This window comes from Cyprinodon tularosa, unplaced genomic scaffold (genome assembly GCF_016077235.1).
Source record: "Cyprinodon tularosa strain WSP-4 unplaced genomic scaffold, ASM1607723v1 ctg79, whole genome shotgun sequence".
Taxonomy (NCBI): Eukaryota; Metazoa; Chordata; class Actinopteri; order Cyprinodontiformes; family Cyprinodontidae; genus Cyprinodon; species Cyprinodon tularosa.
In genome coordinates, this window is record NW_024039551.1 from 1,244,316 (window position 1) to 1,316,404 (window position 72,089).

The 72,089-nt window shown below is 40.8% G+C and overlaps 2 protein-coding genes across 3 annotated transcripts; both read right to left on the reverse strand.

Annotated features, from left to right (window-relative positions):
* Positions 1-2,357: 2,357 nt before the first annotated feature.
* mmaa (metabolism of cobalamin associated A) lies at positions 2,358-13,581 on the reverse strand. Of its 2 annotated transcripts, XM_038271129.1 has the most exons (8): positions 13,518-13,574; positions 13,368-13,437; positions 12,962-13,289; positions 11,341-11,463; positions 11,096-11,266; positions 7,185-7,270; positions 4,439-4,588; positions 2,358-3,065 (listed from the first exon to the last, which is right to left on the reverse strand). In XM_038271129.1, exons 3-8 carry the CDS (start codon positions 13,266-13,268, stop codon positions 2,775-2,777), a joined length of 1,128 nt encoding a protein of 375 aa, XP_038127057.1. In that variant the 5' UTR covers positions 13,269-13,289; positions 13,368-13,437; positions 13,518-13,574; the 3' UTR covers positions 2,358-2,774. The 2 variants fall into 2 exon arrangements, with proteins under 2 accessions (XP_038127057.1, XP_038127058.1); XM_038271130.1 differs by lacking the exon at positions 13,368-13,437 and having other exon boundaries at positions 13,518-13,581.
* Positions 13,582-18,233: 4,652 nt separating this feature from the next.
* Positions 18,234-30,188, reverse strand: smad1 (SMAD family member 1). The gene is made up of 6 exons (XM_038271110.1): positions 29,669-30,188; positions 24,231-24,494; positions 24,027-24,143; positions 20,203-20,424; positions 19,873-20,129; positions 18,234-18,529 (listed from the first exon to the last, which is right to left on the reverse strand). The coding sequence occupies exons 1-6, from the start codon at positions 30,066-30,068 to the stop codon at positions 18,386-18,388; spliced, it is 1,404 nt and encodes a 467-aa protein (XP_038127038.1). The 5' UTR covers positions 30,069-30,188; the 3' UTR covers positions 18,234-18,385.
* Between the last annotated feature and the right edge of the window lie 41,901 nt (positions 30,189-72,089).

The window sequence follows — 72,089 nt, forward strand, 5'->3', positions numbered from 1 at the left end:
TACGCCATTGGATATGAACATACAAAGGTTTAAAAAAGTAGATTTCAGGTTTAAGAGATCCCGAAACCAAACATGTATCATGTAAATTTAACTTTTTAGCTCATGGTTATTAGTTATAAGGTTTGATAGAACCTCCCTGTTATGTAACTTTGTTAAATGTGTGTTTCTTTGTATTTGTTTCCATTTTTATTTAGTTTTTTTTTTGCGTTATTGCATTGTCTTTTTTTCCCCAATGTTTCTTTGGGAAATAGAATTTACCTGATGTTTTAATAATGAAACCTTAACTTTTAAATATTAAAATTGGTCGTAGAATATTCTGATTTGTAAAATATGCTTCCTTGGGAATCAATAATGATAGAAAAACTTTTAAAAATAAAATCAGATATTAAAAATAAGCTAAAGTCTTTTTCATTTGCTAATTTTGTTCTTAATGCTTTTTGATTTCATTCCAACTTGAAACCTCCAGCTTGAGCAGCTTATTGATTATCAATCATTTTTCTTCTCTGATCCTGTTAGGAAGCATTTTAAGAAGCTGCTGTTTACTGAACTGTAGAGGAACATGAAGTGGATCTGATGACAGAGATCAGTCCAACTGTCCAATCCTCATTCAGCTTAGGTCCAACATGCCCAGCAGTGATTTCTGGGTTCCATTCAATGATCTCTATTTATTCCCTGGACAGCTGATAGGCCGTTGGTATCACACGTCGCTGTGAAGCCACCAGCCGCCATATTGGTACTCCCTAGTTATACTGGTCGTAACGTAAACAATAGGTGTGCTACAGCATAGAAAAATGATGCTGTTCTCCTTTTCAGGGCGGCTTTAGACTTGTCCATGAACTGGATAAATCATGCAATATAACATGTTATACAAATCCATCACTTAGTAATTCTGTAGTCAGATGTTTACAATATTACTCATGCACACACACACTATCTGATGATGTGCAAAAAATGCTAAATTGATGATGTACATGTAATATACATGTATTGATAGCATTGTTATGGTAATTCCTTTACAGGCATTTTCATGGCACGACTCTGTGAAAGTGGGGAGTACCAAGATGGCAGCAGGTGACTTCAGGTTTTTGTGTCTATCAGCAATCCAGTGAATAAATAGAGATCAGTAACGTCCTGCTGCTTAATGCCACAAATCCAGAAAGGTTCAACCAATCCGTGTTCCTGCTCACATCAGCAGTCGATCAGAGATTTCACTGAGTAACCATGGCGATACGTGAACGTGAAGCACTATTAGCAGGATGGAAGGCCCCTGATGGGAGGTTAAATTATTTTCATCAAACATTTCGAGAAATGTTTCCTTAGATGTGATATTCAACCAGTCAGTTTTGACACATTTTTAATAAGTGTTATTGTCACTAACGATTTTAATGAAAGTGTAGTGAAATATTTCTGTCTAGGGTTAGTTTCAGTCTGGATATATCCTTAAGTCCTGAAGTTTTTATTTCTGATTTGAATAATCAACTTCATTTCTCTCACAGTGGAGAAATTTACTCGTTTATTAAATTACTTATCATTTTGCAGACTAAACTTTAAAGTTAAATGATAACCCCTTTTCCCTCACATTTAACCATTTATTAAAACAATTTAACCCTTTCTGTCCCATCAGTGTAGAGGACCTGTGATGCTGTGGGCCTTTTTCTCTCCCAGATGCAGCTGGACCCTTATTCAAAAACTATATTGGTCCGATCATACGTGCTCGTATTCATGTGCTTCATCGGTTTAAAAAGGCGTATCGGTTTATTTAAAGTAAAACAGCAACAATTCACTTAATACACAATAGTGTGATCACACATCTGGAGGTGCTGGTGCGCAGCGTAGGGAAGTCTTTCCAGTACCAGAGCTTCTACTGCAGGTCTGGTTGGTCCAGTGAACTGAGCAGGAGTCACAGCTGGGTCCTTCAATAGGAGGAGGATCCACAGTGTATGCAGCGATCGACAGGAAGAGAGAAAAATTAAGCCCCTTCCAGGATCAGCAGACGGAGGAAAAGACCCAAGATGCTAAAAGACCCCCGACCCTAAAGGACCCCTGACCACGACGCTCCTGTGGCGAGCAAAAGTCATCGTCTCTTCTCTCTGACCTCAGACGTTGTGAGCAGCACACAGACTGAACCAAACTTGCATTTGACACGGACTTTCCTGCCAATTAACCAAATTAAAACAACGCATCACTTTAAAAGTTTCCTTTAAAATACGGCAAACAGTCAAACAAAACCGAACGGCTGAATGATTGATAATCTGCGGGCTAATAATCCTCCAGGTACATGAATGAATCCCTTCAGCTCATAAACCAGAGCAGATCGCAGCCAGTTCCTGCTGCAGACTCAGTTTAAGACTCACGTCTGGTTTTTATGTGACGTTTTTAATCAGGATGAAACATCTCTAAAAGACTTTCACAATAAAAGTCATCTGCAGCAGAGGACATCCATGATTAATTCAACCTGAAGCCTCCTTTAGCTTTTAAATGTTTAAAAACCAATAAGCTCCACTGCTAAAAGGTTTAACTTCTGAATTATATCGGAACAGAAAAGGTTCCAACATCTGCTGCTAACAGAGAACTTCTTACAGAGAATCTGGAAGAATGCCCATGGAGGGGGCGTGGCCAAGGACCATCTCCCGCTGTAATGGTCATAGTTTGAAATAAAACGATTCTTTTAACATAAATGTTTCTTTCTGTTCAGATCATAAAGTCACAGAAGTTCTCTTGGTTCCTCTGTGACTCTATGAAGAACCAAAGCAGCTCAGACGTTCTGTCCACAGCTACGGCGACGATTCTGAGAAGGCTTTGAGAAGCAGGTCAGCAGCCAGTCCTGGAGAGACCACTCCTCTGGTGACCTTCTGCTCCAGGAGGGGGAGAGCCTCTCTGACAGCTGGGTGGTTCTGGAAATGCAAGAGGACGTTCTCCTGGATGAGACTCCACATCCAGACCTTCTGCTGGGCCCTCCTCCGGCCCTGCAGCTCGCCGCTGCTCAGCATGGCGTCTCTGTACGCCTCCATCTTGGCCCAGACCTCTGTGATGCCGTCCAAGGTGTGGGCGGAGGCGCGTACCACCTGGGGGAGTTTAAAAGAAAAGCGTCGGGTGTCAATCAATCCTTCGGATTTTGCCACATCACGTGAAAATAACGGAATAAAACCATCTACCCAGCAGGAAGGGGAATATGCTTTGAAACTGAACATTCTTGATCTACAATAGAGTTTCTATATAGAGTAGAAAGTCTAACATCAGCATCAGTGTTATTATAGGCTGTTAAACAACAGGAGTGGGCAGTAATATGACCAGATTAGAAGAAGAGCAGGAGGATGAGCGGTCAGAGTCGCTGTACGCTGTGCTGAACCAGTAATGATCCATTGCACCAGTATCACTAGCTGCCCTAATGAGTGTCCCGAGATCTTAGTTTTCAGTCTCACAACAAATCCAACTTTAACGACTCCCGCTAATCCGTCCCCTCCGTCCCCAAACAAAAAGCGAGTCGGACCAATGAAATGCCAGCAGTGCTTTTTGGGGCGGGACATGTAGGAATGACAGCGGTCCTTGCCGGGACATAAACATGGCTACGCTGGAGGACTTGCCCATCGATACTACAATTGACTGGGTTTTAGCTAGAATAGTAACAATTTCTCGTTAAAAAAGGAGCAAAAAGAAGCACTACTGCATTTTTAGATGGGAAAGATGTCTGTGCTTTTCTTCTGACATGATTTGGAAAAAGTTTGATTTATCCTCTTACTTCTAGTTGTCAAAACACTCAAGAAGCTGCAGATGATTTGCTGCTATGATTGGATGAAAGCGTATTATGGAAGGCGGGTACTAGCTGTCACGTCTCCCAATCAGCTCAAAGTATTTTACTAAACGTCCCTCCTTTTCACAGACAGACTGAGCAGCAGCTATCCCAGATTGATAACGAGGAACTCAACTCAGTTCTACACATATCGATCTGGCTACTGCCAGGTTAATCATTAGCAGGACTGGAGATAGTTGCTGAACGCTGAGGAGGTGATTCAGGTGTGATCTACAGACACATCTAATAGGAGCTCCAGGAACCCTGGTCTAGATCTAAGGCAAATGGCCTAGTCAAAACACCGACCTGAGAACCTGATATGACAAAAAGTGTGGACTCAGGATTGGATACGTTTCAGATTTCTCTGCGTTAAACCCTTCAGAGGTCTTATTCGGATGCAGTCATCCTTCCACTAAATTATCCACAATTTTCTGCAGGTTTGACATGTAGTAAAAAACTCTATAGATTTAGTTATAGGTTTTCTGTCCTTCTTGTAATTTCATCCAGAGTCAGACGGCAGAGAAACCGACCCGCAGCATCTGCTTCAAAATGACAGACGGAAGTGAGCTGAGAGAGGAATAAGGCTAAGCATGCTGGGATCCTCATAATCATCATCTGTGTCTGTTAACGTGCCGCAGACAGACACACCTTGGGGTTCCAGGATCTGGACTGTCTCCTGAGCAGCTTCAGGGCGCTGGTGTATTCGGCCTGGATGCGCCTGGCTGGAACCAGCAGGTCTCCGTCAGACTTGGTCACCACCACCAGGTCGGCTCGCTCTATGATGCCCCGCTTGATGCCCTGCAGAACAGGAAGGGAACCAGAAGGTCAGACTGATGCAGCAGGGTTTCCATAGCGATGCACCGATACCAAAACGGTCCAACACCCACTGGATCAGGACCAAACGCTGATCAAGTCTGTGTCCCTCGTTTTCAGGCTCCATGTTTGTAAAAACATCCAACACTAAAGAACGTTAAGTCCGGTTTAATGGGATGAACGGCAGTGAAATGGTTCATCATTCTGACCAATCAGCAGGTTAGTAGAACAGATGTGCAGAAGATCTGTTCTTCCAAGTCTTTCTGTAACTGACCAATTTGGCTTTTTATTAGCAAAAATCAACCATTTCTTTCATAAATGCTATTATTTCAAATTCTAAAAAACAAATAAAAAAACAAATATAAAAACAGTCCCATAGTTTAGAACGAGATTTTATAAATAGATAGGGTCGCATCTTTGATTACGGTAGCTGAAAGAGGACAAAGTTGTTAGCCTAACAGGTTTGACCTGTAAATGAAGACGTGTTGTAAAATAAAGATGACTTAAATGATTCTATGATGGACGCCCATCCAGAGCAAAGAAGTAGGAGAAAAACAGGACCGAGTGGAGACCAGAGTGACGTCATACAGCAGAAGGAAGGCAGAATATCAGTAGCTACAGATCTGCTATGTGATGAAAAGCTGTTGTCGTTTCGTCTGTTCGCCGCGCTCTATGAAAGGCTGCAGGTCATTACAGTTAAATTCTGACGTCTGCAGCAGGAGGACCATCTGCATCTGCTGGTTCTGGTCACCGTTATGTTGTTAAGTTAACTTCATCAGGAGTTTCTAGGCAGGCTGAGCCCCCTGGGCGGAGCTAAAACGTTCACTCTTAGGGCTGTACGATGTAGATTTTTCATACCCAAGCTTTCAGTTTTAGAATGCTTGCGTCGCCAGAGAACATTGTTACAGAACTTTACTGTAACCATTGTTTGAAAAACTGTTGACTTTTCTTCCTTTCTGTGTGGCAACAAACCCACTTCAAGCCTTTTACCAACACCTAAAGGGCTGCAGAGAGAAATTTAGAGCTTTTCTTATGTTAACTATAGTGTGAATGAACATCAATGCCTCTGCAATTGAAAATTACATTTTGTTAAATTGCGATTATATTGCAAATGTGATTAATTATTCAGCCCTGCTCACTGCAGGGCTCGATGTTAACCATTGCCCGATCTCCCAGGGCAAGTAGTTTTTATTGTCGGGAGAGTACAAATTTCACTGCATTTGCCCACCGGGCAATTACTTTAAAATCAGCAACATTCAATGAAAATGACCCAGAAGCATTGCCGGCGCCATTTTTGTTGTTTTGTACACATTCTCGCTACACATTTTATATTGGATCATCTAAAGATGATCCAATATAAAACCACAGGAGGATGAATAAAATGTAAAGGATGTTTGATGAACTGATGTTCAGCTTTAAACTGAACATCAGTTGTACTAAAACTTTTGTTTTCATGATGTAAACGTCTGTGTATTTCCTTCTCTGCTCTCCTGCTGATGCGGCGGCTGTCCTTTTAACGCCATCCTCCACACGCCAAACTGAATCAAAATGAGAATAAAAAAAAAAAAAGATTTTCTTCCATAAACTCCCTGATCTAAAGTGAAGTCTGTTTCCAAAGACGTCCTCCGATAATCAAAACAAATGTCATCTCACCTCCGTGTCTCACCCCACTATGAATCATAATGAGACGGGCTAACGAAGCTGCTAATTAAGCTAATTAATAAACTGATTAGCATATAGTTTTGTCAACAGGATCATCTTCACTAAACAACCAGACCCATTAACTCCTCTGGGTCTAAAGGTCTGAGCGCCTCCAGCTGAGCTGCTGCAGATCTTTGCTCCTCCTGTGATGAAGGACGCAGGAATCGCCTCCATGCTGACAAACTAAACCTGTCTTCATCATCATCATCATCATCATCAGAGATGGGAATCAAAAACCGGTTCCTGTTCAGAACTAGATCCGTGTGTTCCAGTTCCATGGCACCAGCTTGCTTAAAGGGGAACGCCGTTTTTTTTCACATTTGGCCCTTGATTTTACGTTATTACATCATGTTCTACTCACCCATATTAGTTTTTTGTCATTTTGTTCTGAAGATATTCAGTCTTCCTATGGGCAACGACTTGAAGGCACAAACTGAACTGTTCATAATTTATCATTTATACTACGCCAGCATTCATAACATGTAGGCCAATCACTGTCCTCCAGACATTCGCGGTTATAATTTTTATATTTATATGTTTTAAAAACGAAGCAGCGCGTGGATGACGTCATCCGCACGCGCCGGCTACCTTTCATTCATCCTGTCCGCTGAACTGCTGCTAGTTTTCCTCACATGTCTGGAAGATGTCTAGTGCTGCTACCACAGATGATCTCGCTCTCCAAATGGAATTGAACGATTTAAATTAGCTAGCCGAATGAATATAAGGGGTAGAGCGTAGCCGCCTGTGGCCCGGGCTGCCTGTTATGACTCCATTGGACCTGAACAAGCGGTGAGGTTTACGATCAGACCTGTCGGAGCCCCTTCTGAACCCAGAGTGACAGTTAAAGGTTGAAGATGAAGACCTGTTCTGGTTCACTGACCTGCAGTTCGTCGCCACCTGCTGGTGGAATCAGAAGCACGAACATGTCGACCATGTCTGCCACCGCAAACTCAGACTGGCCGACACCTGAAACAGCAGAAGAGTCCAGTTATCATGACTGAGCATCAGAACAGACCAGAACCTCGTTAAAAGGGCCGGATCAGGATGAATCCAGACAGACTTCCTATGGTGGATTTAAAAAGCTGAAGCTCGACTTGGTCACAGCAACAAATGAAGAAGAAAACAAGGAGAAAGTTTTTCTTTGGCAGCTCAGAGATGAATATTCATTAACTCCAACAAACTTGAGATTTATTCCTCACAGTGAATTCATTGTTTCCTCGCCGTTTAAAGCAGGGCGCCAAAACGTGAGCGTCACTGAGCTTCCAAGAGTGTTTCAACACTTCCTGTTCCTGTGACTTCATCTGCTCAGAGTAAGAAACTATTCCCAGTTGTCTGGATGCTTTTTTTTTTTTTTTTCTGAGGCAGATTGTTTTGTTATCGTTCTGATGGTGCGTTTATACCAAACACGATTCCAGATAAAAAGTCTCCGCGTTCAGCTGCTGTCGCTCCCCGACACGCTGAGGTTCCACTCCTCACGCTTCACCACGACATCCAATAGGAGGAGCTTCTGCCTGCTGCTCCACAGCTTCATCACAGCCAGAGGGACATGGATGTTCACACTACTTTATTTGCATATCTGATGAAGTTCGCTTCCTGCGGTGCAGGGTCTGAGACCGTTATCCAGCTTCAGGGGAGGATCGTCCAGACAGGCGGGCAGAGGCGGTGCATCTGGAGCTACAAGAGGACAACCGATAAACGATCTAAACAGTCCTTCTAGGGCTAAATTAACCTCGCAAAACAAGATGAACTCCCTAAAATACATCTTGCCAACAGATGCGTCAGCCTTGAATACAGAAATGTTTCAGACCAATGAAATGCAGTGACGTGAATGATGTCATCCAGAAGTGGCCGGAGTGAAACCAACATGGCTGCACCTGTTTTAGCTGGAATACCCTCCATTTGTTTTAACAAACAAGCAAAAGGACGAGATTCTTGCCTTTGTGGATGGAAAGATGTTCAGGCATTCCTCCAGAACAGTTTGGTTTGATCCTTAGTTAAATCTATGAAACAAATCAAGGATGTGAAACGCATCAGCTGCTACTGCTGCTGTGATTGGCTAAATGCTCGACATGGAGGCAGGTGTCGCTTAGTGATTTACCCAATCAGCTTGAAGAATTGCCCTGAACTTCCCTCCCCTTAGTAAACACTTTCTAATGGAGGCTTTCCAGGTGGATGCTGAGTAGAATGAATGAATGAATCCATCCACCCAGACGTCCCTCTCCCCAGGCACCTGGGCCAGCTCCTCCGGGGGAATCTCAAGGCGCTCCCAGGCCAGCAGAGAAACATAGTCCCTCCAACCTGTCCTGAGTCTCCTCCTGGTGGGACGTGCCTGGAACACCTCACCATGGAGACGTCCAGGAGGCATCCTAACCAGATGCCCGAGCCACCTCAACTGGCTCCCCTTGATGTGGAGGAGCAGCGGCTCTACTCTGAGTCCTCTAAGGGAGAGCCCAGACACACTACGGAGAAAACTCATTTCAACCGCTTGTATTCTGGGTCTCATTCTTTGGTCATGATCCAAAGATGATCATAGATGAGGGTAGGAACGTAGATCGACCGGTACATCCATAGCTTTGCTTTTTGGCTCAGCTCTCTCTTCACCACAACAGACCGGTACAGCGCACGCTTCACAGCAGACACCGCACCAATCCGCCCATCGATCTCCTGCTCCATCTTCCTCCCATTCGTGACCCCAAGATACTTAAACTCCTCCACTAGGGGCAGTACATCCTCCCCAACCCGGAGAGGGCACTCTACCCTTTTCCGGCTCAAGACCATGGTCCGGATTTGAAGGCATTGATCCTCATCCCGGCCGCTTCACACTCGGCTGCGAACTGCTCCAGTGAGAGCTGTAGATCACGCCCTGATGAAGCCAACAGAACTACATCATCTGCGAAAAACAGAGACTCAATCCTAAGGCCACCAAAACACCTTGGCTGCGCCTAGAAATTCTCTCCATAAAAGTAGAATTCAAACTGAGCTAAAGGAGCCATCTGGCTAAAGACAAGCTAACCATGCCCCCCCCTCCCCCTTTAATTACAACAATAAGCTAAATTAAAGCGCCTGCTTTAAAAGCACAAACCTATAAATACGTTCTGAGTTCATCATTTGTCAGTAGGGATGCACGATATTGGGATTTTGGCCGATATCCGATATGCCGATAATTTAAAACTCATGTAGCCGATAACCGATATCAATACCGATGTTAAAGCTGGACAAAAATAAGTATTCATTGAAAATAGCAGTTTAAAAAATAATATACTCAAATATATTTTCATATGCTGATATCAAATTGATTTTTAAAAACGCGGTATCGATCTATTTTACTTTCAAAATCTGGTGAAATTTCATCGTTCCGTTACAAACTCTCGTGATATTTTGCAAATTCTTGTGAGATTTTGTTAGTAAAATAGATCGATACCGCGTCAATATATCAACATATAAAAATATGGCAAAATTTCGTGGATTTTCGGGGGATTTCGTAGCATAACGATGACATATAGCAATATTTCATTAGTAAAAGACATTGATATGGTGTTTTTAAATGGCAATATATCAGCATACGAAGGTGATATTTTAATGTATCAATATTTTTTCCCTCGTCTTTAGAAGTTTTTAAGTCTGTAAAAAATAAGTTTTTAGAGGAGGAAGAAGAAGAAGTAGTATTTTTTATTTTTTTTTTAGACTTTAGAAACTCAGAAGCTGATTAAATATCGGTGGGGTGGCCGATGTCCGATATTCAGTTTTAAGGCCGATACAGGCCGATACCAATAGGGGGCTGATTATATCGTGCATCCCTATTTGTCAGCATACATTTTACTGCGCTCCTTCATCCTCACAGCATCGTCCGTGAATCTGACTGGTTGTCATGGCAAAAAGGGCGGGAAGTTTCAGATTTTAAAGACTGTACGAAAGTCGCTGCGCATCCATTGCGGTTGCTACGTAGCTGCCATCACCATTACCTGACCTGTTCCATCGCTTTAGACCTCCACTTAAGGATAAGATGGAAATCGATTGCTGAAAATACGTTTGGTTTGAATGCACCACAACCGATCTCTATGTGCTGTCAGTTTTAGCTGATTCGGTGTCTCTTCCTCTGTTTACGTGCTAGAATCAAACAATGATATCAAACTTTACCCAACTATCAATTTAAACTGTGGGTTGAAACAATAAATTACTGAAAGAATCGTCAACTAATTTAGTGATGGATTAATGATTAAACTGAGTATAGAGACTCTAAAACATACCTGTAGCTGACAGTGACCCACTTAGAGCAGGAATTATATCAAAATTGTAAAAAAGAATATGAATAAAACTTTTAAATTTAAGATGTAAAAAAATGTTGTCTGTCAATATGCTCTATCCAGAACTCCTCAAGAATAAAAGTTTTATTTTCACCTGGTTTAATTTAAACCGCTTTAAAGAACCTTTGGCTATCCAATTAAAAAATAATAATAATAAAATTGACAGATTAATCCATTTGCTAAATAATCATTAGTTTCAGCCCTATTATAAACCAAAATAAACCTTTATTAAGTAATCAAAGAAAAACAATAACAATGGATGGAAGATGGAGGAGCAGCACCGCCTCAGCCAGCTGATGGATCGATCTAAATTCTACCGAGTTTAACCTGCTAACAATAAATTAAACTCGGCTATGATGAGATGAAAACATGAAAATGCATTAAGGATCAGCGATGATGTCTAATATATATATGCTGATTAATATGTTCCATAATTTTTTGCTCAAAAGGGAAACTTTTTTTAAAGTATTGGATTAAAGAGCCTCACCAACAGTCTCCACAAGGACGACGTCATAGCCCGCCCCCTCACAGAGGACGATAGCCTCGTTGGTGGTGCGTGTGACTCCGCCGAGCGTTCCTGAGGCCGGCGACGGCCTGATGAAGGCGTTCATGTCTCTGGACAGCTCCGTCATACGGGTTTTGTCACCAAGCAGAGACCCTGCAACCAGAACTCCCAGTTAGTCCCGCCTGAACGCTGCAGTACATCAGATGAGCCGCTTTATCGACCGTCACCTCCTGTGGTGCAGGAGGAGGGGTCCACGGCCAGCACCGCTACTTTATGGCCACGCCCAGTCAACATCTTCCCCACCACCTCAATGAACGAGGACTTCCCAGCGCCTGGAGGACCGGATAATCCTGAGGAAAAAAAAAGAAACGTTGAGAGGAAATCACAAGCATAACGCTTTACAGTGAAGCTGTGGGATGAATGATTAAACATGTTAACGGTGAGAAAAACAGCAGGTTTCCAGCAGGTCAAGCTTCGTGCTATCAGAAACATCAGCTGCCCGTTTATAAAACACAGTGGGCGGTTGGAAACCCAACCTTTGATTTTTTTAAATTAGCGGAACGAGTTTTAAAAGGGAAAACATTGCAGCCCCTTTTGATCCAAGATGAACTGAGTTTAAATTGGACTTTGGTTTGATGTGAATTTGTAAATTTTCTTAAGTTGTGTTTGTTTTTTTGAAGACTCTTCTAAGGACGGACATTAGCCTCAATAGTGAGAGGCGTACATTAAACATGGAAACTGTTCTCCTTATTAAAAAGATCAACTTTAACAACATGTTTTTGATGCATCAATGCTGGATAAAGATATTTTCTTTGTGTTTGTTTAAACCGAGAACCTGGACCTCGATGCTCCTCCTTCACGTGATGACGATCCTATTCCTCCTCGTGCACGCTCTGTTTAAAACTTACTCTTTGCATAGATCATACAAGCTTACTTTCCAAAAGAAGATTTGCAATTTTTCCACTATGTCAGACTGTAAAGGTGAAAATGGGGACAAGCACGTAGGAGGGCCTTACATAAACATATCACTAGAATGATTGACAATTAGGGGGACCACAAAAGAACATCCTCCTCTATACCTTCAGAGCAGAGGTCTTCAACGTTTAAGGCCAAGGACCCCCAAACTAATGGCGAGATGGAGCGGAGACCCGATAATTATATATATTGTATGAAATTGTGTTATATCAAACTGGTCCTATAGTCACTCTAATGTAGCAAAAGTAATCCCTCCCTGGGATTATTAAAGTATTTCTGATTCCTGGTTGGTGGGACAGGTGTTGTGAATGAAACGGTGCCCAGCTTGAAAGAGCTCCTGTGTGTCGCTGAATGTGTGCATTAATGACTGAAAGACATCTTCTGCCTTCATTTATCTGTTTACTGCAGTGGGTTGAATTCGTGTTAATGTGGATTTAAAGACATTTCAATTAATGGAAAAAAATGCAGAAAAGAAAAAGTCTAATCAACCAAAACTTTCATGCAGTACCTCTATAGACCCCTTAGGGGTCACTGACCCCCTATTGAAGACCTCTGCTTTAAAGTTTAACATGTTAACTTAAGATCACAATGATGGTTAAAACCATCTGGTGACAATGGTGGGTCCTTCATTTAATTCAGTTCAGTTTATTTCTATAGCACATGTTCACATGTCATATCAAGTCACTATAGATCTAATTCAATCAGATTGAGTTTCTGAGGAAATCACTGATTTTACAGGATCCTCTCCTGGATGAGCAGTAGATATGGACTTTACAGCAATCACTCACACCGAGCATGCATGCAACGACAGTGGAGAGGAAAAGCTACCTTAGAGTAAACCTATAAATGGTAGCGGTCAGCTCTAGCACTCACCTACTCTGAAGGCCACTGGCTTCCCTCCATTGCTGCTCTCCTGCTTCCTCCTGAAGCCCAGCACCTTCTGCAGCAGAACCTGGGCCAGCTCCTTCTTCCTGGGATGCTGAGTCTCCACCAGCGTAATGGACTCAGCCAGGGAGGCTCTCTGTCCGCAGATCAGTCCTTTATACAGTCTGTCCAGCAGACTGTGCTCAGGCCCACTCAGGTCCTGGATGTGCTGGCTAACAGGGGCGCTGCTGTGGAGCAGGCAGCTGGATGGAGGCCGGCAGAAGAGGCGGAGGAGACTGACACCAAGCCGCCTCATTTTCAGGCGATTATAGGATGTCTGGGAGAGAAGAAGGAAGAATCAGAACCAGAAGTCTGGGAAAAAAACGACTGTGGACCATGTTACCCAACAACTAACCAAGTTCTTTGACTTCTAATGTGCGGTTCTTCATCCACCAATTGAACCAGCGATTCACATCGACGTCATCCTATGACGTATTTACGCCACATAACTGTTGTAGTGACATTTAATATCAAAATATCAACAAAGACCAGAAACTCCACTTACTCTGTGACCTCCCAGCAGCCGCTCAGAAGCATGTCAGCCATCTTTAGATCGCTCTCTTCCGGTTTCCGCTGACGTCACGGGCGTTTATAAATTCAAACAAATTAATAAAAATAAATTAGTCTCTTTAAAACATTCCACTTTCCGTTACAGATCATTAATAAACAAATGATCTTGTTTTAATAAAACAATAAGAAGTTTTTTATGTAACTATCAATCTTAACCACTAGATGGCAGCATAGGAAAATATATTCTGTTCCCAAATTCCGGTAAATATCCATTGGTTGTAGAAATATCTTTATTAAGGTAACTTAAGAAAAAAAAAAGCTTTTATAATATACACAAGAGCTGCAAAACGGAAGTATGGTTTATGATGAGGTTCATTTTTCATGTTCATTGCAGAGGCGTAGCCAGAACGTTTTAATAGGGGTGGCCAGGCAGTAACCAATCTACACTGTAGAATGAAAACAACATCCATATTATCTAAATAAAGACAAACTATACTTTCCTACAGCCTTTGCTAACAAATAGACGCATATATTCAAACATCCCTGCTGTCTAAATTAAAGGTTGACAAACTTTATGGGGCAAAAATCTTTTCCATAGTCATACCCACTTTTATCAAAAATTACTCTGCATAAAATTAATATTTACATGTACTAATATCTACCATTTTGTTTTTTTCCACTGAAGACTCCTAGATGATTTACAGAGACATAATCTTCTATTAACCCCTTTAACACAAAATCTAGTTCTGAAATGAGCATGAATTCTGTATATATCAACTTTAATGTTAATATTTTGATGTGTATAATTGACCAATTAATTGTTAATATATGAAAAATTGAGAGTAGCCTACTACTCCTGTGGAAAAAATGGTAGGGATGCCCCCCCCTCCTGAGTTCATGTTTTCATCACACAACCACTGCAGTTACATTTCTATGTTTCCTCCTCCAAGGATGTAATGTTTTCATCAGTGCTGGTTTGTCTGTTTTCAAAATAACTGGATGAGCTTTGGATGGATTTTAGTTAAATTTTGAGAGAAGCTGTTTGTCACTGGTAAAAATATATAACATTTTGGTGACGATCCAGATCAGTGAATACAGGTAATAACTAAAGGTGGAAGTCAACTATATGTGGGGGAAATGAGCTACTGGGCAGAGAGCTGTGCTCTTAAGAGTGCTTTTCTGGTTATTTATCCATTTTTGTAATTTGTTTCTGGTTAAATCTATTCAAAATTAAGACTCATTGAGCTTTAATATACTGTAAATCCGATGGTTTGGTTAGTAGGCACACAAATTTCACCAGCAGCTCTTGAGACAGTAACCAAAGACCAAAAAGTTTGTGTTTAATCAAACAATTTTATTAAATCTTCCAGGAGAGACTTTATATTCATGGAATAAAACTGCTTTCTGGGAGTTTTACAGAGCAAAACAGGAAAAAAAAAAAAAAAAAACAAGACAGCAAAGAGGCAAAAATGTGAAAGTGCTGACAAAAATAGAAAAAGAAGAATGGTGTGAGTAAAACAATTCAGCTGCAAAGAGGACGGCTAAAAGCAAAACAAACACAGCAAACTTAACATTTAATAAAAAAAAAAAAATCATAGGACATTAGAAAATGACACCTTTTTCTTAGTTATGGATTAAAATCTGGACACTCAACATTTTCCCTAAAACAGTTTTAATTCGCTCTGTTCACTTTAATAAGAGACACTAAATTTTTACACTACCTTTAAAAACTTCTGGAGAACAAACATTTTGTCCAGGTTTTATGGAAACTCCAAGTCAAATGATGATGGAAGATTATCTGTAAACTCTCCAAACCTCCCTGTTGGTTCCTACAGCCCAATAAACCAGCTTTGAGGACAAATCCAGTTAAAAGGCAACTGGGGAAATGGAGACAGAGAGACTGGACATGGATATAAACCTTTAAGAAACAAACCAGGGGACCCAGCTGATCCAGGAGAGCTGTTTAGATTAACAGCTTTTAAACACCAGGGATTATTTGGTCGAATCCAGCACACTGCAAAAACAATCTTAAAATGTGTAAAAATGTTTTAATACGTGGATTTACCCTTAATTTGAGTAGGTAAATAAGATGATCTTCCAAAGGAATGAGCATTTCTAGCCTTAAAAATACATAATTTGATATTACTCACTTGAATATTTTTTTTTTTTCTTATTTTAAAGAGGGTCACAGAATGATTCTGTAGGGTATTTGGTGCTGGGCATTAAGGTCTCTGAACAGGGTGTGTGACATTGATTGGGCTGAAAATATAATATATAAACATATTTGCTGCTCATGAATATTTAGATGAGCTGTGCTCTGATTAGTTGGTTTACAACGAGCGAAGCTGCTGAGCAAAGACCAATCATAGCAACAAGCACTCACTCACTGAAACATCAAATGGCTGATATGGTAGGGTGACCAGACGTCCTCTTTTTCCCGGACATGTCCTACTTTTCATACCTAAAAAAATGTCCGGGAGAATTTCAAAATCGTCCGGGATTTTGGTCGACTATAGTGCATCATCAATTTCGGGGCGTGACAAAAGTACAGGCCAGAACCAATAAGGCAGGATCCCTGAATTGACATGAACTCGGTGCTTCATTTGGATTGGCCCGTTTTATGGTGGAAGTTTAGAATTGTGAGATTTGCAGAGAAAGGAGGCGTTGATGGGGTTTGACCTTCTCACCCCAGGCTCACACCGACTCCGGTCTTACCGTTGCGGTGCGGTGGGTGCGGCGCCGCAGTGATTCCAAGTCATTAAAAAGACGTAAACCTCTCTCACCGGCTGCTGAGCTGTCCAGCTGCGGTTACCGAGACACTCCGGCGCTGCAGAAAATTCCGCAAGAAAGCTATCCTTGCGGCGTGCCGGAGCCCTCCGCAACAAGCTCTCGCAAATATCCTTATTTGGGCCGTGTTATCGCGTGAAGTTACGTGAACTCAAGTGAACTTCTGTTAAATCTCCGGACCTGTTGCCGGAGCCGCAGAGCCGCACCGCACCGTAGTCAAAAGGGCGGTGTGAGAGGGGGTGTGCAGGAGTTAAGGTCTCCGTCGGCTCGGTAACCGCACCGGAGCCAGTGTGAGCAAGGGGTCAGTATGTCCATTTCACTGACTGAACTATTGTTATTCATCTATGACAATGGAAACTCGGTTTTTCCTTCTATGACCCCTTTAAAAGTAAATTGTCTTATTCCATTTGCAAAGTGTCTACCTTACCTGCTCGATTCAAGAAGAATTTACTTATATTAGTAAAAAATGACTTAGTTTTCAATTTATTGCAGTGTACAGGTTTAGGTGGATCCAATGTTGACCTACTAGAAGATCAGGTAAAAACTGAGGCTACAGTGACCAAAAGATAAACCTGTGAAGCCTTCAAAGTAAAACATTTCTGACTCTCAGTAAAAAAAAAAAAACAACATACAGCAACATGTAACACTAACTTGTCCTTCCCTAAAATTGGTTACTTTCCTGTGTGTTTACAAAGTATCGTCTAAAACTTCCAGGTGCTTCATGGCACCTAAAAGCCCCTGTCTTTAAAAAAAACAACTATTAGGTATTTCTGTTACTTACAGGTTATTTCAAATAAATTTCTGGATCTAACTGGTTAATTTGATGTAAATAATGATTAAGTTGTATAAAAAAATGTGTAAAATCAAGGAGAATACTCTGGATATGCCAGAAATACCAGCTGGGCTCTGGGAAAATGAACACAAATGACCATTAAGCTCCAGAAAATGACTTGAAAGGCTCTGAAAAGGTCAAGAAACGTGACCTCTAATTTCTAAAAATACTTTCAGACTTCTGGGAAAGTAGTTACCATGTTGTTGGAAGCAATCTGTAAGTCTTAGAAAAGTAAGTAACCCCTCAGCTTTGATAAAAACTTAACACTTCACTATTTTAAAGAAAAAATATTTTGAGTCTTTACTCTGAAAACTGTTACAATGACCCACTGCTGGAAAGGAAAGGACAGGCTGGATGATGTTTGGTTCTGGAGTTAAAAAGACCAGACATGGGCTAAAATGGAGGGAAATTGATGCTAAAAGAAACTCATCAGCTCCCATCAACAGTGTTTCTGTAACTACGCTCAGTACAGTTCCAGATCCTGTCCATCAGGGCCGGTTCTGCTGCAGAGGAACAGCCACTGTGTCACACCATCCCAACCAGAATATGCTCTGATCTCCAGCATCTTCTCTTATGGTAAACATTTCTGCTATTTTCGCTTTAACCTAAGATCAGGGGATGGACACCGACAGTTTCAGTCTTTCAACGTGTAAAATGCTTTTTTAGCTTCCATCCAGACCCAGTTGTCGCTCCTGATGAATCAGGTACCTTACCTTAAATAACAGCCTCTAAGCACTTGATGACAGCTAGATTACTCTGACATGTGGGTCTTTCCCCAAACCTGTAACTTTGCACATTTGATGCTAATCGTATTTATTCAGACAGAAAACATCAGCTAACTGATGACCTGGAATGTCCCATAACTGGTAACAACACAAATATAGCTGAATTTTGGCAGGAATATTGAAATGCAATCTGAGTCAGAATAACAGGAGGATGAAGAAGTCCTTGTAGCAGAGGATGCCATTCACCTCATGAGAGCGACAGTCGAATAAAACCGTTGGTCACAAAGATCAAGTGTCTTCCAGTTGCATCCTTCTGCTCTCTCCTCTCCCAGTCTGGTAATGTGACCCACTCAGATGTCCTTCAAGTAGAACCCGCTCAGCCTCACAGGTCGCAGATCCGTTGGTCCTTCGGTCAGAACCAGGCTGACTGAACTACAAACTGATCTGGGAGCAGTTGGCTGCTGTTCTCCCTACCTGGACAGAAATGCTGGGGTGTGGAAAGGCCTGGGTTAGTGAGGCCTATGAAACAGAAGATATTGGGTTGTGGGGGGAACCCATCTGGGTCAGAACTTTATCCAGCCACTGCAGCGGGCCATGCAGGTGGATCTCAATCCAGCAGGGGGTGCTGGTGACATCCTGGCGATGGTACTCTGCTCCCCAGCCCTGAAAAGCAGAACGAAGAAAAAAAATATAAGTTTCTATTTTCATGTTCCTTTTGACACTATAGAACATCTTCGGGAAAGCTAAAGAACATCTTTGCGACCGCTTGAGAACATCTTTGCGACCGCTTGAGAACATCTTTGTTACCGCTTGAGAACATCTTTGCGACCGCTAGAGAACATCTTTGTGACCTCAAAGAACATCTTTGTGACCTCAAAGAACATCTTTGTGACCTCAAAGAACATCTATGTGACCTCAAAGAAACTCTTTGTGACCGCTAAAGAACATCTTTGTGACCGCTAAAGAACATCTTTGTGACCGCTAAAGAACATCTTTGTGACCGCTAAAGAACATCTTTGTGACCGCTAAAGAACATCTTTGTGACCGCTAAAGAACATCTTTGCGACCGCTAAAGAACATCTTTGTGACCTCAAAGAACATCTTTGTGACCGCTAAAGAACATCTTTGTGACCGCTAAAGAACATCTTTGCGACCGCTAAAGAACATCTTTGTGACCTCAAAGAACATCTTTGTGACCGCTAAAGAACATCTTTGTGACCGCTAAAGAACATCTTTGCGACCGCTAAAGAACATCTTTGCGACCGCTAAAGAACATCTTTGTGACCTCAAAGAACATCTTTGCGACCGCTAAAGAACATCTTTGTGACCTCAAAGAACATCTTTGTGACCGCTAAAGAACATCTTTGTGACCGCTAAAGAACATCTTTGTGACCGCTAAAGAACATCTTTGCGACCGCTAAAGAACATCTTTGTGACCTCAAAGAACATCTTTGTGACCTCAAAGAACATCTTTGTGACCTCAAAGAACATCTTTGCGACCGCTAAAGAACATCTTTGTGACCTCAAAGAACATCTTTGCAACTGCTAAAGAACAACCCAGCGACAGCTAGAGAACATCTTCGAGACCTCTAAAGAACATATTTGCGACCACTTAAAAACATCTTTGCGACAGCTAAAGTACATCTTTGTGACAGCTAAAGCACATCTTTTGGATCTCCACAGAACATTTTTGGGACCGCTAAAGAACATTTTTGGGACAGCTAAGAAAAATCTTAGAGACCGCTAAAGAACATCTTTTGGATACATCTTTTGGCAAGCAGAGCTTTAATTCTTGATGTTTTGTTTGCGATTAGTAAAGATAGCAACACATGGTTTGTGTTTAAAACTGTTGTCATGATGGTTGGTTTAGCTGCTTGACAATGATTAAAGCACATCTGGAAAAGTCTCAAGCCATCCCGTCTTTTTCTTTTTTTTGTTTTACAACACTTTAAATTTCCCAAAGAGTTTTTCAACAACAGCTTTTTACTGTCTGTTTTTCTAACCACCTTAACAAAGCTCATCCGGATGGTGCACATTTTGGTGAGCTCGTAAACGGCCTCAAAGCCATGGTTGACGGACTGGGCCAGCAGCTCAGCAAACTCCTGGTTGTTGAAGATCTTCAGGCTACACCTGCTGGGAATCTTGCACACCGTGGTGGGATGGAAGCCATGGTGGTAGTTGCAGTTACGGCTCTGGACGAAGATACTGCTGTCACTCAGGCACTCGGCATACACCTCCCCTCCAACGTAGTACAGATGGACTCCTGGGAGGCACCAGAGGAGTTTATTATGGTGGTAGGACTAAGAAACATCTAGATTACTTTCATCTAGCATTACCTTTTCCGATGTGCCGCCGCGTGTTCTCTATGGTAGAGTTACGGTTGACGTTGGAGAGTAAGCCGAGGCAGAAGCGGTTGCGGTTGTTGGAGGGATCCGTGAAGCCGTCGACGAGCACGCTGGTGGAGGAAGCCTGGAAAGCCTCGCCAACACGATTGTTCAGCTCGTAGTAAACAATGGAGCACCAGTGCTTCGGTTCCTCATAGGCCACAGGCTGCACATCTGCACAGAAAACATGGGGTTCAGAGAACATCCATGCATTTATCCAGACCTGTAACAGTTAGCAGATAATGTTTCAGACATATTAATGTCAGTCTATCTGATCTTCTGAGTCATTCCAAACTTTCGTTCCCAGTTGGAAAAAAGAATCCATCTTTTTCTTCCTTTCACACACGGCTCTTAACTTGCTATTTTAACAGCTGGCAGGTGTGTTTGGTTTTTCTCCTTCTCAAAGCTGATCCACAATAGGAACCTGCTCTCTGCACAAGATGCAGTGCATGTCCCGACCTGCTGCTACCAGCTAACAAACCTCTCAGCACTTCTTTCTGCTGCTGCCGTGAGTAGAGGATCCGTGGACAACTACTGCATTTATGGGCCACAAAAGTTCAGGATTAGACTTAAAATGTACATTTTTTTTCTAAAGATAAGGCATCTTTAAAGGCTTGTAAAAAAACAAGAGGAACAAATGTGCAGACACGAACAATGCCAACTCCAAAGAACACAGAAACATTTTATACAGAAAAGGCTGCAACTAGGAGCAAAAAAAAAAAAAAGAAAAACTGCAAGTTGTGAAAAAACCCAGAGAATTTCTAAAATGCTGTAAACTCCTTCATAAACAAAGAGAGTCAGCCAGACCACTAGGGGGCATCAACCACCAGACCCTCAGTAAAGAAGAGCCTGACATTTTCCCATCAATAGTAAAATTTCAGGCTGTTTCCTTAAATTTTACCAGTTACAATTTATGTAACTGGGCATTCTCGTGACACGTCATCAGCCTCAGCACTGCTCCAATTGCCAAGATCCGAAGAATGAGAATAAACAGTCCCTGGATGTTGTTCTCACCCCGCCTCCTCACACTGCATGCATAACAGCAGATTTGTCCGTTCTCCAGATTGACAGCTGTCCCAGGTAAGCGCTCACAGAACTCTGAGTTCAGTTAAAACTTCCCTTTTCTGTTGCCGTTCTACAAAAGTACGTTTTCAGATCATTGGAGGTGAGAACATTATACTTTTAAGTTTCACTATATGGCCCGTTTATTGATTTAGTGTGTACTTTAAAGTCGTAGGGAAACAGCTATTCCAACGGTTGCACACGAGTGAATAAAGTGAATGTGATTGGTCATTTGTCAAGAGGGCGAGATTGTTGTGGTGGAAGTTTCGAAAGCAAGTTTGGTTTTGGCCAGTGTCTCGGAAGTATCTTGCTAACCAGTTAGCAACTTGGTGCTAGTAGGTTCCAAATGGGAAGTTACTAGGGGTGTAAATCACACCCATCATGGCGATTCGATTCAGTATCGATTTCCTGACCCAACGATTCAATTATTTTCGATACTCAAGAATACACCACGATACGATTCGATTAATTGGTTAATTTTTTTATTTGTATTTTTTTACACCTTACAGGCTAGACAATGTTTCAAATTTGACATAAATCAATGAAAGCTGTAATATCTTTGTTTTGTTTTTTTTGAGAAACTACAGAAAATAACAGAACTAGAAAAGTTGTACTCCACCTATTCCTATTAAAACCTCATTCACTGAAAAATAATAATGCCCCTGTGTTATAGATTCTGCAAGGCTTTGCATCACGAAATACTGCACAGAATCAGTGCAATGAGTGCAATGCAATACCTCGACTCCAGACGTCTCCGCCCTCTCCACAGACGCTCCGCTGCTCCTCTCCCAGATTGTAGCTGACCGCAAACAGTGCCGCAGACAGGAGGCCGGCTTGTTTTATGACCGAAATTGTGGAAAACAACTCGTGAAGTTTGACCCGCTAGAAGAGCGAGGTGCGCGAGAACGCTGGGACCCTTTTTCCACCTGGATCTCCGCTCTTTTTGGCCCTCATGTCCCTCCGTCGTCAGACTTAACTCGCCTCCACTTTCTCCCCGCCTCGGCCGTATCTAGACCCACAGCGTGTAGCTCAGACCACGCTTCTATATTGAGCATAAATCAAAAATGTCTGTTTCAAGCTCACTGCGACACACTACTGTAAGAGTATAACCAGGAAGCGAGGTAGGAGGGCAAAATAGGTTTAGCGCCACCGCAGCACAGGAGGGAGAATTACGTCCAGGAGCAAATGGATAGAAATAGACCGGAGGAAAAAAAAAAAACATGAATCGATACTCTTGCGACCGTAGCACTTAGCATCGACACTGTCAAGGAACATTATGGACAGGGGAAACATGCAGGGAGTTTTTCATCGGAGGTAGTGGACTAGCCTCCTCCGTCATATTTTTTTTACTTAGAGGAGGAAAGTGGGGATGAAGTTATTGGTGTAGAAGGCTTACAGCCGTACATGTTTGAGCCCTTGCCTTGCAACGCTGCCAGTTCTGTTAGCTCTACGCCTGCTGAAGACACAGACGTCCATCCCCGTGAACACTGGGACGGAGCTCAATGGGAAAGTAAATGATTTTTATTTCTTATTTCAACCATTGAGTATATTAGCTGCGACATAAGAATCAAGATGCTATGACTGAAAAAATTTGACAGATGACCGTTGCTATATGATTGGCCGAATTTAGGTGTTCAGGCTGATGTATAACTAAATGGCCTGCATAAGATAACAAAAACACCCAGGGGTTTTAAGACATCATCATCATCATCAACAGAAATTTTCTAAACTTTGGGACAATAATACATTTATATACATGTTCAAGGCAGAATGATTTGACATTTAAATGATTTCCCTACAAAAAAAAAAAATCTGACCTTGAGGACCGTGGCAACCAGCGGCGCTCTGAGGCTAACCGCACCCTGGGCTAACGTTAGTTCATCTGCAGCAGCCCTCTCACGGTTCAGTCTTGTGTGAAGTACAGCTGGCTCTGATGGCATTTTTTATTTTATTTGGCAAATCATTTATTTGATTTGTGTTTATCTGACTTGGGTTGTTTTATTTACTAAACATTTGCTGGAATAACATCAAAACATTATAAAAATCTAACATTAAAAACATTTTATCCAGCCTATTCAGTACACTATTAGTTGTACATTATAATCATGATTATCCTAATAAATAGAAAATAAGTACTATTTTTATCATCATCTAGAGACTTTTAATAAGAGGTGGTGAAATACAGGTCAAGATGAGGCATGTGTGAGCCCATACTTCCTGTGTTGTTTTCAGGAACAGATTTGGTGAGAACATGAGTCCAAACTCACGTTTTTGTGAATAATCTGCATGTTTAACATTAGACTTATAGTATAAATCTTTTCACGGCCTTGCCTCGTCCTCTCTATCTCAGCTATACTCTAGCATGGTGACTGACTCCGTCTAATGGACTGCGGAACTAAAGTTAGGTTATTGTATTATGTTTTTAAAAGTTGCACCTTTTTTTTAACTTTGGTTTTTGTATTTGTGTGTTTTTAACTGGACCTTCATGCGTCTGCACATGATTGGCCGTTTTTCTATCCTTTTTTTTTTATTGACAGAAAAATGTAAGAATTGAGGCAAACTGAAGCCGTTTCCTTTCAATAAAGTCCTTTTCAGTTCTTCTATGTGTAGAACAACATTCAGACCAAACCTCACAGGAAATTTTCAGGCCCAAGTTTTATCTGCCAGACATCCTGTGATTTCTCTGGGGGGGGGTTAACAACCTCCATGGTTACCTGCCCGGTTGTTTGTCTCTGTAGGCAGAGGCGGAGCCATGAGGTTGATGTCCATTGGCTGAGGACAGTCCTGCGTCATCTGCTCCTCTGGGGGGATGTAAGCAGGTGGGGGGGTCTCTGCATCAGGGGAGATCCAGAATTAAATAGAAAGTTAACAGCGGTTCAGTGTGGTGGGAATGGAGAAGCAGAACTCATTGGGCCTACCGGGCATCTGGAACGGGCTGCCTGGGTCCGAGCTGGAGGGCGAGTGAGGAAAGGTGGCGCTGCTGCCGCCGCCGGGGGAGCTTGGGAAGCCGTTTCCTGGAGAATGAGGGAAGGGGACGGTGTTTGCCTGAGTGAAGGACTCTGGGAAGGTGGCATTTTGGGGCATGTGTGGCTCGTTCTGCTGAAGGGGGTTCCGAAAGCGAGGCAGCATTGTGTGCTTGGCGTTGAACTCGCTGTTCCTTGGTACCAAAACAGGAGGCAGCACTGAAAGCAGAGGACGTCCAGAAAGGTTAGAGAGGGGAAAAAAAATTGGAAGCCAAAATTCTCAGGGCTCCGATCCAATCAGAACCGATTGACTTCTATCAGTTTTGTATTTTCATGCAGATATATTTAGTGAAAACTTCAGGGCTTTGAGACTTTAATGTTTCTGTGTTTTGTCACATTATACTAAAGATACAGAAACCTCCAGTAACATGATAAAAATGACACATTTATAACAAATGTTACGCAAAGTCTCAGTTAAAACAAAGAAGAAAACTTTATTAATAAATCAAACAGAAACATTAACAATGGATAACAGATGGAAGGAGCAGGGATCCATTTCCTTCATTTGTTCTAAAGTCACGGCTGCTAAATGCATTAATATATCATCCAAAGTGTGAAGATACTGAAACCAGAGAAAAAGGTTAACATCAGCCAAAAATAACTGCTGGTCTTATAAGTTGCTTGATTACCACGGCCTATTATTATGGAAAAAACCTGAGAACTAAGAGATTTCAAAGGTAAATTATATACAAGCAAAACGTAGCTCCAGATTTCCAAGTTGAAAAAAATGTTTTATATTTTATAAGAAAGTGAGAAAAATAAGGCAGAAATCTAATATATGTATTCAGGTTTCCTTGCAATTACAGCTGCATCTCTAATCCAGCACTCACAGTCCTTCCTGCACAGCGTGATGCAGCCACCACCATGCCAAAGAGTCAGATTTTCTATTATCATAAAAAAACGACTCCTCTTCTTCAAAGTCCTCCACAAAAATCACATAAACTTCCAGACCTAGGAGACTATTTTATTATTTTCCTTCAAACTAATCCTTTCTGCTTAAAACCTTTGTTGCTGTATCCAGTCTGAGCTCATGTGGCACAGAGGAAGGTTCATTCCTTCACAGTAAATGGTGCACAAAAGTAAACCCATCGTGGTGACCTCTCTAACATTATGCCAAAACCTTTGAAGCCAAAAGCTTCTTTAGAACCTCAGAGGAATATAAAAATATTGGCACAGGGTAAAAAAAAAAAAAAAAAAAGCCAGTAATGATAGAAAGAACTCTCAGGACCGACTTATTCTGGATGATGGAAGCGGACCTCAGAGCTCCTCGCTAGTCGCTCTGGCTAGCTACTAACAGAATAAATCAGTCTTTGTTTTTTTTCTAATCTAAGAATTTCAATCTGATTGTAAAATGTTGAGCATGTAAACCTAGTTACTGTTAGCAGGCAGCTGTGTCTTCAAAGGCAAGCTGTTTGAGAGGAGACTGAATTTAAAGGCCCCGCACGTTTACCTATTAAGAGAAAAAGTTCCTTAGGACGGTTTATCTTTGCACTTTAACCTCAGAGGTACGAGCTGCTGCAGATGGCGGTTATGTGACAGCATGTAGAAAAGGTTGCAGCCGTCCCCTTTGTTCTGCCTCAGAGGCAGGTCGACGTTTTTTTTTTTTTCTCTCCACAAACACACATCAGCTGCGATCGCTTGCATGCAACATGGGATTAATCCCGGATGTCTTTCTGTTGCTCTCCCTGATTCAACATTCTGAGCGCAGATGTCGGCGCATTTTTCAAACGTCGGCCTCGGCCAGAAGGTTCTGGCTCCAACCCCGGCTCTCGGGTTTCTGCTCTGAAAGATGTTATGAGGTGAAGCCTTCCTGAGGAATTCATCACTTGGACTAAATATCCCAGCTGATGGCTTTTCAGGTGCAGCAGAAAGCGCAGCAATACGCTCCGCTTGTGTCTATAAATACCTGAGCGGCCTTTGAGCGCAGCTCGGTGAATTTTCCAGAGGGTTCGCTCAGCAACAGGCCGACGCATCAGGGCAGAAGTCACCTCAGAGATTAAATGTGCTGCAGGCCGACTGTCTGATGAAGGGAGATTGACAGGAAGTGTATTTGGACGTGGGTGGTGTTGGGGTGGTGGTGAACAGACAGGTGGCGTGGAGCTGAATCCCCAGACAGCTGCTGCTAAAGCTTTACGTGTGCAAGGCAGGCCGCCACTTTTTCCTCCCATTGTGTGAGAGACGGTCTTCCTGTTCCAGCTAAACTCAATAGAACCCCCCCGACACAATCCTGGGTGTGTGGCCATGTTTTTGTTACCTTGTGGGGACACTTTGCTAGAAATATGCAACATTTTGGGGACTTATATGTTCTCGTTGGGACCAGAGACAGATTCCCGTGAGGAAAAGTTCCCCTCTTTTGGTGGAGGATAGTTTAAGGACTAAGGTGTGAAGTGAGTTTAAGTTCGGTTTAAATCAGGGAAATCAATGGAAGGTCCCCACAAGGATAGTGTGACACAACATGTGTGTTAGATTGTGTTAGTGAGCTGAGAGGGGTCTGCAACACGGAGCATGCCCCAAACAAAGCCTCTGTTCTCCTGCAGATGGAATTTCCTGCTCCCAAAACGCACCAATGGACACACCCACCCACAGCTTCACTGCTTTCACACATGCCTGTTTGTATCTGATCAGATCAGCCTCACTTCATGGGCTTACTTTAAACATTTCTGAGCTCATTTCAAAGTATCGCAACAGCTGATGGACACAGCAACATTTAAATCGACTAAATTTAGCAAAAGAAAAATAAGTAGTTTTCGGGGTGATTGAAGTGTTTACTCAAGTTTTTTTAATAAGACTGACGCCTGGTTTGTTTCTGACATATCGGTGCAGATCGCCACAGTAAATGACCTCATGGTAGCTTCAATGGCCCTCCTTCCAGCGTCCATGCTGCCTGATTTTTCCACACCGGGCATGAAAGAAAATGTGCAACTACACAGATATAAAAGGAAAAACATGGTGGAAGAACAACGGTTCAGGTGAGGGTTTACAGGCATCCTGTAGTGGTGATATTTAGGGACTAAAATCCCCACCATCAACAGGCTGAGAAAAACTATGACAAAGAAATGATGGCTAGGATTAGGAAATGTTGGGAAGAGCAGTTTTTTTACGCTCTCATGTTGTATTGGTTTTAAGCATGCAGTCTGCGATGAACACATTCCCTAAGAGTTGACCCCAATATTAGGTGCAAGAGAGAAGATGCAGAGTATAAAAGCTTCAGACGATGCTGAATGAAGCATAACTGAGCCTTTAATGAGCTATAGAGGTTCTATAATACACAGTTTAGCTACATGACTGATAGGCTGTTTCTTCTGCCGGCGCCCTGAATGAAGCACTAGGACTGAACCTCTGGATGGCAGAAACCAACAATAATACCAGCTGATGTGAGAAAGGAAGAACAACTGGCCTGGTTCTACCACATTCAGAAGCCCATCACTGATCTAAGGTCCAGCTAGCTAGCTAGCTTTACTTCCTGTTTACTATAGCCAGACGTAACCTAAACGTGTGACGACTCAATGCTTTGCATCACCTGGTTAATGTCCTCTAATAGAGGGAAGCGCCTCTAATTAGCATTTCTTTCTTGCCTCCTTAATGTTATCTTCATGTGTCTCGCATCATTCCTCCTTCCTACATACTGCTAATGCATGATGCTCATTTTCACCAACTTTTACTCAGGTGCTTGTTAATTTTAGTGCATTAGCACTAAAATTAACATAACTTGGACTGCAACTGATAAACATAGATTAAACTGTTTTAGAATCTCTACACTGGAAAAAATTTAATTCTAGATAAGTCATTTTTTCTTAAAATAAGTGCATTTGTTCCTGGATTGTGGAGGTAAAAGAGACAATTTGCCAATGGAACAAGACAATTTACATTTAAAATAAGAAAACACAATTGCATTGTCATTTTTCAAGTGCATATTATCTAATTATCTCATTCTAAGAGTAAAAACACTCATTCCATTAGCAAACTCTATCATTTACCTACTCAAAATAAGGGTAAATACGCTTAATTTAAGACATTTTTACTTATTTCTAGATCATTTTTCCAGTGATTAATCGATTACTGAATAGGTTGATGATTATTTCTATGATTCAATGCAAGGACACATGACCCATTCAGGGGCAGATCTGATTGGCTAAATTTAGAGGAGAGCAGGTCACACAGAGGGGGATTGATACGCAGCAGGATCTGAATTCCTGAAAAACCCTTAACCCCCAGATTCGCTTTGCTCCGTTCACGTACATCGTGCGAAGCACTTGCGCATTCATGTAAATCAATAAGAACTGTTCCACATCCATTGCTACTCCTCCGCACGTCACCGTCCACGTACATCTTCTTTGTCTTTAACCGTGAAAAATACGGAGCCAAGCTATTTTTTGCTCTGATCCGGTCCGGCCAGGTCAAGATCCGCAAACGCAATCGCACCAAACAAGAAAAAGAACGTCGAGAAGATCGGGTTTGTCAAATTAAAATATAGTAATAACAGATCAGCAACACAAAATTACACAAATTAAGAGTGTAATTATTATATATTCCCAAAAACTAAGACCGTTTGTTTAGATTATTGGATGCAAACTTTTGGTGCCTCAACATACCAGGAAGCAGATTTCTCATCTCTATCAAAATAATTATTTCATATCAAGAGGCTTAAAAGTTTCATCAAATCCAGTCATAAATTCCAAGAGTGAATCTGAGAACTTCTTATGGCAATCATGGATGAAGAGATGCTGAGTTTGGAAGTAGAAAACAAACAGTTCATACAAACTAATTGTGTATGATCCAAGTTATCCCTGTTACAAAGATCCACAACAAAACGAAAGTATTGGGGCAGAAATTGCACATATGCTGGATGGTGATGGGGATTATTTTTTTTATTATATCATATTAGATTATTCATTTCTGCACGTTTTTCTCCTATGAATGAAATAATAATATCGCGCTTGCTCTCCTCAAGCTTCAAGCAAGACGAGAGGAAGAGTGGAAGCTGTAGGCTGCAGACGGTCTGGAATGGAGCGAGGCAGAGGAAAAAGTCACTTTAAGTTAAATTCATTTCATCATAGATTTTTTTCTTTTACATTTCCCAACATAAAAGGAACAGATAAAACAATTACCTTATCAAAGTAGAATGAAAGAATTATTACAATATTTTTCAGTCCAGAAAGTCACATCCAGCTATAAACTCCAGCAGAAGAATCAATTCCAACTGATGCTGCATCATTAATAAAACAGTCATAAAAAATAAGGTATTTTGTTTTCTATTCATATTGTATGTGTTTTCCTCAGTGGTGAAACTTCTAGAAGAGAAAACACTGAAGCTGAACACTGAACTTTCTCACCTGGGCTGTCCACTCTCTTGTAGTGGTAGGGATTGATGCATACGTCCTTCTGCTTGGAGCCGAAGGGATACTCGCAGCATTCCAGCGCCTTCAGCTCGTGGTGGGACTGCAGGTCGGGCCAGCGCCACACCCGGCAGTAGATGACGTGAGGCAGACCTTTTCTGTGGGACACCTGCAGCCGTCCGTCCAGCGAGCGAGGGATGGTCACACAGTTACTGGGCTGACCCGGGCAGCTGAGGGCCCTCTCCAGCTCCTCCATGGCTCCCTTCTTCTTCTTCAACTTCTTCACCAGAGCATCCACGGCTTTTTCCGCCCATTTCTCCTCCTCATCGCCCTGCTTCCAGCCCAGCAGCCGTTTGACGGCCGGGCTGGTGAAGGAGAAGAGCGAAGTGACGTTCATGCTGCCTTCCTGCACTCGCCTGAAGAAGCGTGAGCAGCAGTAGGAGGTCGTCCAAAATTAGTTCAAAGAAATCTGACGGATTATTGGAGCTTTTTTTAAATCCAGATGCTTTCAAGGCTTCCAAGCTCCTCTGTACTCCTCAGAGTCCCTGCAAGAAAAACAAAGTAAAGTTAGCAAAAGATAAAGTAATAGGCTACCTGCCTATCTGACTAGTCATAGCACCACTATGGACAGGAAGGCCTGCCTCTGCCACCCCCAGATTGAAGCAGCACAAGTATTTCATGATCTATCATGACTTGGATAATTAGATTCCAGGGATCTCACACTTTAACATGAAATCCAACATGGCTTTTCAGGACCAGTTCCTTCATAATCATATCCACTAGCATAAACCACAACTTAGCTTTAGCATTACCTGACCTGGCAACAGTTTGTCAGGAGAGCTGAGGAGCACTAGTGCACCACTGGCTGGCGCTAAACTAGTTAAACTAGTAGCCCTAAGCTTTAAATGTAGCCCTGAGATGGAAACTATCAGCAGCGACTAGAAGAACCTCTACGCCTTTTCATTCTCAGCCAAACACTGCAGTGTGACATCATCTATTTTTATGACACATGAACCTGCAGCCAGGTTTAGTGTACTTAGTGTAAAAAAATCGAACAATTAAATTTTTTTGACACAACAAAGACATTAAAATACAATTTCCTTTGTAAAATAATAAAATGTTTATTTTAATCACTAAATAATTAACAGGATAAATGGGTTTAATTAGAAGACGTCTTTTTCTATACTTCATTTTAAGACTGTAGATACTGTAGAGGAAGTCCTCCCTCTGCATTTTAGTATGCAGCTGGTCTGTGGCCTCTGATTTAAACAAACCCCTGGTGCTTTTGGTAATGTGGTTCAGATAGGTGCAGTTCATTGAAAAGATGCACTTTGAGCCCATATACAGACAGGAACAGGGAAACCGGCCGCTGGTGGTGGGGGGTGGGAGGTTGCCATGGGTGTGTCTACTTACTGAATGTAACCGCTGTCAAACAATCAGGAAATAACATTTGATTTATCTGATTAATAACAGTGTTATCAGGCTGGCTCTATATCACTCTATGTCTCAATACCAAAGTTCTCCCTCTCTTGTCATTGGACACAAATCAAGTTTCTATTTTGCATAGATTGTGAGTCAGATTTAGATTGGAAGCAGGTACATGAAATGACAAAGTGAGAACACACACAGGTAGATGATCAAAGTTTAGTCTGTGAATCCACGTTTAGAGACTTGTCAGGTTTTCTGTAGAGGTTTGACTGAACTCAGTGCCTCTTTCTTTCTCTTGCTGCACCTGAAAATCCTCAGGATCCTGTGGCAGATATTCAATTTCAGTTCTTATTTAATTTCCATTATGTGTTATGATGACAGGATTGTGTTATTTTAACTGGTGTTGCACCGATACCATTTTTTTGGCCCCGAAACCTGGCTGTGCAGTATCAGCCGATATCGATACCATCTGTTTGAAATTGATGTGTGTATATCTGAAGAACTACATACTACGTGGATGTAAAATAATTGCCATCATGGCTTTGTCAAGCTGCTGCCTTCCTTTGTGAAGCAGGAAAAAGACTAATACAAAATTAATCCAATCGAACTACCTGGAATAGGTGACAACAGTTGAATAAACATCGCTATCAAAATGGTATCGTGCCCTATTTGTTGGCTGGATCGGGGCCCTGCCCGATACTGGTATCAGTGCAACACTAATCTTAATTGCAATGTTTTTGTTCCTATTATGTGTTCTGGGTATTTGAGCATGATTAAACAAGCCACCTTTAATATGACTATGAATTTTGAAAATATCAGGGATTGTGGTTGCGTCAACCCGGTTGGGATACAGAAGAGGGTACATGGCTGCTGTAGAAAAACAGCAGTTTTGATCCTGTAGTTTTATTTTCAAAAGGATGATCCCTTTAGCTTAAGGTGTTTGCATGAAGTCTGTCAACATGCTGAGGAAGCATTCAATCAGTGATCCGTCACAGCCTGCTAGGCTAAAAATGTCCAGGTTGATAAAGCAGCTAAAGAACCAATAGCTAGACGGTGAGATATGTTCATGTTAGATAGCAACATTAAGAAATTCCAGTTTTTATTTTCAAAGAATCATTTTTGCGATGGTTAATGCAGCTTAATCCTTGCTGTCAATGTTGTTTGATCTGCAGCAGGTAGATGTTTAATTATTGGGTCCTTTAAAACAAAGCTTGCATCCTGAAATCTGCAAATGACTGGAATCCAGCCTGGACAATGTCGCACGCATAGATGCATCTGCTGTTACGTAAACATGAACTATTCTGTCTACAAGGAATGCAGCCAAGAAAGGACCAAAAGTAAAGACACTTTGGCAGCAAACCCAAGAAAAATTCAAAAACTTTCAAGGCAGTTGTCTTTTTTTTTGGTATTCGTTTAAAATGTTGCTTGACCTTGAACTTACAAACTTTCAAGGATTTCAATGAGAACTCTGAGCTCGTAAAGCACAAAACTTTACACAAGTCATTAAAAGTAATTAAAAGCTAATTTCCAAACCAGTTTTTCAGTTAACTTCACAACCTCGGAAAGCAGCTTGCAGATTTATGGAGCGTCATTTTTTTTTTTTTTATCCAACATCAAATTGAGCTTCAGTTCAGGGATAAGGAAGGGACAATAAAAGGGAAGTGACGTGTAGACCCCTGGACAGATGATGATGATGATGGTGAGGAAGGGGAGGCATTAAACATCATTATGACTGGTTATTTTTGGTCTGGCATATCATGGGATGTAGAGTGATTTCTATCTTTCTCATCATTTCAGAGACGTCCGACGGGAACAGAAGCTAGAAAATCTGTGCTGAAATAGAAACCTGGAAAAAGTGCTCATAACCACTGATTCAGCCGATTACCAACAGCTGTGTGGTAATCAGATTTATTTTAGTGTAGCAGTTTTAGAAAAAAAGAGACTAGTGTAAAACCGTTTATATTATATATATTTCCTGCTTTGTAATCCTGGGCAGAATCATAGGAAAACGGAGCAGGTCTTTGCTCTCAGAGAAGCAGGCAGCTCTAGCTGCTGTCGCTAAACACAGCAAAAACAAAGTGAAGATTTAAATTCTGTCTAACTGATCTCCAATATCTGCTGCTGCTATTCTTTTTTTCTCCAGTTACAAAATGGAAATGACACAATCATAGCAAACATTTAATCATAATTTAAACATAAAAGACATCCTTATTAAAAATAGAAAAATAACAATGGGCAGAGGATGGAGGAAGCTTCACATGATCGAGGCATGGCTGCTAAATGCACTGTCTAGTCAGGGGAAAACAAAACACACACAAACCTGAGGCCACCTTTGGTAAATTGTTTTACACCAAATGGAACTTTAGCTCCAAATGCAATATTGATGCATTCAAGCAGCTCTACCCAGTTATAACATGACAGACTGATAAGATTCCCACACCGCCTCCACCGTGCATCCCTTACCCTAACGTTCTCCCTGGATATGATTGCTAAAGCATCTAAGTAATGTTCTCAACCACCTTTCATTGGAGAGATGCAGTGTTTATAGGGTTTATACAGGAATGAGTACCTTTAATTTAATGCTTTTTAATGCTCTTAGAAATAATTTTAAAGCCATCAATAGGTACCCATGAGTCTCATATATATTACACGGGAAAATCCTTGTCCAGCCATGTCCAGAATTCCTCGTTTTCCAGCCACTTTTGTTGAAATTGGCATTTTCCCATTCTCTACCTTTTTCCTCCGCCTTGACCTTCTGTTCCGCACATACGGCTTTACGATCAACCAAAAGCAGTTCCGTGCAAACACGCAGAACATGTTATATCTGACGAAATTGTTTTCATGAACATTTTGTTATTTTTAATAAAGCATTTTGAATGCCACGGTATAGTCAATGAATTTTAATGCCAATTAAGGCCTTAATTTAAAAAACAATAATTTAATGACTTTTAATTAGGGATGCACGATATAATCGGCCCCCTATCGGTATCGGCCTGTATCGGCCTTAAAACTGAATATCGGACATCGGCCACCCCACCGATATTTAACCCGATATTTGATTGAGTTTCTAAAGTCTAAAAAAAAAAAAAATACTACTTCTTCTTCCTCCTCAAAAACTTCTTTTTTACAGACTTAAAAACTTCTAAAGACGAGGGAAAAATATTGATACATTAAAATATCACAATATCTTCATATGCTGATATATTGCCATTTAAAACACCATATCAATCTCTTTTACTAATGAAATATTGCTATATGTCATCGTTATGCTACGAAATCCCCCGAAAATTCACGAAATTTTGCCATATTTTTATATGTTGATATATTGATGCGGTATCGATCTATTTTACTAACAAAATCTCACAAGAATTTGCAAAATATCTAATAAAAAATATCTATTTGATATCAGCATATGAAAATATATTTGAGTATATTATTTTTCAAAGTGTCAGAAATGGATAACAAAACTGCTATTTTCAATGACTACTTATTTTTGTCCAGCTTTAACATCAGTATCGGTATCGGTTATCGGCTACATGAGTTTTAAAATATCGGTATATCGGATATCGGCCAAAATCCCAATATCGTGCATCCCTACTTTTAATGATTTTTAATGACCCTGGTTTAGGTTTGTTTACTGAAGCTTTCCAGCAAAAGTTGAGGCCATCACAGAACAGATCTATTTATACTAAAGCTGCACAACAGGTTGAGCTGCAACCATAACTCTATGAATGTGTGGAAACTGTTTGATTTGCAGTCAAAGAATTTACAAAGGAGCCAATTACAGGTTTGACTTACTCTTTGGTATTTCACAGTAAGCATCCTTAAAGAAACTCAGACTGAAAGACAAACAATACGAACCTTCAAACAGCAGATTTATTGGTTCACTTCTTTTTAATGTGTTTCCAACACTAAGAGATTTGAGAACATCTCTGCTTTGGAGGGTGAAAAAGCAGATTTTTAGATTCTATAGGAGAGAAAAACACTTTGCAACTATTGCACAAAATGACTCAGAAAGATGTCAGGTTTTATGATGAGGCATTACGGCGACATCCTGCTGCTAAACACATACTTCTATGGCTTCTCAAAAACAGCCAACAGTCTGAGAGCCATGCCAGACTAGCTGCATGAAAACAATCCCCCGTCTCATATGGAAGACGCCTCCACAGTTTGGACTGAAACATCTGGAGTAGACCTAACAATCCTTTGCTCTGATTCAGCTGCAACTGGAGGCCATGTTTCCATCACAGTCAATCATATCTGACTTCTCACCACAAGCCCACTCAAGGAGCCCGATACGGAGCCACGCTGCTCGTTAGGACAACGCTCCTCCCCCGCTTCGTCAGGGTCAGTCAAAATAAGAAGGCGCCAGCGTGTGGCCCTCCACCAATATCTCTGTTTGTTTGACAAAAAAGACTTTTCCAAACAACATGAGGACTACCGGCTGATAACAGCCATCAGAATGTGTTTTTTATTTGGAAGAACGGTGTCTGATTTCTGATTTCCGCTCCGCAGACTGTTTGTTTGGATGTGATAACCATTCCTTAATGGTGACTATGTCTGAAAATATCTCCTACTGCAAATAAGCTCAGTGAATCCATCTGTGGGGGTTAATAATGCTGAGTATGCTCAAACTCTTCGAAGGAGAAGTATTTTTGCAAAAGCCTGCCCCCTCTGGAAAAAGGGTGAAAGAACACCTGTAGGAGGAGAGAACAATCCCCAGTCTGCTGCTGAGACCATAGTTTAGAGGCGTAACGTCTTCTAGGCTAAAAAACTTAGAAATATTAAAATTGTTTTGAGCTTTTTAGCAAAAAGAGGACATTTCCCAGGTCTTACTTGCTACCTGTCAGATCCAGTTTGGCCATTTTTCTAATGCTACACAACTGTTTGATGGTTTAACTCGTCTGATTGGGTTTGAATAGAGCATCCCCTAAATAAAGTAGCCAGGTGGCGGCTACTTTATTTAGTCATACAGCATTACTGACAGATGGAGCCTACAGAGGAAACTGTACAACAGGAAACTCATTTCAAATGTCGGGGAAGTGTGAGGGCATGAGCAGGAAGTAAAGGTGTCAAAAGCATCGACACTACAACACTTTTCTAGACGTGATGCTAATTCGCTGTGGCGTTGATACTGAAGACAGGTGTTGTTTGCATATTTTAGATTTCTGAGTTATCGCTTTTGCACATTTATTCAACTAGCATCAGTGATTCTGTTTAAGAAGAATGTTAATTTACTGTCTGAAAAGCTGTACTAAACGAAATGTTATTTTGTAAACACTGTATATGCAAAATGACAATACAAGTTGTCTAAGTCTAAAGGATGATCCAAATGAGACTAAAAAAGGTGAGTTTTGTCACTTTTTACCCTAGCCGTATCGAAATTGGTACCGAGAATCTGATATTTTCCAGGATAGTAACATTAAGTTAAACATTTAATCTCCTGACAAGTCTTACAGGGAAAAAAAACAATATCTACCTGTTAAACTTGTGATCTAGACCCTTAAATTAGGGGAAATTGGGCTGATATCAGCAGATAAAATAAATATCAGAATATATTAGCCTGCCTTTAAAACAGGGATGAACCATTAAAACAAAAAACTACATTGCAGTTTGTTTTTGTTTAGCTTTTTACAACTGATATGCAATTTTCTTTAATTTACCATACATGTTGCTCTGCTCCAACCTCTAGAATCTGGATGTTTATCTCTGGGGTTTCATTGCTTTCATTGCCTTACAGCCGCTACTGTATGTTACGTCTCATGACTCCTCGATGGTCTTATATCATTTTCATAACAACTCTTAACATAACCTATAATGTATCACCAGGAAATGAGTCACGTCAGCATCAGTTTTCAGTCCTAAATCCAGATGAAGTTTCTACTTGTATTCATGGATGTGTTTGTCAGCCTCAACTCTTAGTTTTGCGTGAGGGAAAACCTGACCTCTGAATCCTGACAGGGCCGGTGCAGAGGCCCAGCTGATACCCACGCTGGGTCTATTTATAAATATGGCTGAAATACAGTGACATTGCTTTTTTTGATCCACATGTTTTTCAAGAAGGCTTTAAAATTTCCAAAACAAGTTTCGAAACAATTATTTCACAAATACTTTGTTTTACAGCAGTGTTAAACAATAATATGGATTTAAAATTCCACCTGACACTGTGCCAAAATTATGCAACAGCATGCAGTCGTTTCAAACAGCAAGCTGGTGGTCATTGTCTTACCATTTCATATATATATATATATATATATTATTTTTTTTCTGGCAATTTGGAGGAAATTTGTCAGACTAAACTCTTTTGAAAACTCTGTGTACGAATGAGTTTGGAGTTTAATTTTCAGCGTGTCTGCTATTTCAAAATGACACAAGAGTAGGAAATGATGCCGATCTGTTAATGAAATCTGATCTGGCAGTGATGAGAAAATGATCCGTACAGATCAGCTTTAAGAATATGTTCCACTGTAATCTTAGATTTTCAGCTTTTATTTTTTTTCTGTCTGTTTGCATGTGACTGTCATAAATAGAGCAGAAAATAACACTGATAAGTTAATAAAAACGGATTCCTGTTTCAGACAACCCCTCTCCTCAACGTAACTATTGTATATGGTATTGTTTTTTGCAATTTTACTAATGCACATTAATATTTCAGTAGAACAACCTATACATTTATTCTGGCTGTTTTTTTTTTTTATAGTTGGACATAGGTATCTTTTAATCAGAATATACAATACCTGTCATTTTCTGTTCAGTTTATAGATAATATGTTGTGTACTAAGGTATATTTAAAAATAAACACAGTGAAATCTTATTAAAAAACATGTTTGTATGCAGAAAAACATATCATGGAATGCAGCATACTATTTGATCAAATTCCTTATTAATGAGAAACACATTTATTTGGAATATTTTGGACATTTTTAAGCACATCTGTGTCAAAATCACAGGTCCTGCAGCCACACTGACCACTAAAACCTTTGTGGAACAAGTAGGCTTCCATTGATTTGGTCCAAATTGTGCTGAAGCTTTTTTCTGACGCTTCATCCAGAGTCTCAAAAGGGTTTTTTATGCTGTTTTGCAGTGATTAATTTCCCAACCCAGATATAAACCCTCTGATGCTGTAAACATTGGTTAATAATAAACGGACCAGTTGTGTCTCATTCTTCATATTGTTGTTGATAGTTGTTCTCTGTTAGAGTAATTCACTTCATCAGGCCTTTTCTAACATCCAACATTACAAAGTGAGAAATAAAAGTATGTATATTTGTGCTGACATCATATCAGAAGTTAAAAAGTTGCATCAGGAGCGCTAGCTTACATATAAACTGGATCTTCAGGGTTGGTCCCACTACAGGGTTCCTACAACATAAGGCAAGTTAAATTCAAGACTTAAGACTTTTTAATGCCACTTGAAATAAAAATTTAAGACCAAATAAACAAGAAACACAAGAAAAACCTGCTTGCGCCAACTTAACCCAAAGGTTTATTTTAACATAAACCACTGCACTAATGTTTCAATTTTGAAAAGCTTCCCATACAGGAAGAAAGCTAAAAACACACAAATGACAGATATATTAAAAAATTATTTAACTGAATTCACAAACTTTGTTTTAGCAGGGAACAAAACAAATCAGTTTTAAAGCCACAACATAACCAGTGCTAAGTCTTTTTTGCAGCTATTTTTCTTTGTATCGTTTTCTTAGTATGTTTGATTTGGTGATAAGTGGAGGCGTTGCAGAGACAAGGGTGGAACAAAACTGAGAAATACCGGCTGTTTCTCTGTAACTCCATTTTGACGCTTTGTGTTTTGTGCTTCGCATGTGCGACTCCACTGCCTTAATTCCCATCGTTCCGAGCTTGAATCGCTTCTTGCACAAAATACACTGAGCCTCATGTATGTTCCCTGGTTTTAGCCATGGAGAAAACCCTTGGCTGGATAACCAGTTTTCGTTATATTTACACTTGCTCATGTTTTCCAGACAAAAAGTTAATGGTGCATCTCCCAAATGTCCCGGCCGCAACAACGCTTTTATTGGTTCCGCCAACGGGACGGAACCAATAATGGCGAGCCGTTTTTTTTTATTTTTTATAAATAATAAAAACAATTGTCAATTTTAACGTTTTATTTAGATTACAAAAATAAATCGTAATTAAAATAATCCTATTTATGATGTTTTAAAAATTAAGACCTACGAAAGACTGATTCAAGACATTTTAATACCAATTAAGGCCTTAGTTTTATTTTTAAGAATTCAATGCCTTTCAAGACTTTTTAAGGACCCGCGGGAACCCTGCACTAGCGACCCAGTGTTAGCTTTAAACAGCCGAGCACACCCCCCCCCCCCCCCCCCATAACACAAAAACCAGCAGAGCTGCAGTCATCCATCCATTCATCAGTTCATCTAAAAAGTGAAACTTTTAGAAAATTAACATTTATAAGCAAACATGTATTATTTTGTATTTTAAATAACTGGTAATTGGCACAAACGTGTAATTCTACATTAATCTTTAATGGAAAATGTTGTTTTTTTTGTTGCTGCTGTTAATCAGTTAATCTTTCAGGAAAAAGGGAATTTTTACCAAATCAGTGGCTGCTTATTAAAGATTCAGTTCTTCAGAAATATTTTTACTCATTTCAGTTTAGATATTTTTTTAATCTAGGAACCTTCCGACATGCAGCCCCCCCCCCATATTAGGTTAGGGTCATCATTTAGCCCACTGGACAGAGACTGGTGGTAATGGGAGCACATAGTGGGATCATGCGACACCAGCAGGCGGGGGCTCTGACCCACCTGGTGCGAGATGTTAGCCGCTGTGCTAGCCACATGGATCACTTTGCACCGCTCCAGTGTCGGTTAATCAATTTAAGGCTGCGCTGTGTGGGATGAGCCGGCAGTAATGATGCTCTCTGGACCCTCCCCAGGGAGGGGGCATTATGAAGGAGCTACATTATTTATCAGCAGGGTCCTAGATGGGGCCTCCATTAACCCCCGCTCAATGGAGTCAGCAGCTATAAACAGAGAAGAGCAGGAAGCTGGAGAGGCTGAGGGGTGAAGAGGAGGAACGATGAAGAGACGGGGCGGGGGGGCTCTTTCAGATGATCACGACTCTGCGCTGGAGATGTTTAACAGAACCAAGCAGTCAGTGGGAGGTGCTAGCTTCAGGTTCTGTTCATTCCTTTTGTTTTATTCAGGAAAAGAACAGCATCTCTGAATGTCGTCATTTTAACTAAATCAATTTACTGAGCTTTAAACGGGCAACTGAGAGTCGATAAACCTTCCAGACTTTCCATTTTTTTCTGTCCTAAAAGCCGTAGAGAGAAAGGGCCGTGGGTAGAACGACTCAGCACTGCACAGATCCCACCTGCTGCTCTTCACTGCTGGTCAGCTAGATGAAAGAAAGCCACCTTGCTTTACCTCTGGGTTCTACTGTGAGGGAATATATGCAGCCTGCAAACCTGTTAAGGTGGAGTAGAAACCCTCTGCTTTATCTTATTAACAGTGTTTTACTAGTGTAGGTCGTTAGCCAAAGCTGGACGTCTAACTGCCAGGCTGATCTACCAGCTGAGGGTATTATCTGTATCACACACAGCGGAGATGTAAAAAAAGGTGGAATAATATTTACGATAAGACTTGAACTCTACTGCCAAGTGTTTTATGTTAATTCTAAGTGATAAACAGGTGTGACAGAATACACTGCTGTAAATGTAATAGCATTTATCCTTCAGGAATATTGGCTGCTTTGCCGTTTCAGGTAAAACAAATAAATCAGGTTATATTAGGACTGCACCTGTTGATTATTGTTTCTTTTTTATTAATCTAAAAGGAAATCCATTTTAAAAGTTAAAATTTCTAAATAAGTAATCAGAGTATAGAAAAAAAAACAAATGTTCATCAAATGTCCTGTTTTAGATTCTGTTAGGTTAGCTAACGATTCGATTAACAAATTAGTTGATGATTAATCAGATAATGAATTCATATGATTAATCTTTTCAGCTCTAATGTTTATCATTTATCCTCTAAGTCCAGAAGATGATCGATGCAGGTTTTTTTGAGGCAGACGGTGATTATTTGGACTCCAGTGTAACTGATGATCGACATGTGCTGCTGATTTTTAAGGAGAAGGTTCTTAAAACTGATGTCATATTCCCTTCCTTCACTTGATAAATATGTCACAAAGATAACAGATCTCACAGAGGTTTCAATTTAAACATAAATAAACCTTTATTAACAAATCTAACCAAGCATTGACAATGGATGGAAGCAGGAGGAGCAGCAATGCCAGAGCTTCAGATGATCTTATAGCTGCTGAATGCACTGATGGATCAGAGAGAGCTGCACGCATTAATGGATGACAGGGGGGAAAAAATTACTATCTGGCCAAAAACATGCATCACTCTCTCTATTCATGACTATAACCAGCTGCCTTAGTCTAAAAGAGGAGATGCCAAATTATTAGAAACAAAGCATCCATACGGGAAGGCAGAAAAAATGACTGGATTCTTAAACGCTTCAAAACTCGCAGGCAAAAATGATTTTGGCCGCTGGTGGGTGGGGCTTAGTTTACTAGGCTACGATATTACCTGATGTTTACAGATATTGTATCCTGTATACATCATAAAACCAACCACAGCACTTCTCTACTTCAGTTAAACACCCACAATCCTATCCTTTGCTACGGCACCGTCACATGACCAGACAAACACTTCAGACCAGTCTACCCCTCCCCTTCCTGAAATAAAAACAGAAATGGATAGAAATAAACAGCAGTTAATATCGGCTAGTTTATCATACGGGACAGATATTTTAAAATGGACAACAATGCCCGATATCCATGTTAATGACAATATTTTGAGTCCCGATAGTTGTTTGAATATTTCCCTGCTACTTTTAAATTTAGATTTCTGGGTTAATTTACACATTAAGGGAATAATACGCTATTATTTTCCCTTTTTTTTCTCCATCCCCATGGATTGGAAAATGCCATCAAGTGTGATATTTTCCTGGGTATGAGGAAATATCACACTTGTTTCCTGCGTGGAATCTGAACTGTAAGTTTGGTCACCAGCCTACATCCAGCAGCAGATGCAGATTCCGGCCATAGCTGCTCCAGTCAATACAACAGTCACAGAGCTTGGAAATAACCACAGACAGACGGGAGGTGTCGGCCTCCCCGGCCAGACACGGCGCTGACCCAGGAGGCTTGTTTTAGCCATCGGGGTCATCCTTCCTGACAGACATGAACGCAAACACAGATCCAGGGGCGGCGAAGATGAAATAAACGGAGGGCAACAGCAAACAGAACTTCTGAGTTTCGGAGGTAAATCACAGGAATCAGATTCTTTACATCCCAGACACAGCTGTCCGCAGAACCGCAGCAGACATTACCAGCAAACACACGGGTTCTTCAGGCTGCCATGTCAAACACGCTCGGCACTCAGTGTTATGTTAGAGAGGACACCTCACCCCGTGATATCCAGGCTACTGTATCCTCACCATGCAGACAGACAAGAAGGGCTGCAGCTGGGTGCTGTTTGAATGCTGCAGGTTTTCTATAGGGTGCTACCACGGACAGACGCAGCACAGACAGGATGAGTAAAGGATGTTAAAACACAACAAAGGTGCTAATCTGAGCCACAAAGTGGCCTCAAAAAAGCTCTGAAAATGCTGGAGAAAGCAGAGCAACAATACAGCTGGATCTGTAGCATGAACAAGGACAAATTCCTGTCCTTTGGGTAATCTGATATGTCATCCTCAATAATGCTGAAGGTCTGTCGCTCCCTTGCTTCTCCTTTGTCCTCTTCCAAAGAGATCCAGATACAGCTACGCCACAGAATATATGCAATGATTTACAGTCCCTGAAGAGTCTTAGGGGATCTGGATGTACAAAATATTATTGATAAAGATGACGACAGATATGAATAAGCCGCCCAATCCTCAAACATTGCCGCACCGCCACATCTTTCGGCTTTGAATTTCATTATTTCAGTGATCTACATGAAATAGTTTCCGAAACAAAGTTCATCCTTATTCTGTGTGGATGGTTTCTAAGCTTTTAGAAACATCTGTGGGGAATTGGGCCGATTGATTAGATCACAAACAAAAATAGGAAATATGAAATTTGAAGCATATTACCCCATGTATTTTTATCTACCGACACCAACAGATTGATTTTCTTAAGTGCGGAAAAAACTGCAAAAGTGTTTTCTTTTTATGACCCCTATAGTAACTCCGGTTCTGCCCCTCCCCTACCTGTTGCTGCAACCTGCCAGTGAGCTGGCTGAAAGAAAGCTACTCTGCAGACAGCTTCAGCTGTTACAATAATATTCTCAGTCAAATGGTCAGGGCATAAAAGTCTGAGGATGCATCTATTTGGTTTCATTCTGTTTCAAAGCGAGTCTGACTGACTAATGAACTATTCTCTGGTTTTATCTGAGGAAGGGGCAATAATATTCACAGCAATAAACATTTAACAGCTTATTAGTCTGAAGCTGCTTGTTTTATGTGTTTTTTGAGAACTATAATAATGAAAATGATTGATTAATTTAGCAGAAGGAGGATTAATAATCTCTCTGGTGTTTCGTACACATTTGATCTTATTCTAGGCTTCTGTCTGATTTGTTTGCAGATATTCTGAAATTCAGAGATGTCATTCAGGGTTAGTAGCATCTTCTCCAGCCAGTCACACATTTATGGCTGACATCAGCCACTCATCACTGAAAATATTAGGAGTTTTAGCTCCCCAAACTGATTTATATTGGAATGATCATTAAAGATGATCATTTTCACCTCTCTAACAATCAATGTGGAGACAGGAATTAGATTTTTGGAAGTTATTGAGACAAATTCCCATTTTACAACAGACAAAGGGAAACTTTACGTGCTTTAACAGGGATTTATTCCCTATTATGAGTATTTTTACAAAACCAAAGGGGTCTGATGCATTACTTTTAAAAGCTTTACGCTTCATTTTTAAAAATAATACTTTAAAATAAACAGAGAGTAGGATAAATCTTCAATAAATCCATCCCCTGAAACGTTAAACGCCTCAGATGTTGCTTTTAACAGCCTGGAGTAGAAATAGTTCAGTGTGTCGGAGTGAAAAAGGAAGAAAAGTTTGACACACAGCTGAGAGCTGCTGACCGTTTGGATCTATTTTCTCACAAACCAAGCCGCGCACAGTCAACCTGGGACAGGTGTACAAAAACAAACCATCCGTACATGTTTTGGTGCCAATAAGAAGAAGTTTTCTCCTACCTTTTTTTCTGTCCCTGCCGCCCTGCCGTGGCTCTGTCTGCTGCCCCTCCTGAGCCGACCCACCGCCTCAGCCCGGCTTGGCGTCAGAGTGTCGGCAGGCCGCCTCACCCTCCCCTCAGCGACAGTATCACGCCGCGGGATGCAGCGAGAGGATCTACTTTCTTCCCACTTGGACCATCTTCATTCACAGCAGGGACAACGTGGATTATGTAACTAAGAAACAATATGTTTCTGGTTAATTTAGCGGAGATTGACAGAAAGAAACGCATTTTTCCTCATTAGATGGATGAATAAGCTGTGTGTTCCTTTTAGGTACATGGTAAAAGAATATTCGTTATCAAATTGGCCAAAAACCTGCAAAATGATTGGCTTACATGAGACAAACCCCTTAAATTCACACATCTTCTGTTGTAAATTTGATCTTAACAAAACATAGACATATCTAACCATGATTACATCAGTTCTCTTATTTTTAGATTTCAAATAGGTGCTTCGTTTGCAGCAAACTCTTGCACTTGGCCTTCCTCTCAGTTTATTTGATTGTGATGTGATAAGAAGCCTGAGAAAAACTGCAAAATACAAACATATTACAAACAAGGTTTCATGCATGGTTATTTTCCAACATCCGGTGTGAAACGACTAATGTTAACTTAAAAAGACAGTTAATAAAGAAGATCAGCCATCAGAGAAGCAATGCATTTGCACAGTAATCCCAAAGTTTCAGAACAAACCAAACACTTCATGAGAATACGGGATTTAATTAATCTTTAACCATAAATGACACTTTTTAGTTTGAGCTTTTCAAGTTCACGGCGGCCGTGATAACGGGGACTAGTTTCTCTTGAGGACTCGCGGAGGGTTACGCTTGAAGCGGTGGAGACTGCTGTTGCATGTGACGTCACAGAGCTGGCGGCAGCATGTCTGAGTGAGGCGGGCGCGAGCTGCACGTGAATAAATCTGGGAAAACAGCGCGTGAAGGTAGAGATGGTGGAGGACAGGGAGGGGGCATGATGATGAGGAGGATGATGATCATGATGAGCACAGACAGGAGGAAGATTTCCCAAACTTTTAACTAGGGACCCCCCCCCCCCCCCCCCCCCCCCACACACACACACACACACACACACACACACACACACACACACACACACACACACGGCAGCTGCAGTGATTGGACCACTTAGATTTACAGTCCATTACAGAGAGGAACCCACTGAGTTTATACAGACACTATCAGGCTTTGTGGCATTTTATCTCGCTATAACTGCTTTATAAACCTGTAGCAATCTAATTAGTTTAATTTGAACTTTGCTGTGTGTAAACTGGCTCCTTTACTATAGCGAGTCCAGAGACTGAACAGTGTTGGTTCTAAAGAGGCTCTATGGAAAACAACCTGCCTCGTTCAAAGAAAATAGATAAAGCTAAGCCAATTTTTCTTTATAGTGTATTTTTCCTTACTTTAAAAATGTTAACAAGACAGTATTCACATGGAATAAGATGATTTAATTTAAAAACAAAAAATAAGAATTCCATTACCTTATTTTAAGTACAAACTACTTATTTTAATACATGGTCAGAAATACTGACTCATTTACCTGCTGAAATTATGGGAAAACACATTTAAAGATATATTGCTTTATAGATCAGTGCTTCTATGATCCTCTAGTTTGTCTGCTTCTCTCTCCTTAAACCCCAATCAGCAGAAGGCCTCTCACACTGGGCCTGGTTCTGGTTCTGCTGGAGGTTTCGTTCTGCTAAAAGAGAGTTTTTCTTCTCCACTGTTGCTGCATGCTTGCACAATGTGAGGGATTGCTGAAGAGTTCATATCTACTGTCTCTACCTACTCATCCAGGAGGAGAAAATCCTTTAAAGTCAATAACTGCATGCAATCAGCTGGTTTTCCTTCATTTTGAACCGTTAATCTGACCTGAGGACCTGATTGAACTGATCCCAATGTAAAGCATGCTCTACTTTGGACGCTTAAACACCTTTCTTCGGGTTCATGGTCAGCTAATCTTGTTTCCTATCTGTTCTGTTTAAACTCCTTCCACTTTAAGTTCCAGCATAGAGATATATCAGAACTAGTTATACAAAAGCAAAATAATAGTAAACCTGTATAATAATAATTAAGACCTCCACCCCTCAGCACTAGAGCCTTCCAAGGGTGTATTCTCTATTCAGTCTTCTTCTCCTTGTACACAAAGGACTGCACCTTAGATGACCTGTCTGTGAAACTCTCAGACTTTGCCGATCACTAGTGTGATACAGGACAACATCAAATCTGCCTACAGACAGAAGATGGACCTGCTAATCCACCAGTGAGTTTAAAAGTACCTGAAGCAAAATAAAATAACTTAAGAATCCAGTATTCAAGGCGTATAAACAGTTAGATTTCTCAGAATGTTTATTGAAAACAGAATCATTGTAAGCAGCGTTCATATCTAAGGCAGGACATCTGCGGGTGGAGACAGCAGGTTAGTGACGACGTCTTTCTGGAAGTGAATGATCACGAGCATACGAGTCACTAACCTGATCTTAGAATTTGGTGCAAATCTGTCGGCTGGTTGCCAAAGTGACGCGGCGGTCGCCGCACAGAGAGTCCCAGGTTCGGATGTATGGGTGGAGGACAGGCAGGAGATCAGAACCGAGTAGATGATCCAGAGGGCGAAGCCAAAGTCAATGTCGGTGATGTGGTCTGTTGTCAGAGCCAGGAGGTCAAAGATCTGTTAAGGTCAGGCACGTGCAGAGGGGGGGGGGGCTAAGGGGGCTTGAGCACCTGCCCCTTTTGCTCCATGATCCCAATGTGCCCTTTTTTTTTTCTTTTTTTTTTTTTTTTTTTATTTGACACATGTATGAAATTATTATTATTATCTTTTTTTTGGCAAGAAAAACAATACAATAAGCCCTCCGGTCACATTGTTACCTTTGACCTTTTGCCGTTGACGACGCACTTGCCTCTCGCACAGTCAGATAAGGCGGCTAATTGCGGAGCTAAAGGTAGCGAACATTCCACATTACACTGTGGCCGCTGCTCACTTGGCCCTAAGCAAGATCAACCATGATCGGACGCATGGCTATGTCTTCAGTCTGCACCGCCTCTCCAATGTCAACCTGAATAGACATGTAAGTGAAACCAAATGAGCCCCATGGATTATGCAGTATTGTTTGGTCTAAAACACTGTTTACTCTGTGCTTTTAGTCTTTTACATTGAAAATTATGTTTTTTAATTCACAAAAAACTGTTCTGTAATGATTATAGAACAGTTTTTTTGTGAATTAAAAAACATAATTTTTGGTGAAAATACTGGAGTAGGCTTCCTACTTGTCAGACAACGGAAAACTTTGAACGTTGTATAATTTCTCTACTTTAGCAAAGAGTAGCGGTTTAAACAGAGGAAAGTATAGGACGTGGCGCGCCTTTCTCTGAAGAACTACTGAGCGGCAGGAGACAGCCAGGTGAGGAAAAGCTGTTCTTATCTATCGATTCAGTATTTTTATCATACAGACAATAGGCTGTTGTTCTTGTGCTATGAGCTAGCTGCTAGCTAATGACTTTGCTAGCAAAGCAAGATAACTAAAAAGCTTCCCTGTGTCGTTAATGATAGTAGGACATTCTTCAGTATTACTTATGCAATAGGGGCACATCGCCCGTCAAAAACCTATCATCTCCATAATGGATATATGTCTGATTTTCTAATTTCCTTTGCTGCATGATGTACATTTCATTTATTCTAGCGTTAGGTAAATGTATCTTGAAGGAGAACTCATCCAGAACTACCATGATAGATATATGATAGATATAATGTATGAAGCTGGTGAAAACAAAACTGCGCAGCTTATGCAAGGAGGATCGGTTGTCAGACCTTCTTTTGTTGGCAATCGAGAAGGATGTGCCAATCATTCACAGTGAGGTTATTAACATTTTTAAAGACATGGCTAACAGAAAACTGCTGCTGTGAACAAAAGAGAACAAAAATAGCAAAAATGCTTAAAAGCTGGAAATTTGTTTTTAAACAGTAAAATCACCATGACGGAAAATACGTTTTTGGATCATAATCTTGGATTTAGTTTGGGGGAAAAAGAAAGGCAAGAGACTGAAATAAATAAGACATTGACCTTCACTCAACACAGAAAAGATGAGACAATGAGGAAAAAAAGAAAAGAGAAACTGACAAGAAAAAACGAAGGGGAGAGATTGAAGAAAATGTATATAGGTACTTACAAAATACACTAAGACACAACAGAGTAGGCTTTTCTCATGGTGACATGCATTAATAAAATGTTTGTTTTGTTCTTTTTTTTTCTGCAGTTCTGGTTAAAGTTTGATGCATGTTTGAATGCAGGTCATCCTGCATTCAAACCTTACTGTTTGATGCAGGTTTGAATATTGTAATACTTTCCTATAAGAAAATAAACCTGCAGAAAGAAATTACTAATAAAATATTTTACATATGTATAGTTCTATGTTCTATGTAGAGATTTCCCTTAGCTTTGATTGTATGTCTCACAATTTTGTAATTTATCATTGTTCATTAAACTCTGAAAGCTATGTGACTTTGTTAATATTCTGTCCTAAAATGCGATAAGATGTGCCCTTTTTTTTTTTTTTGAGCACCTGCCCCTTTAGTGGTCTCTGCACGGCCCTGGTTAAGGTGCTGAAGATGAATCCAGGACGGAGTTTCAGTTACAGATCATAGTGCAGAGTGGCTTTCAGGCTGAGCAAGGGCAGGCAAGCTCAGTGGTCAAGAAAAGGTTTCGGTCAGTAGTACTGACTCAGTACACAAGCAGGCAGAGATCAGATAGGAGTCAAAAGACAGGTCAGGCAAACAGATCAGACGGGAACAGGCAGGCTCAGAGGTCAAGAGGCAGATCAGGTAGTCAGAACCCAGGAATGCTAGAATAATTCTCACCAAAAGCTAGAAATATTCTGGCACTGATGACTGGTTTGAAGGCTAGTTAAATAGAGACTGATGTAGGAGGATCAGATAAGCGGGTAATAAGAACTGTGCGGGGGGAATTAGTAAATAAGACCAGGGACCAGTGCTGAGATCATGACACTAGTCTATGTAATGGATTAGTTTCATCTGGATTTATAGACAAATATAGTTGATTATCTTCAGCATAACACTGGAAATAAATCCCATGCTGTCTAGTAATTGGGGGCATATACAGTATATTTGAAAGAGAATTGGCGCTAGCACTGATCCCTGTGGTGCTCCCCAGATTTTCATTCTCCTTAAACATCAAAAACAAAAAATCCAAAACCATTTATTTTATTTTTAGAGCAAATTTAAAAACAATAGATTGTTCACCAACAACACAAATAATAAGATTTAGAATGATACTGATTTTTTATTTTTATTTAGATTTTGACCAATTTAATAAACCCCTCCAGGGGCAATTAGTTTGAGCAGCACAGGAGACTCACACAGAGTGCCGCCCGATTTTCTGATTCTGAACCACAGAGAACAGAACAGTTAGGTGTCATCTGAAAACTTGACTAAATGTGTTCAAGAGTCTGTTTGTATTCATTGGTATACAAGATATAAAGTAGAGGAGATAAAACACAACCCTGATGTGACCCTGTTGATACAGAGAAACAATCTGACAGGCAATTATTAACATAAACTCTCTTTTCCCTCGTAGAAAAAAAAAATCTAAAATCCATAAGACAAGCCAGTGAGGCTAGCCGGTCAGTTTAATTAAATCTGAGAGACAGTGCAGACCAAGGCTATTTAAGCATTTAAAAAGAATAAGTTCTGTAGCTTATACAGTAGGGAGCAGTGTAAAACAGCCAGGACAGGAGTCATGTGTTCACACTTGTGTTAAAATACAGGCTGTTGTATTTTAGATTAGCAGAAGGTGGCTGAGAGTACAGAATATTATAATAGTTAATAATCAAAGGGACGAAAACAAAAACATACATGGTACAAATATATCACGGCACAGGTACAACAGGCAATGGGGGAGCAAGCTTTTGAGGGAGGAGTGGAGAATGACAGAGAATGCCAGCCTGTTCAGAGGAGCTAAGCTAAAACAAAAAGAAGCAATCAATGGAGAGGGACAAATACTAGCCTTAGTAGAATATGTGTAGGTAACAGAACACAGCACTAAAGTAAAAAACTTTAAAAAAGGACTATGTTGGTAATAATAGCATTAACAGCAGCATAAAACTGATGCAAACCCAAAACCTGGGTGGTGTCCAAACATCCGCCCTAATCCCTATATTCCCATTTTAGATGAGTGTCCGAACGTCTAGTGGATGAAAAAGTGGTGGACTCGAGATTTCCCACAATGCATCTTGAATAGTAGTGATCGTCTGTGGTCACTTGATGAACAGATATATCCCAGAATGCTTTGCGATAGCTTTCCTCGCAAAGCATCATGGGATTTGATTTTGGTGGCGAGAAAGAACAAAGATGGCACAGGCTCGTTGGAGGCGGAGTTAGGTGACCAATGGGGAACGAAAAGTAGTGATCATCTGTCCGAATGGTCAGTAACTCAGTTCACTATAAAGTTCACTATTCCCGCTCTGCATAATGATTGAGGGATTAGGGCGGACACAGCCCCAGACACCTGGAGGTTGTGACATATATGTATGTAAACTTTATTTTATCAGGTATGTCTATTGAGATTACAGATCTGTATTTTTCTACAGAGACTTGGGCAAACCTGACATTTTTCTTAGAAAAGTGTAACGACAACCCACTCAGTCATACTGAAGTATTCTAATAAAAGGGAGCTGCTAGAAACGACTGAAGGAGGTTGCTGCAGCTGCTTCAGCGACTTAGCTTAGACCTAAATTAAATTTAGTGGCAAAAGAGTGTCATCCACTCTGTTATTCAGTATATTGCTGGCACAAGGCAAACATTTGCATCTCTAAAGAATCCGACATGAAACAAATTTGATTTAAGGTCACATATGCTGTGCATGGGTTGAGATTATGGGGAAAAAGGAAAAAAATCCTATACATTTCTCATTTACTATGTTGATATAGTAACACAATCTGAAGGAAAATGCCAAGATGCTCACCTCAGTAAATGCTTGGATCGTAAGTAATGTTATGGGTGTACTTCAGGTTTATTATTTACATAAAGTACATGGTGCTCATAAATATTCTGATGGATGCTCGTGTAGTTTCGTCTCTTCAGACGGCAGTGAAACTGTAATCTATTAAAGGTCGATCTTCATTGTTGAGCCATCAAGCTGCAGGACACCAGCCACTGACAGAGGCTATAAAAGACAGACAAAGGGGTTGGCCTCTTCAGACCTCTCTGCTGTCCGTCATGCTCAGTATTATTGCATGTTAACTTATCAACATCAACTGACTGCAGAGGCCTGTAGCTGCAGATATTCGTTCTCCATGAAACTCAGAGGATTTCTGAGCACCTGTAACAGATATGGTCTGTCAGGACAGAAATGTCATCATTGTCAAAAATCTGATACAGCCATAGTCTTTTCCCCTGGGTAGCTTGGATGTCTGTTCATCTCATCTAGTTTCACCCTGATAAAACTAACCTGTTATATAGACCATATATAGACTTTAAAGCTACAGTGTGTAATTTTCAGCGACATCTAGCGGTCAGACTGCAGACCGCAGCAACATGAACATCTCCCCCCCACCGCTTCTCCCCCCCAACAGTACGGCGAGCGTTACGGGACAAAATGTCTTCCACGACGTCCACATCACCTACCCTCTCAAGTGATGAGGTTTGTTTACATAGATAATTTTACAGATAGTATTTCATTAGTCTGTGTAGGGTATAGATTTCATGTAGACTTAAGATAATAAATATACCCGTTATTTTTTCTACATCATTGTGACGTTTTGGTGAGCTGCTTTGCATGGTGATATAAACAGACGAAGTAATGGTAGTCATTAGTTTAACAGCGAGATTGTGTTCGCTGGAAGAATATATATTCCCCGTTTACAGAGTCCAAGTCATTTTGGTGGCACGGGGGTTACAAGGCAAGGAAGAGGGAGAGGACGAGGGCGAAGGCAGGGAGGCCGTGCTGCTAGGGCCAGGCGAGAGAGGGGTGCCAGCGGGGTGAGAGCAGAGGAGGAAAGGCTTGAAGATCTCCAAAGGAGCTGGAGAGAAGTAACCGAGGTATATATCCAGAAAATTATTTTACAGAAAATTACTGAATCATTACCTATGAAACGTCAGGGACGTTGCTGAATAAGTATACTGGAGAGGAACAGCATCATCACGCCGCAGCATGTTATTGTTTTAGACAGGTCTGAGCATCCTGTACTCCAAAAACTGCAGTGATATTAGACAATTGTGTGTGTAGGATTAATTACCTGTCCAAGAGAAAACTGGCAACTTGAGCGTCACTTTGAAAACCTTTTTCCTCCATCAGTGACTTCCATCGTGTAAATGCCGTGCCAATGTTGATCCGTGTTTTTTGTCGTTTCTTGTCACGCTTGCGTTTATTCTCGTCGTGTTTCCGCTTCTTAGATGACGGGGGTTCGGTGTCCGCCGTTTTTCGTTGTGATACAGAGTAGGCATGATCCTCCATTCGTCTGATGTTTGGCCAAACAGTTTGCAAAGTCACTCACGCCTGCCGCCTTGTTCACCTTTCTTGTTACCGAGGCGCAGTATACCTGCTTCTTCTTCTTCTTTGGTTTCAGGCAGACTAAACGCTTCTCAAGCATAATACTGCCATCTACTGTTCAGTACCGTCTCAGTTCATCTCTCTCAACTTGCCGTAGTTATTTTTGAGCGTCATGGGAGATCTCGCAATCGCTAGTTTGTTGCCTCTGCGCTTGCCGTAGCGCAAAGATGTCAGCCTCCATGGCTGCGAGACCCGCTCCTATGTAATTATAAATAACGAATTCTAAGGCAACGCAAATATTATGGTTAAAAGGCTGAGCTCATAGGTGATGATAAATAACATAGTTATGTATAATATATTAAATTTCTGACTTTATATGCCTGTAATTATTACACACTGTAGCTTTAAATTGTATGCTTTTCAATTCAGACATGTATGAATTAAGGGAGAATAAGTAGACTGCTTTAAATCTTGACAGATTTCAGTTTAATTTTAATGATAAATTGTCCTCAAGCTCCATAGTTACCTGTGGAGTAGCACAGGGATTAGTGCCAAATGCATGACTTTAAATTGCATACTTCTGAATGCAGAAACAGAAATTATTGTCTTTGGATCAGAGTCTCTGAAAAAGAAGCTGATTAGTCAGCCGCTTCATCTGGATGGGATCTCAAACATTAAATTAAATAACTTGGTGTTATTTTAGATCAGGACCTTGTCATGAACGTGGACAAATGGACCCAGTATTCAAGGAGAGACAGTCAGTGGGCAAGTTCAAAATGTTTATTTAGTGAAAAACAAACTAAAAGGGGAGCTGCTAGGATGTGAGGCGCGCGGCAACTGCAGGCGGGGGGGCGGGGCACCGCCCAATCTCAGACACTGTAGTGGGAGAAACACAGGTAAGTGACCACGATCATCTGACAGAAGATTATCTGTGTCGGTCCCTTACCTGGTTTAACAGTCCAGACCAAGAGTGTCCCCAAGTGCTGCAGTCCCAGAGGTCATGCTGGAAGCCGATTCTGGTCAGGGATCCAGTACAGACAGGAACAGACAGAACAGGCAGGATCCAGATCAGGCAGGAACAGAACAGGTGGTAGGATCCAGACTTCCAGGCATCCACAGGCTTCCAGGAGGGTTCAGAGTCTGACTGGGACCAGGTAGTCACGCTCAGGAGCAGACAGGATCAGGTGCAGACAGGCAGGCTCAGTGGAAGAGGGTAGCCGAGACAGGAAGTGGAACCAGAACTTGATGCAGGACTTTAAACTGGTCTCCTCCCTGGAGCCAGGCTTTCTGAATAAAAACTGAACCTCCCCCCATAATGAGCCAAAAACCCAGAGGACTCCACGGGGGAGGAACAGTGGACAATCAGGAGATGAGACAAACACTAAAACCTCTTTCCACTGGCAGCTAGGATCCAGAACATGAACCAAGAAATAAAAATAACAGACAGGCTAACAGAAAGAAAAAATAATGATCTGGCACTGAATGCTCAGACTGAACTGAATATAACCAAGAGGAAACAGGTAAGAGGAATAAATTATAATTGAGGCAGGGAGGGAAACCGACAGGAGAAAGGAATGGCTAATTAAGGGAGAGCAAACAGTAGGGTTGTCAAAAGTATCGATACTCAAAAAAGTATCGATACTAAAACATTGTATCCGGATACAATACTCGTTTTTAAAAGTATCGATACAGTGCCACCACCAGTGACACCTAAGCAGTCATTCATCTAAAGTGCAGAATAGAGGACAATGCGCTTTCTGAACACTGTGTGATTGAATAATTCTATGCACTTTTTAGTCTCAGACTTTTTTTTTTTGTAAGAGGTGCGGCTGCTGTGATTATTTTTGTTTCTCAACCGGTTTGGCTAGTGTCATTATTATGTGTACAAAGCATAGCCAAGGAAGGAACACATAATTTAAATTTTTTATGTTTTTTATCAATCTTGCTTAATATTGTGCCCAGCATACAACTTTTATTGTATTTATCTATTGTATTTTATTTAATAATGAAAATATTTCTGTAGAATTTTGGAGTCTTTGTTTTTGTTCTTGTGGTATCGAAAATGGTATCGAGTATCGAATATTTTCCTTAGTATCGATATCGAGTTGAAAAGTTTAGTGTCGTGACAACCCTAGCAAACAGGCCAGATCATGACAGACCTGTCATTTAAATCTCATAAGAAAGAACTTTTTAGGATTTCCTTGGTTATAATTACAAAAATCATCATTGCCATCATTTATAGATGATTAAGAGAGAATTAAATAATGATTAGCAGATAGTGTGTTGTTTGTTAAAAACTGCATCTTAAAATCAAAATAGATTATTTATTAAGGTCTTAAGCCCGCTGATGTTAGGTTTAGGGTTAATATGATCTATTTATATTTTATACATGGTGTAGATACAGTTTATAAATGATTATCAAACATTATTAAACTCTGGTTATCATTAATAAATGGTCTCTTTTCCATATATAAATGCTGGTATTATAAAGTGTTACCATCTCTTTCTTTCATCCCCAGAATGTGGCAAAATTTAGAAATATCATATCATGGGGTGATGCTGAGACACTACTCCATGCATTTATTTTTTCAAGGCTGGACTATTGTAATTCTTAATAACAGGAAATCCAAAAACTGTAGTTAAAAGCCTTCAGCTGATCCAAAATGCTGCAGCCAGAGTTCTGAGGAAAATTAAATAGAGAGATCATATCTCTCCTATCCTGGCTTCTCTTCATTGGCTTCCTGTTAAATCAAGAATAGAATTTAAAATCCTCCTTCTCACAAATAAAGTCCTAAAAAGATCAAGCTCCATCTGATATCAGGAATCTAATTGATCCTTATGTTACTAACAGAGCACTTCACTCTCAATCTGCAGGTTTACTAGTGGTTCCTAGAATTTCTAAAAGTAGAATGGGAGGCAGATCTTTTAGTTATCAGGCTCCTCTCCTGTGGAACCAACTACCAGTTATACTTTTAAGGCTACGCATAAAATCTTTCTTGTGTGATGTACAGTCGATGTACAGCTTGGAATATGAGCTGTGTATGTGTGTAAATAGGTGGTTTATTACAATGTTTTGTATCACAGTAATAAGAAAAAAAACTGTGGTATATTCAGGTGCAATAGCAAAGTTGATATTCAGATTTGGGAGGATTGTTAAACAAAGCCCAAAACAGGTTTTGGTTGATTAACAATGTGTAGACTGTAGGGAGAACTGATTAGTGGTCTCATGGAGTAAGAAAAGACATGCTCCAGAATCTTATTGGCTTGAGATCCAGTGTGAAGTCGCCTTACTCAGTTATAATTTGGGGATGTATCTGTGGGTTCTTGTCCGCTGATAGAGCACTTCAAGCTCCGCTGTGCTGAATGAGATGTCCAGACTCTTTCCCCAGATCCCTCCTGATGCTCCTCTGAGGAGGCACCAAGGCCAGCTAAGAGACTCCTCAGCTAACTGTTCTCGATTTGGAGGAGAAGCAGCTCTACTCTAAGCCTTATCTGGGTGGTAGGGTTCCACCCTGTGTCTATGTAAGCAACTGGCCACCTTGTAGAGGACGTCAATTTGGATCGCTTGTTCTGTTTAGTCTTGGTTTTGAGACCTTAGTCCCAACCAAAAGATCTTGTTCTTTCAGTCATGATCCAGATTTCATAATCTGGGTGCAGTTAGGAATGTAAACAGACTGGTAAAAAAAAGAGCCTAGACTTTTGTCTCAGCTCTCCCTTCATCACAGCAGAAAGTGTCCACATAACAGTGACAGCCGTACCAATCCCCCTGCTGATCTCCCGCTCTATTCTCCCCTTGTTCATAAACAGGACCCTAAAATATTTGAACTCCTCAACTTGAGGCAGGAACTCCCCTCAAGCCTCAATGGACTCAAACTTTGGGGAGCTGATTTTCTTCCAAGTAGCCTTACAATCTACTGCGAACCACTGCAGCACATGCTAGAAGTAGCCCCTAATAAACGGCCCCTAACTTTGTCCTCCTGGAGCACCCCCATAAGCTACCACTAGGGACATGGTCTATTGCCTTCTCCAGGTCCATAAAACACATGTGGACTGACTGAGCAAACTCAGATGAACCCTAGGCCCCCACAGAGCAGGCAGGTCTGCAGTACCCATAATACTACTAGATTTGCAACATTAAGCTATTTTTAAGTCAAGTTCCTTTCTACAATCTTTCTACAATTTTTATAATTAGCTAAAATCCTTACTGAATAAATGCCAAACTTTTCATTTATCTTTTTCTTTTAATTCATTTTTTATTCAAACTACTATTGCACAAAGACAAGACAGATAGAGAATAAAAATTTGTAATGAAAAAAAAGTTGATCTTATTAAAAAATGATATAAGTATTCATAAGTGACAAAAGCAAAGTTGGACAAAAAATGTTACTAATAATTTTAGATAATTCAGTCAAAGGTTTCTCTAAACAAACACATTTTAATCAGTATTAAAGCAACTGAGGGTTTTAGCTCTTTTCCTGTTTTCTGAGAGGTTATTCCCTATTAGTCAAGCAGAAGAACTAAAAGCTGCTGGTTCTGGTTCTCATCCAATAGAACTGAGAGGTCTGGCTGTTGATCCACTGCCAATAAGTCTTTAATGTGTTGTGGAGCTAAGGTATTTATTAGAACTGAGCTGACGTTCTAAACTTTCTTAGTTCTAGTGAGGACGCAGGCAGCAGCATTCTGGATCAGCTGCAGCTGCTGATCCACTTCTTAGCAGACCTGTGAGGACTTTGCAGGGATCAATTCTACTAAAGATGAATGACGCAGGAATTAATTTTTCAAGGTCCTGCTGAGACATTAGTGCTAATACTCGAGATGTTCTTTAGGTGATAAAAAAGACAACTTTGTTCCTGTCTTTAGGAGCCTCTGAAGGTTCAGGTCTGAGTCCATCACTACAACCAGATTTAGAGCCTGATTGCTGCTTTCTAGCTGGATTAACTGAAGCTGGGTGCTGACTTTTTAACACTCTCCCTTCGGTCCAAAAATATTACTTTGGTTTAGTTTGATTGAGCAGAATTCAGTTTCAGTTCAATTCAGTTTATTTATATAGCGCCAAATCATAACACATGTCATTTCACGGGTTATTCTCTGAATTCGGTGCACTTTTGATGTTGTGATTACTGAAAAAAATGCCACAAAAAATTCCGCTTTTGATCATGGTGTCTGATTTATGACTATTTTAACCTCTGAGAAAATATGTTTTCCCACCTTAGGCATGTAATCCCAAAGATTATTCTCCATTTTTTTGTCACATATATTGTTTTAAATTCAACCCTGTAATGGGACAATTGAGTTTCTGTGTGGGTACAATCCCAAAACATATTGAAACTAATTCTTCCAGTGCCTTAGTAATCACTTGTCCCTTGTATAAAATAACTAATTATAAGTAGATTTTTTTATTGTAAATAATCATTTGTGACTGTCAGGTATGATATGGCCTCTTTATATACCTACTGTCTTCATTAATCACAAAAATATACCTTAACGTAAACATCAGATTAAGTTTTCATATATTTTCTCTTTTGTCCTCTGAACTTTACAGACAGTTCTAGCATTTATCTCATATTTGTTATTATTATCACAAAAAGTCTGAAAATGTATCAAGTAACAGGGTTGAACACATTGTAACAGGGTGGCTCACACTGTAGCAGGGTTGAAAAAATCACAAAACATTTAATCAAATTTAAATTGAATTTAATGCATTAAAACAAATGAGAAAAGAAACATTTTGGATATAATATTTAATATTCTTTAAAAATTATTTAGATGAACAGTATAGGCTGAATGCTGTAAGCAAAACCTCTCTCTGAAATCCGTTTAACAATGCAACACAATAACAATGTTAACTTTGTCTTCAATTTAATAATCAGAACATTTTCTTTTTGTAAGACAAACATGAAACTGATCTTACATCGCTGACAGTTCTTAAGAGGACAGATGTGACCTGGCACGAGCATTTCATTGTAAGTAGCCTTGACAACTCTGAGGAACACTGAAGTGACAGACAAAACTGTGAGCGATGTAAGATCAGTTTCAAGTTTGTCTTACAAAAAGAAATTATCCTGACAATTATCAATGTAAAATTACTTATCAGGAGTGTAATAACACAGTTACACTCTTAACAAGAAACATTACTATTATTAAAATCATACATTGAGAGTTCAATAAATTGAACTCATATTTGATGAACAAAGTCAAAAAAGCAAACTCATGTTTGTTGAACAAATCTCATCTGTTGAAACAACATATCAGATGAGAAAATAGAACATTCACATTTGTTCATGAAAGAGTAGCACCCAGGAACATTCGTCCAATTCTTTCATCTTTCAATCAGTCTTTTCCAGATCTCTTTCTCAATTTGCATGTGTCGTGAATCACGCTCTGTCACAGGCTGAGGAGCTGGAATGAGCTCAAGAACGTCATCAAACGGATACCACAGTACATCCTCCTGAAGAGGCCAAAAGTACCTGTTTTTGGTTTTTCCAGCATGGTGCATGCATTTAACTTGTACGTCTGTTTCATCTGTGGCAAGGATCACTCCTGGATACAATGCTTTGTCATAAGTGAGCACACACCACTCTCCAATTAGCCTTGGGCCATCCCAATTGATTTGTTCCCGCTCTTGTGGCACAGTAGCTGGGATGTTCCTGACAAGGCTGACATGCTTTGTGTTCCAGCATTCACATTTCAGCTTTCCATAAGTGGAGCACATGCAGCTGACATCTCGTGATGTTATCTCTCCACTCGCAACAGTGACAACCTGATGGATGCGCATGGTTCCTGGGACTGGTGGAATGTTGGGCATCATTCTTTGCAGTGCCTCCTCAACAGCTTCTTCTTCAATAAAATGCAATTTGATTAAAGTGTCTGTCTCGGAGAGGGCCTTGAAGAGCTCATGTGCATTTTTGATGTCTCGGCCATGGCTGATGAGGTTTTCTGCTGATCTTTTTAAAGCAGCACCAACACCATCTGGTGCTCCTTTAACATGACTGGACTCAAAAAAATTCCAAGTCCCTCTCAGTCCTCTTTTGTGAAGCTCTGTACTGAAGAGAAAAAAGTTTCCCTTTTGCCTGTACTGTGTACAGGGGCCATCACCAAAGAAGTGCACAACACACACTTCTGGCTGTGAAGTCTGCACATAGTCCAGTGCAGGTTTCAAATATTCCCATATGGCAGCTGGGCTCTTGTGTTTTGATGGTGAGATGGAGGAAAAGCAAGTTGGTTCTTGGGTTCCACCGACATAGATGACCCCTGTGTGAAGAGTGGCCTGTTGGTGTGATGATCCGAAGTGCACTGACTGTATTTCACTGTTATATTTAAAAGCAAAGTTTTCAGAAAAGTCAATGTGAATAAGGCACTTATCATTGCCCATGCAGTTGCGTAGTTGACGGTAGAAGGCATACTGCTGCCTGATATTAAACTTAGTAAGATATGTGTGGAACTTTTCTACAAGGTCCTCCTGACTGCTCTCAATAGTTTGTTTTACAGTTATTTTTGTGACCAAGCTCTCTTTGTCACTGGATTTTGTCTTGTGTGCTGTTGCCCACTGCATATAGGTCACCTTCTCTGCACTATTATATGAGCTTGAGAGGGGAACGATTTTGTTCTTGCATTCTTCACACTCTCCATACATGCAAGCTTTGCTCCCAATGTTGCAACAGATGAATTCTGTGAGGCTCTCCAAATTTGAAGTTCCAATTATCTTAAGCTGATAAAGCTTGTCAGCCAGAAAGCCCAGGTTTTCATGTAACCTGCACTGGCATGTGTCACGGTCTGAGAGGGAGGGGTGGACAACCCAAAAGGGTCGCAGCCAGCAAAATGAGGCATAGGAAATGTGAGTGGTGTTGTTTTCTACCAGAAACCTGCTGTGAAGGTTTTTCATCATCTCAACAAGGAATCTTTTTTGCATTTTAATTTTCTTCTTTGTTATGATTTGCTTTTTCCCTGTCGTCATCCGACTCACGTCATCTCTTGTAATCCCTTGCTCACCAGGGATTTATTTGTGTACCTGTTATAAGTTTGTCTCATGAAGTTAGTACTCAGGTCTTCATTTTCACATAATGTCCTACGCTTCCTTGAAAAGCCCAGTATTTTCTCAGACCAACTCTGCAGCCTGTATTTCTTGACTATCTTCCCAACAACCACCTCTGCAACTTTTTTTTTACTTTTTCCACTGCAAAAAATATAAATCTCAATAAGTTATTTTTTCTTAAAATAAGTGTGTTTTTCCTTGATTTGAGGAGATAAGTAAGACACTTTGCCAATGGAACAAGACAATTTCCTTTTAAAATAAGAAAAAACTATTTTATCGTCTTATTTCAAGTAAATATTATCTAACTATCTTATTTTAAGAGTGAAAATACTCATTCCATTGGCAAATCATCTTATTTACCTGCTCAAATTAAGGCTAAATATACTTAATTTAAGCCATTTTTTACTTATTTCTGGATTGTTTTTGCAGTGCATATCTGGCATTCTTGTACTTCCTTTTGATGTCACAAATTATGGCTTCATGGTGCAGTAAAGTTTTCCTCACCTTGCTGTTCACAGTACAGTTTTTCAGCAACTGACAAACTTTGGATCTTGGAGAATCTTTATTCTTAGTTGCTCGCTGGAGTCTTTTTTTATATTTTTCTTTGAGCTTCTTCTGATGTTTGAGTTTCCTTTTTAGTTCTTCTATTTCTTTGCGCAGTTTGTCTCTTGCTTTTCTGGATGCTTTCTTGCCTGCTGAATGACTAAAATGAAACCATACAATAAATGGAAAAGAAATAATTAGTTCTGCATATTAGTAGTTACATGACTAGAGACATAGCAATTATGGTGCAATGACTGACCACAAGGCTTAATATACACTCACCGGCCACTTTATTAGGTACCCCATGCTAGTAACGGGTTGGACCCCCTTTTGCCTTCAGAACTGCCTCAATTCTTGGTGGTATAGATTCAACAAGGTGCTGGAAGCATTCCTCAGGGAGTTTGGTCCATATTGACATGATGGCATCACACAGTTGCCGCAGATTTGTTGGCTGCACATCCATGATGCGAATCTCCCGTTCCACCACATCCCAAAGATGCTCTATTGGATTGAGATCTGGTGACTGTGGAGGCCATTTGAGTACAGTGAACTCATTGTCATGTTCAAGAAACCAGTCTGAGATGATTCCAGCTTTATGAAATGGCGCATTATCCTGCTGAAAGTAGCCATCAGAAGTTGGGTACATTGTGGTCATAAAGGGATGGACATGGTCAGCAACAATACTCAGGTAGGCTGTGGCGTTGCAACGATGCTCAATTGGTACCAAGGGGCCCAAAGAGTGCCAAGAAAATATTCCCCACACCATGACACCACCACCACCAGCCTGAACCGTTGATACAAGTCAGGATGGATCCATGCTTTCATGTTGTAGACGCCTAATTCTGACCCTACCATCCGAATGTCGCAGCAGAAATCGAGACTCATCAGACCAGGCAACGTTTTTCCAATCTTCTATTGTCCAATTTCGATGAGCTTGTGCAAATTGTAGTCTCAGTTTCCTGTTCTTAGCTGAAAGGAGTGGCACCCGGTGTGGTCTTCTGCTGCTGTAGCCCATCTGCCTCAAAGTTCCACGTACTGTGCATTCAGAGATGCTCTTCTGCCCACCTTGGTTGTAACGGGTGGTTATTTGAGTCACTGTTGCCCTTCTATCAGCTCGAACCAGTCTGGCCATTCTCCTCTGACCTCTGGCATCAACAAGGCATTTCCGCTCACAGAACTGCCGCTCACTGGATGTTTTTTCTTTTTCGGACCATTCCCTGTAAACCCTAGAGATGGTTGTGCGTGAAAATCCCAGCAGATCAGCAGTTTCTGAAAAACTCAGACCAGCCCTTCTGGCACCAACAATCATGCCACGTTCAAAGTCACTCAAATCACCTTTCTTCCCCATACTGATGCTCGGTTTGAACTGCAGGAGATTGTCTTGACCATGTCTACATGCCTAAATGCACTGAGTTGCCGCCATGTGATTGGCTGCATAGAAATTAAGTGTTAACGAGCAGTTGGACAGGTGTACCTAATAAAGTGGCCGGTGAGTGTATATGTGTGTGTTTATATATATATATGTATATGTGTGTGTGTGGGGGTGTGTGTGTGTTCTAAAAGCAATAAACCATAGCTTCCATTTTACAAATGTTTATTTCTTAGGAACTACTACAACAAACATATTAGTCATGTATAAAGCAGAGTAGAAAGTAGTGTTTCTAAAACTATCATCAATAAAGTCAACTATACTTCAAACTATATTTCCCTCACCGTGAGGACCCTGGTCTGGCTTGGACTTCATATTGAAAGTCACATTCAGGAGTATGTGGAGGGGTTAGAGAGGCAGACCCAACATTTTCAATCTCAGCCTTCCTTTCCGCCACCCCCTCTGCTTACGTCTTCAAGCTCTGTTACTCAGGTCACTGATTGATTTCTTTTTCCCTGCTTCTCTAACTTTTTTCCATCGCTCACACTCTTTCCTGAGGTATTCTTCTCTTCTCTGTGAATCTGCATTTCTTCTCACCCTGTATTCTCTTTGCCTCTCTGCATTTGATTTAGCCATCAGATATCTGAAAATAATGTATGAAATAACATTTAGAGAAAAGGGACTGACTTGCTTAACAACAGAACAAACTTCAACCCCGTAACAATAATTCAACCCCGTAACAATAATTCAACCCCGTAACAGTGTTTTTTGTTAAGGGGTTGAATGTTACAGGGTTGAAGATTAAAGCTAAAAGTAGTTATAAGTCCACATTATCTAGCAGTATGGTGTAGCTTATGGCATGTGGAAAACAAGAAATTCAAGTATTTTTCAAAGATAATTGTTTTATTTCTCCCAAACAATATTAAATATCATTTATACATGTAACAGTGTTGAAAGGTTGAGGTTGACTATGATAATTTATTGATAAAAACGATGAAATGTAGGTGAGAAAGTAAGCTTACACTTACCTCTCTTCACAGTTTGAGAGGGAAAAGACTTGAGTGATGTCACTTCCTGTGTGTGGTTGAAGTTGGACTGAACCAATATTTTAAAAAAGGGGACATTGGTATGCCGTTACGGGGTTGAACAAAAACTGAGGGACATGATCAAATAGTGCTATTTTGTCAATAATTTATTTATTTTTCTCATATTTCTTTTATTCAGCTTTGAGTAAACATGCAAATAATAATTTTAGCAGAAAAATATTAGATTTTTCTAGCTATTTTATTTGTTTTACATTCAGTGAAAAGTACTTTAGGTGCGAGGGGACATGCTCATCTCACTTACCTCTGATCTTCTGCAGCCCATAAAATCTTGAAAAATGTAAATTTTAGGATATAGATGTGTGTTATAAAGCAGAGACACATGGATCTTTCCATCTGTTCTTTTTAAATTCTCTTTATTGTTTACCTTATATGAAAATCTTTGAGGTAAACCTTTGGGGACACAAAGTGCACCGAATTCAGAGAATCACCCTCACGGCGCTTTACAGTTCAACCAGACCATACAGTCAAATTGATTCAAAGTTTTCTCTCTGATAAAAAGCAGTAAATTGCATCAACTCATTGACCCGAAGGCAATCCCTCCTCAGAAGAACATTTTGTCCAGCCATCCGTTGATTTCTTCTCTGCATTTTCCCAGAGCTGGAATACGTTCATTCACCTGGTGACATGGTTATGCACAGCTTGTTATCATCTGCATCACTATGGTAACTGAAGTTATTGTTTATTAAGATCTTAGTTAGGGGGGAGCATGGAGATACTGAAAATGAGGATCCTTAAGGTCGACCCTTGTGGAACGCCACATGAGGTTTCTGTGGTTCTGATTTAAAGTTACTTATTGACACGAAACAGTCTCTGTCCTTAGAGAGGATTTAAACTAGTCCAGATCTGGACCAGAAGGACCGAACCAGTTTTCCAGGCTCTCTAATAAAATAATCAACAGTGTCAAATGCTGCACTGAGGTCTAATGATACCAGAATTGTGGTTCTTTCTCAGTGGATATCATTGAACAACTTGATGAGGCAAGTCTCTGAACTGTAGTGAGGAATGAAGCCTGGCTGGAAGACGAAAAAGTGGCTAGTAATGATTCTCAGCGGAGCAAGGTGATTGCACATTTAAAATATAATAAGTCTGATGTTTATTTTCATATGTCCTTTTTAACTTCAAATATATAATAAACAAGCAGACATAAATTGTACCACTGATTGCTTGAGGAAGTTCTCACATGTTAAAGGTACACTATGCAACCGGTGTTGATTTTCCAGCGAGGCTCCCCACAGAGGGCGAAAGTAAAAGTGCACTGTCGTAAATATGCACAGCTGTTCTCCTGGTTTCTCCGTCAAGCCAGGCGCGGTTGTTTTGAGCTTAGCAGACAGGCGAACGCAACAAATGACAATGCTGCGTTCACACCGCAGCTGGCGCGACAGAAGCAGCGAGTTTACATGCAAAGTCAATGGTTGACGCGCGTCAAGGCGCAGCAAAAGGTCCCGCGGCGCGTTTTGAGCAGCAGGCGCAGCCCGTCTGAGCAGCTGAAGCAGCGCATCGGGCGCGTTTAAGCATCTGACGCAGGGAGAGAGACACAGAGCTGATGATCACTCCTCTTAAACAGTTTATTGACGCCTAAATTAACTTAAAATGCAGAAATCTGCCGGCAGAATATGCAGTTTGGATTATTTAGATGAAAAACACCTACCAGCTGCGGCGGTGAACCGCGAGGAGGCGACCCGGCCAGAGGCTGCTGATGAAGGGATCCCTACTGTCGCCGCACCGCTGGTATGTGGGGGTCTGAGCGGCTCCCACAGAAAAAATATTTAAGGCAGGATAGTAATCTGAATGAACTGACGGCACTAATTACGTTTTCAGGTGTATTTTCTCACTTAAACACATATTAAAACTACTTTATTCCCACTGATCACAGCAAATATAGCTGCAAGGCAGAGAAAGGATAGTGAAGCTCCGCCCAAGCGTCAGACACACTTTTGCACCGCACAGCCAGAGCAGCAAAGCTGCTTCAGCTGATCGTCAGAACTAACTGGTACAAGCAGCAAAAATGAAGCAGCAGACGCGATTCTGCTGCGTCCGATGTGAACGTAGCATAACTGCACAAAGATTGCCACTGTGCTAGCAACGAGAATGCTTTTAACTGGGGGGTGTAGCAGTTCTCGCCGTAAAGCAAGACTGACTCACACGAGACTTCTGAGCCTGTGGGTGCGGGTCGGTGCTCCTGCAATTGCAAGTGTGGTATTTCCGCCACAGACCACCAGGGCGGCCGAGAATACCTTTGTTCAACCTGAAATGAATCATTTAATCATCCATAACGTTATGGAACAAATTAATTAACTGAAAAATGTTGCATAGTGTGCCTTTAAGATACTGTGCTATTAATTTGTGCTAATGAATTGTCTGGAAACAGAGCACTGGGGTATCCTACGATGCAGGACAATATAGTTGACAATAGACCCCTATTTTCCAGTCCTGCAAGTTTCTTTCAAATCAAATTCAATTTAATTCAGTTCAATTCAGTTTGTTTATATTGGGCTAATTCACACCATGTCATCTCAAGGGACTTTACAGAGACAATTCAACCAGATCATACAGTCAAATTGAGTCAAAGTTTTCTATCTAAGGAAAACCAGCTGATTGCATCGTCTCACTGACTCGAGGGCAATCCCTCACACCAAGCATGCCTGTAGCGACAGTGGAGAGGAAAAAGAAACCTCCTGCAGAAGCAGGCCATCTGCTGAGGCTGGGGTTCAAGGAGACAGAAGCAGACATACAGAAAGAACCAGATATACAACCAGCTTTACAGCTGTCCGTGCCCAGGAAACACACAGCCAGGCAGATGAGCTCTGAGCCAGCTCCCATGTCAGAGGATCAAGAGAGCACATCCAGTTAGTCAGAGAACAAGTCAGAGAAACAAGACTACACGGAAAAACAGGCCAAGCTTCCAACATCTAGAAACAAAGGTGTTAATGGCAGCAGCACAGCTGATATTTCTCTCCAGGATGGAGTCACAGCCAAACAGAAACAGACCGGATGAAGCTACTATGAGTAAAAGCAGAAAAAGCATAACGGAGGTTGAACTAACAAACATTGCAGAGGGGGAGAATAGAGATAGAATAAAGCAGAATGATGAAAAAGGGGTCCCTACGTCTTCCAGCAGTCTAAGCCTATAGCAGCATAACTATAGAGATAGCTCAGGATAACCTGAGCCACTCTAATTATAAGCTTTATCAAAAAAGAATGTTTTAAGCCTACCCTTAAAAGTAGACCATATATATGTAATGCTCTGAATTTTCATATCAGCTCGTTTTTGCACCATGTTTTTTCTCCCACACTGTTTACATGTGATCACTGCTGAACTTTAAGGAATGGAAATGTTATGGAAGCTGTACAAAACTAAATTTCTTTTTGCATACACCCTGTGTAAAGTTGTCTAAGTATCTAAGACAAGGAGTCTGGTAGTTAGTTCCACAGGAGAGAAGCCTGATAAATAAAAGCCCTGCCTCCCATTCTAGTTTTAGAAATTCTAGGAACCACAAGTAAATCTGCAGATTGAGAGTGAAGTGCTCCGATATGAACTTAAGGAAGACTCATATCTCTCATGTAAGAGCTTGACCATTTAAGGCTTTATATGGGAGAAGGAGGATTTTAAACTCCATTCTAGATCCAACAGGAAGCCAATGAAGAGAAGCCATGATAGGAAAGACACTATTTCTGTTTCCACTCGCCATATCTCCAGCTGCAGCATTCTGGACCAGCTGAAGGCTCCCAACTACAGCCGTGGACTTCCCGATAGCAAAGAAACACAATAGTCCAGCTCTGAAACAACAAAAAACTTACATAACCAATCATTAGCTCTGCAAATCTTCCCAATAACTGGTGCTCAACTGTCTCATTGTGCTTATCTAATGCCACATTTATTTCTTTTTTCAACTTTAGAAGTTGAAGAGGATTTTTTTTTTTGCTGCCAGGATATTATTTCGATCAGTCCACTTCTTCTGTGTTGTTGAAAACAGAAGTCAAAATCAAACATCTGAAAACAAAGGATAGATTCCTTCATCTGAAAACCATTCACCAAAAACTTCTATGCTACTGTGGACTATGCTCAACAGACCCAAATCTACAATCCTAATCTGCTGCCTTGAAAGTGGGAATGCAGAACATCAGCATTTGGTAGTACACTCCATGAGGCCAGGGTTCACACAGAGACAGAGCCGTTTAGAAATGTTGGCGAGATGCCTGTCTCTGACCATGCCGGGGGAAGAGTGGGCCGATTACAACATCAGACGTCCATAGACTGGCACTGTATCGAAACTCTTTACGATGACTGACACATGAGTGGAGCCGCCACTCCTTTGGGCATGCTACTCATTTTGTCATCCGAGGGCTCTTGGCAGTCCCACACATTTTTCGCTGCACTGCGAAGCATGACAGTAGTGCATCAAGCCAGCTCTCATTTCAAATGAGCTGCTCATTTGGCTCCCACTTAGCAAGTTCTTCTAGAAATAATATTGAGGGTGGTAATATTTGAATGCTGTCTCCAGGGGATCTTGGTTTACCTCTTCTACCGTTTGCTCCACAGAGACAGCAATTGCACCAATCAGAGGGTGTTGTTATCAGCTGTAATATAGGCTGATTATTTCTTTCATTTTTTGGTCAGCCTTTTACTCTGGGGTTTATTAGCCTTCTGCACTCTGGCAAAAAATATTAAAGCTCTTTAAACATTTTCATGTTTTGATACATTACATTACAAAAGGATTGAATACATTTAGAAAGTAGACTGTAAGTGTTAGGTCAAAAGAAAATAAAACTTTGCTTAAAAAAAAAAAAAAATATCTGAAATTGTGGCATGCATTTGTATTCTGCTCCAGTTACTCTGATGTCCTCTAAAAAAATCCAGAGCAACGCATTCCTTCATAACTCATATACTTGGTGAACAGACTCCACCTGTGTGTAATTGAGAGAGGAATTGACAGAATATTAGTTTAAAAAAAGTTCAGCAAACATTCAGAATCCAGTTGGAGTCCAAAGACGGGTCAGACAAACAGATCAGACGGGAACAAGCAGGGTCAGTGGTTGAGAGGCAGTACAGGATCAGGTAATCAGAAACACGGAGGATATGCTGAAACTTTCTCTCCAGGATCAGGTAATCAGAGAATGGGCTCTCCCCAGTGGCTCGAGAGATAATCTTGTCCGATGACACTGGCTTGAGAATAATTAACAGATCACACAGAAACAGGTAGACTCAGTGGTTGAGAGGCAGAACAGATAATCAGAAACACTAAGGTAAAGCTGAAATGATCTTACCACTGGCTGGGGAATAATTTGGCCTGATGACACTGGCTCATGAATAATCTCCTCACTGTCTCGGGCTTGATAATAATCTTGCCCTGATGACTTGTAGCAGGCAGCTCAAATAGAGGCAGCAGCAGGTGGATCAGAAGAATAGTAATAAGAACCTGGGCTGAGTTAGACAGGTGTATGAATTGAGTAATTAAGCTAATTATGCTAGTTTGTTTACCGGCATTCAGACACAAACTTCAGCTGCAGTTTTAACGTGTTTACAGGCTAAGCAGTCCAACACAGTAAAGTCTTGTCCAGCTCTTACTTTTAAACCTTGCTATCTCCGCCCAGTTATAATTACTGCTTATCTAATCCACCTGCTTGAGCCTCTATTTAACCAGCCTTTAGACAAGCCATCAGTGCCAGATTATTTGAGCCTGTGGTGAAAGTTCTCTAGCATTCCTGTGATTTTTGAATGCCTGATCCGAACTTGTTCGGCCTCTTGACCTCTGAGCCTGCCTCTCCCCATTCAGATATGTTTGGCTGACATGAAATCTGACTCCTGACGGATTTCTGCCTGTCTGTGAACCGAACCTGGAACTTTTCCCGACTCCATTCTGGATTTCCATTCAGCACCTCTTTGGACACCGGCTTTGGATTCACCCTCTGGATTATCCTGCCTTCCTTCGTCTATTTGGTTTTGACCACCTGCCTGTCATTTGACCTCTGAGACTTCAGTTTCTGGGGTTCTCTGGGGATCTCTGTCATCCCTTGATAAAATCAAGCCAGCTTGAGAGGAGGACCTGCAAACTCCACTCAGTGAGGAGGTGAGGAGGTGTGGTCAGAATCTGTAGAGCATATCCATTCTACATCTCTGTGTCTAACATAAAAACTCCACCAAGCTGTCATTGTTACAGATAAAAACTACTTTTTGGATCCCTGTCATTCCGCTATGCAATGATAAGATAAACTTTGGTGGTCGGCCACTTTATATCCCAATAAAATAACATTTCTATCTGTTGCAGATGTTCAATATTAAATGAAAATGTTTTTAATATGTTTTTTTCAAATGTTGTTCATAGCTTTGATCTACCTCCAGAGCTGATGATTTTAACCCACATTATACATTAGAAATATGTCTACTTCCTCAGATCCCCTAAACTTTAAGTGCTGGAGGTCTGCAGAAGAGCCAGAGCCTGACAGCAGCTGCCACAGTCAATTGTTAGCTTGCACAATTAGCCCTCAATGGCACAGTTGTTGCTGCTCATTTTGCACAAATCCAGGCGGGGGGAGACACATCATTCACACCTGTTGTTGGTCACCTGTTTCCTGGCAGGCGGGTTTTCTTTCCCTACAATGTCTAGCTGATTCACAATAAAGCTGGTTAAATTATTAAATGCTTTGTTAGGTCTGCATTTGTATGCTATTTTAAATAAAAGTGTCAGACATCAATTATTCTATTCAAAAATATACACCTAAAGTTTACTTTGATTGAATTATTTAAATTTATACTTGACTGTTATTTTTAACCTTAAGTTGGGAACATATTTTTTGTGTGTTTTACTCATAACACACACAATAAGTATAGAGGACAATCCATAAACCTACTTTATCGTAGGATACATTTTCTAGATCTCTAAAGTGTAATGATTTAACTAAAGATTAGACCCAAATGCAGAAGACCAAACTGAGACACCAGGGAAAAAGTTTAACAGGTTTATTTAAGAGATTTTGAAAAATCCAGTGTTGCTCTGAACACTGCTCAACCGGAACTGAAGGGTGAGGGGAAGACACTGCGGTTAGTTCAGGCTTGGTGGGAAATTTGATTCTTGAACTTGATGAGGAGAAATAGATTGCTGACTCACGTTTCCAGAGAAGTTGTTGACTCTTTGATTCCAGTCTATGTGCTGTAGTTCCAGTGTTTTTCTGATTGGGTGGAGGGCGGACAGGGTTTACCCAGAATACGGTTGTCTGTAGGTGAACGGAGAAGCTGACTACCACTCAGATTTCCTGCTGTACTTGAACGGGTCGTAGTGGAGATGAATCCCTTGCTCAGTGTGAAGCTCAAACGATCTTGAGGAAAAGTTGATTCAAACCTCCAGTTTAAATCCTTAACTCAGCTTGAAGCTCAGATGATCCTTCCAGGGAGAGAAGGTCAGAAAAATCCAATTTGCAGGATGAGTTCCTGCCGAGAGGCAAAGACAAAAAACAAGATTAAAACTCAGGTTGACAAGAACTCAGGTTGACAAGAGTTGTGGAGGAAGGAAGACAAACTCAGGAAAAAGACATACACAGACAGGAATCCTGACATAAAGGATGATTGTTCATCTGTTCATCGGTCATCAATAATGAGGACCTGGGGGAATGTCCAGCAACCATACCATTCAGAAAAGAGGCCAAGAGAGGAATATATTTTGGCACAATATGGGTGTATAAACCCCAGAGCAAAAGCAAAAAGTGTTGAAGTTTCAGAAGGGCCTTCCAGTTATCCAAAGTATCCAGCCAGTTACTTACTAACATTAATTAGGGGTGGAAAAAAATCAGTGTTTTGAAGTAGCCATTATAAAGTCAGGGCAGATCTGAAAAGGTGAGTGAAAGCAGGATGGCCACAAATCTGTCTCTGCTACTCTGGTTCCGTTGGGAGGAATGGGCCAAACTTCCTTAAACCTGTTAGCAGAAGCTTGTAGAAATAAACTATGTGCAGATAAGGCTTAAGAATGGATCATTTTTTAATGCTGACCTAAAGCGATGCAATAAAGCCAACAGAAGCAGCTGTATCATTATACTGAAATTAAATCAGCACTTATCATCACACGAAAGAAGACTGTCATGATATGTCTGTTATGTGAATTAAGCAGTTGGTTTGTGTTTGTGAGCAATA

Excerpts from the sequence above, each read along its gene's own strand:
- mmaa (XM_038271130.1), bottom strand. The coding sequence starts at position 13,268 with ATGAGGCGGCTTGGTGTCAGTCTCCTCCGCCTCTTCTGCCGGCCTCCA. Across the intron at positions 7,271-11,095 it reads CGTCCTTGTGGAGACTGTTG|GTGTCGGCCAGTCTGAGTTT; the intron begins GTGAGGCTCTTT and ends CTGCTGTTTCAG. Across the intron at positions 3,066-4,438 it reads CCAGATCCTGGAACCCCAAG|GTGGTACGCGCCTCCGCCCA; the intron begins GTGTGTCTGTCT and ends AAACTCCCCCAG.
- smad1 (XM_038271110.1), bottom strand. The coding sequence starts at position 30,068 with ATGAACGTCACTTCGCTCTTCTCCTTCACCAGCCCGGCCGTCAAACGG. Across the intron at positions 24,495-29,668 it reads CAAGAGAGTGGACAGCCCAG|TGCTGCCTCCTGTTTTGGTA; the intron begins GTGAGAAAGTTC and ends CTCTGCTTTCAG. Across the intron at positions 20,425-24,026 it reads AGAGACAAACAACCGGGCAG|ATGTGCAGCCTGTGGCCTAT; the intron begins GTAACCATGGAG and ends TTTTCTGTGCAG.